Raw genomic sequence first — 66784 nt, forward strand, 5'->3', positions numbered from 1 at the left:
GGGGGGGGGGGTGGGGCGGGATGGGGAAGAAGGCCTATGTGTAATTATCATTACCAGTACTCACCAGTTGGAGAGTTATGCAGGTGCTCAGTGAATGCATTGTATTGAGAAAGCTTTAATCCTATTTAGGCGGGGCTTTTTTTGCTAATTATGCTAAAACCAGAGGGGGCAGATTTTGACCCACCCCCTTGAGATCTCAAACCATCAGTGGTGCGATCGCGACAAAATTTTGCATGCATGACACCCACATCATAATCTACAAGATTGTGTTATTTTTTGAAATATCATTTATAATTTTAATTGATTAATTATGCAAATAAAGCCAAAGATCATATTTTAGCATAATTAAAAGTATTGAGGGTCGACTTTTTGGTTTGTATCTGATTTAGCATCAACAATTGTACATCATAAAAACTTCCAAATGTCATTTGAATTCTTATGTATCTTATTGTTTTTGGAATTTCTTTGGTATTTGTTTTGCGACTTGTTTTTTTCTTTGATCTTTATTGGAAATTGTCACTGACCACTTTTCTACCATAATTAGCATAAAATTGATCAATCGATCAAGTGATTAATTGTAAAAATAATCATGTTTTCAGACTTTCATGACAGAGCACTTTTTTCCATAGGAAATGTACGCAAAATCACAAAATTGTGCCCTGTTTGGGTGACATGCTGTTACAAAAATGGCCGTGGCTTCAAAAAGTGTATGTTGACGTTGCAAATCTGGTCTCAAAAGTTGCATGAAACTTGAACAGAGAAAGTCAAGAAGCCTTACGACAAGGCCTTCTCGGTGTTACAGAATTATAGCGCAAAACGTCAAGGGTGGGGGGGGTGGGGAGCAGGATTCCCCTCCCCCCCCCCCCTGCCCTTTTAGGGTTAAGGGTGTTTAAAGTGCAGGTAGCCAATTGATGAGAAATATATGCAGTGTATAGCTTGTCATTGGACTGTTGTATCCTTGTTCAGGGAGCTTACATGTAATTCTATCAGGTCTTAGATTAGAGTGCCTTTGTCCTCCAATCAACCAGAAAGGAGGTACCGTATTCAGAGTTTACCTCTTTGGCAAGTATGGACTAGTGTTAAACCAGAATTACAGTGCATTCTGTAGAACTCTTTCTATCCAGAGCAGTCATGCACGGCTCTTGTATAACTCCAAGCTGCTTTCTCCCCATTAAGTGTTCCTGGTAGCATGTCTAGATTTGCATTTGTCATCAAATGTTGTCATTTTAAATAAACACCAGTTAGAATTTCACTTGAATATTTTCTGGTGTCTTTCTCTCTCTCGCTTTAATGTTACAGTGTAATTCAGCACCGTGTTTAACCCATCAAGTACTTTGGTAAATTTGTTGCAGAAATTGTCACCTTGATAATTATCTGTCCAAAGTAAATTGCCAACAATGAGCTTCAATACATTTTTAACCAGTTAAAGACTAAGTACTGTATAAAAAAAGTGTTGAAAAGGTTAAAAAAACCGTATCGGGCAATTACCCTGTGAGAGTAATTACCCCCCTGCGAAATACTGGCTAGTGATAAGGTTGGAGTAAAGATTAGGGTTAGGTTTAGGGTTAGAGTTTGGGTTTAGGGTTAGAGTTAGGTCCAAGATTTGTATGGGATTAGAGTTAGGGTCAGGGGAAGGGTCCGGGGGTAATTGTCCTATCCCCTCAGATCATTCACAGGTTCTTGAATTCGCTCTTCACAATTGTCAAGCCATTCAGGATATTCAGAGAAAGCTGTGGAGGTATTTTTCGCGGGTTTTAGTATTTATGCTAGCCGAAAGTACTGCGTATACTACAATGTATCTGCAAACATACTGCAAAAAAAATCCTTGTTTACAGTAGTCCCGAGCATACTTGGGCAGGTGTCTATTGGAAGTGCATGTTATAGGAAAGTCTGCTCATCCACAATGAGTTATGATACATCATGTATAAAAGGAGAAATGTTAGAATGAATGTTTTGAATTTATAAGATCTCCACAATGTTTCTAATGCAAAAATATGTGTGTTGTAGCAAAATCAGTCCGTCCTCAACAGGTTAATCTTTTGAAATATGTTGCCAATGTAGCTGAGGATTAGATTTTGTGCAATTTTGATGCTTTTGATACTTCTGAAACTGAAATAGACCATGGGATGTGACCAAAATGTGTCTCAGATATTGAAAGAGAGGTGTTTGCTGTACACTATGATATACTGGAAATGGATTTGAAAATGATAATCAAACGATTGATATTGCATCAAATCACAGAAAAGGGGTTTCTTGGACTTGGCATGTTGAAATGCCATTTAACTCAATGCGGTATTTGAATGTAATTCTTTGTTCAAGAGTTCTTTAATGTGTTTTGAAGCTCACAAATGATGTGTACTTGCAGTTATTTCATTTGTAATGTCAGCAGACAGGTGGTCAATAGCACAATCAGGGTATGCAATTGTGTAACAGGGCAAAAATGAAAAAACTTGGTGAAAATGCTTTTTTTGTTGTTTGTTGTAGCTGAGTGTTCAAATTTTCATTTCACGTAAAGAAAGAGTTAAAATTTTGCATTAAACTGCGCATGAATTAGCATTTAAATTAGGGGTGTCGAATTACATTGAAATGACTAATATATTGGAAAAATTCATTTAAAAAAAGGAGAATGTTTTTTTCATCTGATATTGCTGTTAGATATTCCTGATAAATATCCCTTTCATTCACCACCAGCACATAGCCGTGACATATCACAAAATATGAATGAATTTCATATTTTCACTTCTCGAAATGGATGATCAATTTTGTAGGCATTATTTTGAATTCAAATAAAACCACTTTTACATATTTTATCATATTTCACTTTTGCCAAAGAGTGAAGAGGCGAAACTTTCAGGAATAGGTAACAGACATATAGTGGCCATTATTACAAATTTTTATGAAATTAGGGCCGGTACTTTGGAAGATATTATATTTTTCATCAAAAAATTATCTGTACAGTTTGACCTTGAATGTGCGCACATTGTTTGGATCAATTCTCATATTTGTAAACACAGATAGAAGAATGAATGTGAGATTTATGATGACTTGAGTTGATATCCAAGCTGTGACACTCAAACAATGACATACATCAGTATTAAGCCAAAATACTATGTTTTTGCTTATGATATCCTTAAAAATTGAACAAGCATTGAAATATGAGCACTGAACACTTATCATATGACCTTCATGCAGTATAACATGGGCGTGTATCGCACTTTTTTATGCTCAGCAATTTGTAAAAATATAAAAAAATAAGTTCCTATTGCTCAAATTTGCTGAAATTTTCACACAATAGATTTCTGCATGTGTACAATTCATGGTTAAAAAAACAAGGATATTCAATTAGGGGAAAAGATTCTTTAAAGTAGTCAAATTAGGATATACCTCACTGAAAATACTGAAAAACAGCTGCCCTTATTTTACTCAGCATTTGAAAATGGCTCAAAACTCAAAACTGGCTGAACATTTATTGGCAAACAGCGCACCATATTGTATATGTGTCTTCAGTACTTTCAGGAAAAGCAGAAAAATAAGCTGTTTCTCCATGTATAGCTGTACAGCATGGGTTAAAAGGTCACAATGTCACAAAAATAAGCCAGCATTACACTCCTACCAGGATGGGACTTCAGACCTTATAACTTTCTCCAGCTGAAAGAACCACTGTTTTTTATTGCATGCAAGCAATGCCAGGAGAAAATCCATTAATTTGATACCAAATACATAGGGGTAGACTTAAAATATGGACCTCAAATCTTGATTTTACGTAAGTTGTAAAACGCTTTTTTTGATGCATTACGTGGGTTTTGAGGGACTTTTTGGTAATTAATCTTTAATAATTAACAGTAAATGAGAAGAAATTAGCTATTGTTTTACCACATGTGATTACTGATGTCTTAGCATGCTGCATGTGAATTTTTAAGTCAGTTGGTGCATTCTTTTAGAAGTTACAATTTTTTAAAGTGAGAAAGTCATGATTGCATACCCTGATTGTGCTTATCACCAGGTACATGTACATGTATTAAAGAGACGTTTAAACAGTGCTAACATTGTGCTCATGGTCTCAGTGTTGATGACAGTTTCCCATGATGCATTACAGAGATTAGGCCAAGTGCGAGTGGAAAAAAAATATGTAAGTGTTCCAAAGTGCCCTGCACCTGTAGGGGCATTTACATACTATTTGCAGTGCCCTGAGGAATTTTTTTTTTTAACCCTTAGATGTGTTTAACGCTCTTGTCTCCTGCAGTTCCGCTATGCAACGCCCTTTGATTTCTTCATCATGCTGGTCGGGGGTATAGCGGCTCTTGTGCACGGGGCTGGTTGGCCAGTGCTGAACCTTTTCTTTGGCGATCTCGTCGACGAATTCATTGAGGTCGGCTCAAACGAGACCGCTGCTGCCCCCGTCATCCCTGGCGAATATACGTTACCCCCAGATTTCACCTTTCCCCCGGACGTTAACCCCCTTAAAGAGTTTGACAATCAGATGAGGGAGTATGCACTCATTTTCACGTACGTCGGACTTGCTGTTGTGGCTGCATCTTACACACAGGTATGCACGCAGCAAACTCTGCAATTGAAAGAAATCTAATCATTTGTGTGGGATGACAATTTCAATAGTAAACATTTTCGTACTTTTGTGTGTGTGTGTGTGTGTGTGTGTGTGTGGTGTATTTTGTCAACCATACGTACAGTTGCAGTGAAAACATTATAAACTTAAAAAGGCCCTATTTACCTTTTGGGAGCAATGATTTCAGAAATGTGCAAGATATCACATTTGATGCATACATGTATGTGTAGGTCAGTTGGAGCACAAAACATCCTACCATAAAGAATTTTGCAATTATAGAACCTAACATTATTTAAGGAGTCTGTCTTGGAGATCATCACTAGTTAGTTTTCTCAGTAAACTGTTACTATAGACAGTTTAGTCTGGAAACATTTTAATTGTAACCATTGTTCAAATGTTGTATATTTAACAATACTTGACATTGATTACACTAATTCAAATTTTTACCATGCTTGTTTCTATCCCTAACTCACATTTTGGAACTATTTTGAAGCATTAATGCTGGGTTTTTGATCTGCAAACTTAATGGTAAATTATGCCTTTTAAGTCATTGTGGGCTAGTGAATTGCTCTGGGCATTTGTCTTCCCCTCATCCACGTACACACATTCACATTCACACTCCTGGTCAAGTTCATATTCACACTGCCATTCACACCCACATTACCTACATTCTAACTCATCTCATTCTCACTCACATTCTAACTCATCTCATTCTCACTCACATTCACACTCACACTCACACTCACATTCACATTCACATTCACATTCACATTCACATTCACATTCACATTCACATTCACATTCACATTCACATTCACATTCACACTCACACTCACACTCACACTCACACTCACACTCATATTCATATTCACACTCACACTCACATTCGCATTCACATTCACACCAACACCTGCACTCATAGGTTCATACATTCACATCATCCTTATCACCCACATTCTCAGTCTCATTGACATTCACATAATTATTTTCATTCAAATTCAAATTTACACTGCTACGGTTGTATCATAATCATTGTATTTGTGACGATGGTATGGTTTCTATTGACCAGGTGTCTTTGTGGAGTCTGTCCTGTGAGCGACAGACTCACAAGCTTCGGAAGGAGTTCTTTAACGCCATACTCCATCAGGAGATTGCGTGGTTTGATGAGCACCAGAGCGGGGAGCTCACCTCGCGTCTTGCAGAGTGAGTGCAGTATTAACCCTTTGCCTCCTGGAGTTTGTCTTTATTGCACAAAGTCTACGAAAACTGAAAACGCATGCAGGGAATGGATTTAATGAAACTGAACCCCAAAATGTACCCTGAGTGAAAGCAGCAATATTAGAAGGACACTTCGGCAAAGTTTGAAGAGAAAATAGGACAATCAATTAAAAAGTTTCAATTCTTCCTAAGTTTCAGTTCTGTCATTGCTGGATGAGAAGACTTCTAGTACAGTCATAAAGAAAATATAAACTAAGGAAATTCAACAAATTTTCACTTTTTTAGCATAATAATAAAGCACTCTTAAATGTAGGTACCTCTTTCAGAAAGCATGCAAGGGGAATGATATTGCCCCTAACATTTGTCAGTATGTCAATGGAATGTTTACTTTTCATGAGAAGTAATATTTCATGGAATTCTCCTAATAATTTCTTTATATTGTTGTTCATACATAGCATCATGAACTGTAGAATTCTTCTTATCATTCAGATATTTCATCTAGGAGCAATTCTTCTTCCAGTAGAAAAGTGCTGCCCTCAATTGTCGCAGGAGCAAATGTCATGGAACCCTACCTGTTCAGTAGTAGTCCCTGTGTAGATTCAGTACGTTGGCTGTTGAAAATTTTTGCCATAATGAGATCACTGGATCATCTATTGTGGGTTGGTTAAAGGACAAGTTCACCTTCATAAACATAAGGATTGAGAGAATGTAGCAATATTAGTAGAACACATCAGTGAAAGTTTGAGGAAAATCAGACAATCCGTTCAAAAGTTATGAATTTTTGAAATTTTTGTGCAGTACCCGCTGGATGAGAAGACTACTGCAGTGTATGAATAACTTGCGTACAACGATATAAGGAAAATATAAAGAGAATTTCACAAAATTCCATCTTTTGAAAAAAGTACACATTCCCCTGATTCGTTACCGACATATGTTATGGGTAATATTATTCCCCCTGCCTTTAGAAAAAGGCAAGTCAAGTGCTCTTTTATTATGCGAAAAAAGTGAAAATATGTTGAATTTTCTTTTACATTTTCTTTATACTGTTGTACGCATATGACTCACAAGCTGTAGTAGTCTCCTCATCCAGCGGTTCCAACACAAAAATTTAAAAAATTCATAACTTTTGCATCGATTGTCCAATTTTCCTCAAACTTTCACTGATGTGTTCTACTAATATTGTTGCATTTTCTTAATCCTTATGTTTATGAAGGTGAACTTGTCCTTTAATTCAAAGTTGATGGTTTGGGTCCACCAGTGAAATACTCATTTTGATATCCCATTGTTGCCTAACAAAAGTGTATTCAGGGTTACTGTATGGAGCAATTCCAGAGGAATTTGAGCATGACCCTTTGCTGAATATGTCTAGACATCACTGCCTGTATCTGTAAAAAATAAGTGGTAAATAGAGATGGTATATGGTCACCACTGAATGCCAGATGCATGATCATATTATGGACAGCTAGTCTACCATGAGAAGTTTTGGAAAAATGCCAAATTTTAGATTAAAAAAAAAAATTGATATTTAGTTTCTTCTGTGTTGACCTCAAAGGTACCTTATAGTACTTTCTGCTTAAGTGAATGGATTCGTTGAAAACAGACTTTGCTCAATGACTCAAAGTGTCTTTTTGAGCATTACACACTTCAGTTACAACTTTCACATTCAAAGGAGAGATTATCTACACGTATGATTCAAATCCTACACCAATAGACATGAGTAGCCCTAATAAATTGAATACCCCTGTATCAGGAACCCATGATACTGGAAACCACTGGTTTACTAGCTTTTTATAACCAGTTGAGGATGAGTTCCTAGTATACTCAGGCAAGTGTCTATGGGAAATGCGTGTTTTAGCATGATCAGTCTGTCCTCCATGGATTCAGGCAGTGAGTTGTTAGGCACACTATCCTACTTTAAAAATCAGTGGGGCAAGGGAGTGGAGAAGTTAAATCACCATTTACCAATTATGAGCTCCACGTAAGGCTGTCTGCAGTCTTTGGTCTGCTCTACAATGTATGTGATAAGAGTTCAATTTGACCCAATTACTGCATTTAGAGTCTGTAGTTTGACGTGTCAAGATCATAAAGCATGACAAAAGAACTTGACTTTGAACTCTGTTGCCTGGCCTGCACCTCTGAGATTTTCAAACTTGGGTTTAGGCAGCCTTGGATAAACAAAGGCTGTTCTTTGAACCGTGGTGATAACAAACTTCTTCCTAAATATGCCTGTGTATATTTCGATATTAATTAAAAGAGTAATACATAGAATTGGCGGATGCCTAGTATGTGCTGTGTTTCATTATGATGAGTGGTAACTGAGGATAAATTTAATGATTTGAACTTGAGCTCATGATTTTTCGATAAAATAATTTCTTTTCAGTGAAATTTGCCTTATTTCCTGGATGATTTAGCCTCTAAAGCACATGTCTTGAATGTGATACATGTATTTGTCATTTTGCCCCTCATTCCATTCACATTTTTCCTTCCAGCTTCCAAATTTTCATTGTATACCTTTCCTCATTCTCAGCATGTTTCTGGTGTCCTAAAAAAAAAAAAAAGACAAAAATCTAAACTTTTCCTCTTTTCTCTTTTACCCCATCTTTCTCACTTTTTCTTCTTTCCTGCAGCGATTTGGAGAGAGTTAGAGAGGGTCTAGGTGACAAAGTGGCTGTCTGTCTTCAGTTCCTTGCTCAGTTTCTGACGGGTATGTGGTTTACATGCTTGTGACTACCAAGCTCAAAACTCACAAAGAAGTAGGCCAAAATGAATTTCCACTTTCCTACATACAGTAGTTTAAAAGAGGAAGCTTGGAGTTTTAAGATGATGATATAACTTGAATAGCTGAATCTGACCATCCTATGAACTCATTGGACAACAACAACAACAACAAGAGTTGATTGAATACAACAGAGAGTTAGGGGCTGCAGTTTGTAGAAAAAATAGAAAAGAGGATTTAAAGATTGGGGTCACTCAGGCATGCAGTGCTTGAAAATCAATGAAAACATTTCCCAGTGCAAACAACACCTGTCCAAGAGGATATGGTCCAGAAAAAAAGAAGAAAAAGTTACATCTTGATTTTGGTTTGTTTTGAGCAGCCAAATTTAGACGGTGGGTTGAGAAAAGATTACTCTCCCTGGTATAAAGAGACAAACTTTAGAATTTGAGTAAGTCAATTAAAAATAACATATTTTGGTTCATTACTGAGAATCCAAATTTTGAGCTAGGCAGGAATTCTTTTTTTTTTCCAGTGGTAGCTGGTGAGTTGACCTAATTACTCCCCTCCAACTGCTTGACTTAAGAATGCATTGCAACAAACTGAATAATATGCCAAAAATTAAAGCAAACATCAAGTAAGGTAAAGTACACTCAGCAAAAAAAGAAAGTAAACACTTTTTCGAGGTCATATTTTTCATAGAAGATTTTTATGAAAATCAATGTATTATATACCATATTAAAGGTAATTTGATTGCCTATTAAGCTAATAGGTTAATTAGAATTAAAACTTTATGCATGAGTAAGCACATTCATTTTTGTCCTCCAAGGCACAAAATTGAAAATTGCAAAAATTGACACATTCTCTTTCATTTGCAAATGCCCTTCACGATAACATTGACAACAGAAGACCAGTTTAACACAATGAGAGACATGAGTGAAATAGGAAAAATAAGTTTTCGTTCTCTTTATCTCTTTATAATCTCTAAAAAAACAAATTGGGAAACGAAAAGGGAAAAACAAAAATTTTCTGTCAAGTCAAACTTCAAAAATGACATAGGGAATAATAAGCATAAAGATGGTTAAATGAGCAGAATTTCTTTGTTTATTTCTTTCAATCTAGTGATTTAAGAATCCATGTGACAATTTCAAAAACCAAACATTATTTACAATTTCCAAATTTGAAAAAAAGCTCAAATTTGTACAATTTTTGATAATTATTACTTGTTCTCATATTTCATTTGAATTTAGATGTGACATAATATGCTTTATTTCCCCCCTTTATTTTTAGTCTTCATTGATCTTTTGGTCTTTAAAGATATCATAGAGATCAAAGGTTTGTTTTTGCAACTTAACTCATGTTTCTTTTTGTGCGAAATTTGTTGTTGTTCTTATTTTTCTATGGAAGAGCACAAACGCATGAATGGCAAATTGTTCAGTTTTGCAATTGTTACTTTTGTGCCCTGGAAGAGAAAAACAATGGTGTTCACTCATGCTTAAAATTTCCCTTTTTGATGATCTACCAGGTTGATAGCCAATTACATTACCTTCAATATGGTATATAATACATTAGCTTTCAGCCAAATATTCTATGAGAAATCTAAACTTGAAAAAGCGTTTACTTTCTTTTTTTGCTGAGTGTATATTGAAACATTCAGACCAAACCTCAAGAAATTTATGTTGACAAATTACTTTCTTATTCATAAGCTGTCATTTGCATCCTACTGTGCCTGCAAATAGTGTCGTACATTGTAGATTGGTAACACACACACAAACACACACACACACACACACACACACACACATACATTGTATATATATAAATTATTAATGAATCTCTAACAATTATGAAAGTATGATAATGATAATGAGATGATAATGATAATGATAATACTAAAGATGATGATGGTGATGATGAAGTTGATAAAGATTACTATTACCACCACCATACTGTATACTCTTCAGGTTTGGAAAGCAATTTTTAAACAAGCATCCTCTAAACCATGATGAAGAGGGAACTATCAAAATTATGATGATGGTGATGATAGAGCTTTTGATGATTATCAATACCACCATAAATACTCTCTTGATTTGGAAAGCAATTTTTATGCAAGCATTCTGTAATCCTTGATGGGGCAACTATGGAAATATTAATATGGAATCAAATTATCAATAGAAATTATCAGACAAGGAAAGATGAGGTTACTATAAAGTGGTTATTATGGCGTGGGTAAGTTTTCGCACTCGGATGGGTGAGATGAATTTTGTGTGTTTTTAATTCTGCTGGTTTCGTGCAAAATGTGTGAAAATTTCCACACCACAAAAATTTCCACTTTTACAGTACTTGCTTAACTTTGTTCATTTGTTATGGCTCCCTCTAGGGTTCGGCATCGGGTTTTGGAAGAGCTGGGAGCTGACGCTGGTCATCATGTCACTCACACCACTCCTGGCCATTGCTGGAGGCTTCATGGCCTATGTGAGTACCAGCTTTATATCATGTGACCAGTTACATGGTGTGCATACATTTACTGTTTGTTTCTGCTCTTTATCCAGTGACAGTATCTGTACATTGCTTTAAATCACATGGGAAATGTGAAGCAGGGCCTTCACAAACAGCAGTGATGAACTTACTGATGGAGCCACCCTGTGGAAAAAAGGACAGTTGAATGAATTTTGCGCATGATTGCCGTATTATTGAAGACATCAGACAGTACTAAGGCTGTAGAGGAATGTTATTTCCTTTCTCTTACATAGCTGTATACAGGCATCACAAAAGCTAACACGTTTTTAAAGTATGCGTTAAAGTGCAATATTGTATCCTATTGGTGATTTTCATGCCAAATTTTTGTCCTTCTAGATAGCAGCGTTGATAAATGCAGTGGGTCTTCAAAGAAGAAATTCAATTTGACCAGTTACTGCATAAAATGTTGTATTGTTCATTGTATTCATAATCCGGCCTCATAACCCCACTAATTGCTTGCTAGAATCTGGCATGGTGTCTTGTGCAAAGCCTTTTGGGATTTCATCATCTCATACAGAAGAGGTTTGGTCTTCATGTGAATAAATCAGCAGATGAGCGAACAATGAGCAATTTTCCATGACAAAATGACAGGAGAGGACTATGGACTGTTTGTCATGAAAACGTAACAATTGCCAGCAGTCATCCGCTAAACATGTCATGTTGCACCGTTAGATCCTGGTCACGGGACCTTCCCATTGAATGAAGGTCATAAATTGCTTATAGTGTTGTTGTTTTTTTTTTGCAGTATACCAATCCTGAGAGTATTGCACCAATTTGTGACCTGTAATGATTTATGTGCCCCTCATGATACAACAGAGAGTAGCTGTTATCTTCGAGAAAAACAAACTTAAAGAGAAAGAATTTTAACAGTCTGAATAAGTTCACTTTTAGCCTGAAATGACAGTTGGCGTGGTAGGTATGAGATAATCACAAGTTCACCCTCGAGATTGAAGTGATTTCTATAGCAAAGACTGCATCATTGCAGAGTACTCTTGGAAAACTGTTTTACTCATTCATCAACAAATTTAGATCGGGGGGGGGGGGGGGATGGTTGGTAAGCACTATCATTACTTTTATGAGCTGTCAAAAATAAAATTACATTTAGAGTTCTAACTACTAAATCCACACCTACTATTATACATTTGTGTACCATTCGTGTTGCTTCAAACCCATGTCCACTTTGCCCTGTTTTTCCAAAAGTGTATCACTACGCATGTCTTGCATGAAAGGTAAAAATAGTGTTTCCCTACCAATCACAAAGAAAATGCGTGACACATGCCCTCTGAGTGCTGCAAAACTGTTTGCCATGTTGACATCTCTGCTGTGTGATGTAGAAAAGAAAGTCAAGTGTTTAAAGCATACTGCAATGAGGTAGTCTTTTGTTGTTGCTGGAAATTCAGTTCAATTCAGTTCAATTCAATTCAATTCAATTCAATTCAATTCAATTCAATTCAATTCAATTCAATTCAATTCAATTCAATTCAATTCAATTCAATTCAATTCAATTCAATTCAATTCATTTATTTCATTCTCATTTTTCTTCCAACATGAAATAAAATGAATTGTAGAATTACTGTTCTGGCCTTTAAAAAGAGGCATTCATTTTTGTCAAAGTTACTCATTGACAGATGAGGTCATAAATTGCCCACTCATAAAAACAAGGAGGCTCATCTTTAATCTGCAAAAGAAGCCAGAGTAAAGGTCATGCTGGCAGTAAAACTCTGTGTGTAAACAGAGTATTATTGCTGTGAGGATAATTGGTTTGTTCAATGTGTAATTTTGGTCTCAATGTCCCTCTGTTGTCCTTGTATAAACCAATTGTCTTTGTTTTTGTTTTTGTTTGTTTGTTTGTTGTTGTTGTTGTTGTTGTTTTTTTTTTTTTGGGGGGGGGGGGTGGTTTCTGTGCATTGAACAGTAAAACCTGTCTTCGTGGTCTCTTTTCTTGCACAATCACCTGCTTGTGTTATCTGCTTTTTAATAAAGTTATCATAGATGTGGTATTCCTTTGTGATAATTTGTTCAGACGCTAGTGGTCATCTGCTATAGGGTTCATCTGTTTGTGGACTTGGTCACCTGTCTTGGAAGTTAAGCCTTTTGACCTTTATGGGGATAAAAGACAGTGCAAATGGTTTAATATGAACATGGAATGGCCAGATATTTCATAAGTTTAATAAGCACTTGCTTTGTTCATTGTGACACCTAATTGTATCTTGAACTTTTGAATGTACTGTAATTCAGTCCCTGGTTTAAAAAAAAAAGAAGAATATATATATATATATATATATATATATATATATACACATATATATATATATATATATTTTATTATTATTTATTTTTTTACTTTGCAACTATATCATCTGCAATATCTTGGACATTAAAAAAAGTCCAACACTGACATTTGGTCAATCTGAAATTGCCTTTGTCATTTTGGTGCTTGAATTTTCTTCTCACTGTTTTTATAAAAAAAATTGTTATTATTAAAAGCCTTAGCATGGTGCATTAGCATGATGAGGACAAGCTGATATTTCTGTAACACGCATTTTCCATAGATACCTACCTACCTGAGTATAATCAGGTCTAGTCTTCAGTCTGTACAATCTTAATTTCCAAAAGAGAGGACAAACAGGTTTGTGCATGGACAAAGTAGTAGGTGCTATGTTAGCATGCAAATAATGAGTACTAAATAAACCGTAATGATAAATCACTTTGTACCAGGAAGTGGCACCAGAGATATTAACTCTTTATGTGCCATGGTGGAAACCCCCTGCGTGCCACGTTATTCTCAGACACGAAGGTACTCATGCTTTGAGAAAGGATTCTGTGTTTCCAATTCGTATTACTTCTTCAAATTTCTGTTAGGCTGTACATAATAATGAGCAAAGTGTTAGAGGAATGCCAAACTTTGCTTCGATATACATTGTATGATAAATCTATTTTCAATATTTCTTTTAAATGACCAGTTGCTACATTACTGTAAAGGCATGAATTTTGCACATAAAACCATGACAGAAACTTAGAATGTAAACGCAAATCTAGTTAGGAACACCGCTTGATAGTTAACCACCACATAGACTGCAAGCCGTAAGTGAGAGGAACAAAGGCGCGAGAAGCGCTTTCAGTGTACCGGGGGATTAGCGATTTATCGATCGGTTTCGGCGGCTTTGTTTGTTGAGCAGAATATGCGAAGTTGGCACGCCGTCGACTGAGTCGGACGTGTGAACGTGGCACATAAAGAGTTAACTGGGCCGTCACTTTTGAGAACGTGGCACCAGCTGTGCAAGTATCTTAAGTTCCCGATTGTGCGTCAGAATCTCCCCGATTCTTCTGTGGTAATCGTGGTAGCTGTAATAGTAAATAAACTGAAATTGAAATTGGCAAAAAAAAAAGAAGAAGTGATAGAATATTTTGTGTCCTTTCCATACGGGATTCTTGACCCGTTGAGGACGAGTCCCGAGTATACTAGGGCAGGTGTCTATGGGAAATGTGTGTTGTAGCAAAACCAAACCATCCTCAACGGGTTGAATTTCCACAGACTATACACTAGACTCACTAGGATCCAACACCCAACAGGAAGTTCAGTATGTTTGTTGAAGTCGTATGATTATCCCATTCATCTCATGTTACCCCATGTAGGACCAGATACAGGATATCCCATACTTGTAATTGGCACAAACCTTCGCAGTTATCTGGATATCCTGTTTATTAGTAGGCCTACATGTTGGAATGCTTTTATTGCTGAATGAATTAAATGCTAGTGATTGCTATGAATTCAATGTAGATAAAGTACAATTTTCTTCTCTTTAAAATGATACATACAATATTAACTTGCTCATGTTTTATATTTTGTGTGCTGATAAAGAGTACTTACTGTATATGCCATATATTTCGCGAGTCTAAATTTTCGCGAATCGGGACTTCCTGGCAATATGCATTTCCCATAGACACCTGCCCGAGTATACTCGAGACTTGTCCTCAACGGGTAAACCTTTCAGATGAATGACTTTGTTCTCTTCTTCTTATTTTTCCCCAAACATTTTTCTGTCCATCAATGCTAGCTCATCACATCCTTCTCCAAAGCGGAGCAAGAAGCGTACGCCAAAGCGGGCAGTGTTGCTGAGGAAGTGTTGTCATGCATTCGTACCGTCATTGCCTTCGGCGGAGAGCAGAAGGAAGTTCAAAGGTCAGGATATATACACAATATACCACTTTGTTTGCAATGAAATATACCAGGAAGAATGGGAGGGAACCGCACATGCATCATAGATTCCAATGTCCTGGTTTCCAAGAAATGTGTTTGATGCAATATCACTGTAATGTATTTTACATCTCTGGAAACAATGGCCTCACATCAAATTTAGAGCAGTGAAAAAAAAGAGAAAAAAACAAAACCACAATATTACCTGTTTGTTTGCTGTCTTCTAAAAGTGGTTATCATATCTGGCAGTCATAGTTCTGTACATCTATCAAAATAATGATGAAATGTGAAATGAAAAGATGCAATGTCAATCTTTCCTCTCATTGATTCACTCGGACTGAACTGGACTAATGATGCTGTTTCCATAGATACGAGAGGGAGCTGGATGGAGCGAAGCGCCTTGGTATCAAGAAGGGACTCATCACCGCCTTTGGTCTCGGCCTCACCTTCCTCATCATGTTCTCCGCCTATGCCCTGGCTTTCTGGTGAGTTGATCTCCACCCCTCTCCATTAAACCCTCAGGCTCTTTATGAATTTGAGGCACTTATGTTTGAGAGTGATATTAAAGAAATAATTGGTTTACTTCATTGCATATGTACAAAATCAGAAAAAAAAAAGTCAATTTTAGAGAGAGAGTGACTCTGAATGTTGGAAATGTGTTGTCAATTTGAAGAAATGACAAATTTAACCATTAAGAAGCTTGTGAAAGTTTAGCAACCAAAACAGAAAGAAAAATTATAATCATATTGGTATATTGCAACCCCCTCCCTCCCCCCCCAAAAAAAAAGAACAAAAAAGTCATAGTCATATTAATGGCAAAGGGCTCAAGTGAAAGAAAAGTTCCTATTTTACCCATGTATGAACTTATGACATGGATTGATTCCTTTTCATTTTTTGGACTTTCTTATGTCCTTCCTAGTGGCAATCAAATTTCCAGGTGTGTTGAGTCCTAGCTTGAGTCTAACTGGGCATTGTTGTGTGTTATCATGTCATATACTCTGATGAAAAGTGAAATACTAACATCCCTTGCATAAAGGGAGTAAAATGATGGTCGCATACACTTGTTTGTGAGAAGAGTACATTACAACTCAAACCACGTAAAACTATAGGTCAACTATTGCAGGTGCAATGCTGATCTGAATCACTTGGTCTCCCCCCCTCCCCCCCTCCCCCCCCCCCCCCCCCCACACACACACACATACATACATACACGCCAGAAGAAAAGAAGAGGAAGATCACTAAGAAACGAGTTTAATACCTTCCCAACTAAATCAATCGTGCGTATATACACCACAATCAGCAAAATCAATAGGCACAGACAATAGGCGAGTTGCTCATCAGTACACGGGTATGAGGCATTCCACTGGAGGGGGATATATATATGCATAATTCATCCTCTGAAAACTGCTGCCTCAAAGCACCATTGATGTATTCTGTGTGAAAGGGTTCCGTGACATGTACTCCTGCGACAATATTACTCCCATGAAATGTTTGCACGCTAAGCCAATCATAAATTCTACCCACAAATGTAACCCTAACCCTATTCCTAATCCTCATTTGAAACTAAACCTAAAATCCTATCACAATTCCTTAACCCTAGGTCCTTAATAGAGAAAATAAGACCGGAGCAATTGTCGCAGGAGCAAATGTCGCCATGTGAAAGTCTTTCATCTGGTTCTGATTGGCTTTAAATGTAATGCCGGAATGGGAAGGAGCATAAATTGTATGAATTCTGCATTGTTTCTCTTCAGGCAAACATTTGATTGAAGATGAAGAATCAAACATTATGGCCCGAATTCACGAAGTTGGTACAATCTTTGTCCATGGTTTAAACCATGGACAAAGACCGTAGTTTTGTATGGGGCGCCAAGTGTAGCATGGCCTATTTTGATACGAAATCAGTCATTTCCTCGATGAAATGACCATTTTGTTAATGAAATATTGTTCATTTCGTTAATGAAATGACTGATTTCATAACGAAATAGGCCATGCAACACTTGGTGCCCCATACAAAACTACGGTCTTTGTCCATGGTTTAAACCGTGGACAAAAATTGTACCACCTACGTGAATTTGGGCCCATGAGCACTGTGAATCAGGAAACACACCTAGTATTGCTTTTTTCCACCGTACTGTCATTTTGCTGTATTGATTTGCTGTATATGTCATATTTTGAGAAACAAACACAGAAAATGTGAATTTTAAACTCGTCACTGCCTGTTCTAATGAATCTTGTATGATCTTGCAGGTATGGGCCAAAGATGGTGAGTGAGGGACGTCTGACTGGGGGCGAGGTCATGACCGTCTTCTTCTGCATCATGATTGGCTCGTTCTCCATCGGCAACATGACCCCGTCGCTTAGCACCGTGGCGACGGCCAGGGGCGCAGCGGTCACTCTTTATGACATCATCGACAGGGTAGGTTGAATCCTCGGGGTTTACTCTTGATTCTCAGTCTCCTTTGTTATATGCTGTGATCCTGCCAGAACCACAAATGGGGGATTTCTTGTGTTTAACCACTAAATCTTGTTCCTACGTACATCAGTGTTCAAAATTAGTTTGTAAGCAGGTTCGAGGTTACATTCTGCTCATCAGCAGATAAAGATCACATGAGAAAAACAACATAATGATACAGTGATAGACCTGTAATGAGCAGTACAGTGGAGTGCACCTGAAGGGTTTCTTATGTCTTTATGTTTCTGTACATTTACTAGGGAGCTTGATTGTTGACATCAACATGTTGGATTGCATATTAAGTGGGTGATATCTAGACTTACAGCTGTTTTGTTTCGATGATTTAAAATTCTGGGTAATTTGAACTATAAGAGAGAATATCACTGTTTAACTTGTAACTGGTCTATTCTGATTGTCACACACCTCCAATGATTGCGGCAACCTCTGTACTGTTTATTCCAGGAACCAACCATTGACACACGCTCTTCCAAAGGACTCAAGCCAGCCACCATCGAGGGTAACATTGACTTCCAGAAGGTCCACTTCTCCTACCCGACCCGCCCGGACATACCGGTCCTGAGGGGCATCAGCCTGAGTGTGAAGCCGGGACAGACTGTCGCCCTCGTGGGTTCGAGTGGGTGCGGCAAGTCCACCACGGTCAACTTGCTTCTGAGGTTCTACGACACACTGGAGGGACAGGTAAAAAGGAGTTCAATCTGTAACCCTTTGGGTGCCATGAACTTTGAACAGTGTGTACAACATATTGGAGTTTCCTTTGCCAACTATTTGGCACTCTAAAAGCAGATACACTGTACACTGTAAAGGGTTAATTCTCCTTTATGCTCTGAACACTTACTAGCTGGGAGCTATAGCCGATGGCTGGTCCAAGGAGACATACGGTCATACAATCCAAACGATAGCCCTCTTTCAACTGCTGCCCCCCCCCCCCCCCCACCATCCCCACAAGTAAGTTTTATTAGTCAGATTCACACAGATGTACAAGCAATGTGACAATGCCATGCAATGCCATTGTATTGTGACTGTGAATGAGAAGGTAATGTGTCATACATGTATCTGCATGGTGTGTGTGTTGGGTTTTGCCACTACTTTTCTTGGACGAATCACTTAACATTCTGTAAATACATGAGAGTGGATTTGTTTTGTTTAGTTTTGTAAATTCATATCTTTGAATTGACTTGCATCCTACGTACATTAGATCTTTGTTGATGGGAATGAGATCCGCGACCTTAACCTCCACTGGCTGCGAAACCGCATCGGTGTGGTCAGCCAGGAGCCTGTCCTCTTCAACTGCTCCATCGTCCAGAATATTGCAGATGGGCGTGACGGTGCCACCATGGATGAAATCACAAATGCGGCGAAGATGGCCAATGCCCACGACTTCATCATGCAGTTGCCAAAGGTTAGGTGACAATTAGACACAACATATTCATCCCCTGCACCCATGGTCTCATTTTCTTTTCTCAGCTTATCATTGAATTGTTTGTCTTGATTGTGGCAACAGTATAGTCAGTTTTGCTGTGCTAGTGTATTCAGACAGATTCGTCTCAGAGACGAAGCAATTTGGTGTAATATGAACAATGCATTGCTCTGTTGCACATTATGGAGTAGTTATCTTCCAACTTCTACAAAATATTTTGTCCCGAATTCGGTTTCCTTCCCAGGGCTATGACACACTGGTTGGAGAACGCGGGGCACAGCTGTCTGGCGGACAGAAGCAGCGAGTCGCCATCGCCAGGGCACTAGTCAGCAATCCTCGCATTCTGCTCCTGGACGAGGCCACGTCTGCCCTGGACAGTGAGAGCGAGAAGGTCGTACAGCAGGCTCTAGACAGGGTGAGCTCTCTCAAGGTTCTCCTGACCTTTTGCTTGCAAACACAAACAGTCTCTGTGTGCCTGCTTAACATAGATTTCTAGCTTAAACATTATACTATACTGTTTTGTAGTATTTCTGTGAAGAATTGACAGAACTTCTCTCAAATAAGCTAGTGAAAAAAAATAACAAAGACCCTCCCACTCTCTCTCTCTCTCAAAAAAAGATGCATGTGATGAGCTATAGTCTTTTCCTCTTTAAGATATGACTGCAGCTTCAGAGTTTCCACAGAAGTTTTTTTTTTTTTTTTCAGGTGACAGTACGTTTGTCATTGAATATGGTGTGCTTGTGATATACCTCAAAATTGCTTCTTTCTCATGCCTAATGCTGAGCTGACATACACGTAGCATCATATTGGGAAACAAATTGTATATGGATGACAGGATTCCATCATGAGAATTGTAAAGGAATTATACCACATCATCAGTTATATTGTCAGGATTACACTTCCATTTGTCCACCATCTCATTTTTCATGGTCTAAATGTCACACAGCAGTTGCATCTCACTTGATTGGTTTCATGCAGGCGTCGGAGGGACGCACCACGATCGTGATTGCCCACCGTCTCTCGACGATCCAGAACGCCGACATGATCTTCGCCTTCAGTGATGGCCAGATCGCGGAGTTTGGCACCCACGAGGAGCTGATGAAAGAGAACGGGGTCTACAAGCAGCTGGTGACGCTCCAAATGATCGGCAAAGGGGAAGGAGAGAAAGGTATGGTGGCATCTCTTTTGTCAGGATAAGAATTAGGCCAACAAGTAAAACATACTTTGCATATGTCTGCAGAAACTATTGCTCTAAAATGGACACACATGCATAAATCATGTGTGAAACAATGCTGCGATAACAAAATAATTATTGTTTAGGAAACAATGAAAATGCAAAATATCAGCTAAAAAGATATGTCGACAGTGTTGCAGCCTTAGAAGATATCCAATTGTGATTGTTATGTGATGTTTTGTAATCGATTACGAATATTATCCTTTCATCTTCTGAGCGAGAGTGAATCGCATGCAGCATGTTGGGAAATTTGACTGCTAGGGTATGATCAATCATTTACCTACCCACTACTGAACGGGGAGGGCACTTCAGTAAAAAAAGTTGCATACTATTATCAATTGTAAAATTATTTTACATGTGCAATCTGAAAATACTTTAATGACAACATTTATAATTGTTCTTGGAACATGAACTTGTGTCTCTATTGGCCACGATGAAAACGCTCTTTTGAGTCGGACTGATGTTTCCTTGATGCTCTTAAAGGTCCAGTTTATCTTTGGGAGTAGTGATATGAGAAATGTTCATGATATCACATTTCATGCATATGTGTATGTCTGTTGTATCACAAAACATCTACCATATAAAATGTTTGCAGTAAAGTCTAAGATATAAGGAGATATCAGTATTTTTCTAATTAAACCGTATCTGTAGACGGTTTAGTCTGGAAACATTTCTATCATAACTGTTGTTTACATTTTGTGTATTTAACAATACTTAACATTGATTATACAAATTCGAATTTTTACAGTGGTAGTTTCTTTACCCAACTCACATTTTAGAGCTATTTGAAAGCACTAATGCAGGGTTTTTGTTTCTTCTGCAAATGACAAATTATGCCTTTGATATCTTCACAGATGAGGGAGAGGAGGATTCAACAAAGAAGAGGGCAGGGAGCTACAGCAAGCTAGCCCGGCAGCTGTCCAGGAAGAAGTCGCGCCACATGTCAGGCGGAAGCGACTCAGACAAGAAGGATGAGGATAAAGAAGAAGTAATTCACTGTTTGTCAGCTTGAACCACTGATCTCTGTAGAAATTAAATGGATATCTCATTGGCCCATTCACAAACAAGTGAAGCCACTGTGCTGCCATAGAAATAGCAGGCACCCTGTATGGTAATTTGCATGCATTTTCCAACAGAGACTTTCACCAAGCATGTGATGTTGTGAGCTCTGTATACACATATGGGTAATGTGCATGATAAGATGGTGTCACTGTAGCTTCAAAGCAATTGGCCTATGAGATATCCAGATATTCCCTGTTCAGATCAGTGATTTGAACTCAGTGTGAGGACCGTAACCCTCTTACTGTCATAAGATAAATTGGTCGCTTGCAATTGAGCAGGTGAGTTCAGAGAAGTGTTCCTTATTTTCTTTCTTCATTTTCCTATCATCTTCCTCAACTTATTCTATATTCATTCTTTCTTTCCTCTTCTGTTTCCTCTTCCCTGCTTTTTGTTTTGTGAATCTTTGTTTCTTCTTTACTTCATTTTCTTCTTTGCTGGTGTTGATGTCATTTCTCTGGATCCATGGAGATGCTGTTTGCACATATCTTGACAAAATCATAAATTAGTGTTTTTCAGCAAAAATTGCTTCAGGTGTTGCCCCTTTTCCCTGTTGATTTTTTCATTTTCTCCCTATCTTGCTTCAATTAAAAGTGTCAGCAGCTATTGTAAATGATAATTTCCTTGGGTTTTTATTCTGCTCTTCCTCTGCTGGTGAAGACCAAAAAACAAAAACAAAAACAGGCTGGTGAAGAAGAGAAGAAGAAGAAAAAAAAAGGTGTGTGTGTGTGTGTGTGTGTGTGTGGGGGGGGGGGGGGGGGGGGGGGTCAGCAAAGAGGTTCCAGGGACTCTTCCCAAGCATTCCCAGCTCACTGTCCCATCTGAAAGTGAAACATTGTACATCACATGCCAGCAACCCCCCCCCCCATATCTTCTCCGCAGAGAACTAGAATTCCCCATTCCCTCCTCCACCAATCACACAGTTTTGTAGATGTAAAATAAAAGTCCATTGTACCTGCCAACTACTCTCATTAGTAGGTACATTCCTTTATACTTTAAGAGGAAAGAAAAAAAAGTTTCATTCAATGTTTTGTTACCAATTATGTTAACACCTGCTAATGTTGTCTTCTGGGAGAAAAGAGAAAATTCCAAGTTATTCCTAAGTATGAAATTTTAGGGTTGCTCTATTAGGTATGAAAGCAAGAATTCTCCACACTACATCAGTGTTGAAATGTCATTGACTTCATTCTCTTTGCAGGAGGAGGAAGAAGTTCCATCTGTCAGTTACTGGGAGGTCCTCAAGTTGAACGCCCCTGAGTGGCATTTCATCCTCGTCGGTACCTTTTTCTCGGGGGTTCTCGGTGTCACTATGCCCATCTTTGCTCTGCTCTTCAGTGAAATTATCGAGGTATACACAGAACTTTCTACTCTGTATACTTTGTAAGCTTTACTTTATAATTGTTGTCACTTTCAACATTTTTTTTTTTTTTTTTTGAAAATGGTACAAGATTTTGATTGTCAGTTTCGGATTGTTAAAATGTGCAATGAGCAGGCGTGTGTGTTTAGTCTCTTCTGATTTCCACTGAAGATGTGAAATTAGGTTCCATTTGAGTCATCTTCGAAATATATGAAAGGATTTCTCTCCAAAGAGACATAATATGCAAGAGTAACTGCATTATCTCAATTTATGATTATATCTTTCGTAGTGGAAATAAGACTTAAAGTTCAAAGATCAGTTAAAGTTCAAATATGTCAGTAGATTAAAACCAATTATTAAACTGTGCACTACCTAGGGTAAGCAATTACTTTACTGTGGGAGAGATGATATGTTTGTTCAAATTATCAACATCATGCTCCCAGACCATTTAGTGCTGCATTGGAATCATTGGAAGCGAAATGCCACTCTAGATTCAATTTGACTTTAACAAATAAGAGCAGAATCAAAAGAGCAAAATCAAGGGGGTTTCATCAACTTGGACAGACAATAATGTAAGATAAGAAAACATCAGGTGTCACATGGTTGAAATTGTAGGCTGTGATATCATGGCCCTGTCTGCTTTGATCCTGATACATAATTTTGGTGCAGCTAATATCTCTGGGTTTTTTTTCTTCATTTATTTATATAGAAAAATGTAATATCAAAATATTTGATAACTTTCTGGATATCACATGTAATTTTGACAGAGCATCTGTCAGTTTGATCGTGTAATTTCTCTCTATTCACCTACTGCTGTAACCACCACTGAAATGCTATATAAGATTAGAGAGTAATGATAGAAAGAGTACTAATAAAAGGTCTAATGCTTATATCAGTTAATATTATTGTTATTGCTATATTATATTACTTTCACTATAATTACTAAATCGTCAGTTGAGAATGATAGGGGCATTAAGTTGCCACTGCAGCCATATGTGACCTTGCACCACCAAAACAACAAAAAGTCGCTGGACATGGATTTTAGTTAGGGCAGATTCTGAAAGAGCAGACTCTAACCTTTAAAATGATGTATAACTCAATTCAAGTGGATTCTCCTAACCTACATAAATATTGGAAAGAAAGCAAACACTCTGGAAAAGTTTGAACTGAAAAAAAAAGAGGCTCTGAAGTACAGGGTCTGTTCAGGTGCTTAATCTTTACTAAGCCATGCTTCCCGTGCCACGAATGGGACAAAAAAACATGATGTAAACCACTGTAGCAACAGCAATGAAGGGATTATTAGATTAAGCTGAAATTGAGCATGCTCTATTAACACATTCTGTTCGCGATAAATGTTAACTTTCAAAGCAGTAGCATCATCCTTTCAAAATTTATAAGAGTTGAAAGTAAAGAGTGTGCAAAGGATTTTCAAGAAATGAAAAGGGGCTTTTAAGAAAAACCTGATCAATTTATGATCCCAGACTCGAGAATAGCATAGTAGAGGAATAGCTTATTCAGAAAATATGGAAAACTGAAAATGGACTCGGTTGACCCATTTCACATTTCTTGAGTTCTCACATAAAATCAAGGGGTGCGATTTTTTCTTTGTTTTTGTGATGCACGGTGTCACATATAGTGTTTGAGGCACCTTTCACGCCCTTATCATTCTCACCCAACAAAATTTTCCCAGGTTTTCAGCTTGCCGGCAGATGAGATTGAGGAGGCAGCAGTGTTCTGGTCCCTCATGTTCCTTGCCCTGGGTGGGGTCATGTTTGTGGGTTACTCCATCAGCATCAGCTGCCTGGCCGTCTCTGGGGAGGAACTTACCCTCCGCCTCCGTCGTAAGGCTTTCTGGACCATCCTCAGACAGGTAAGAGTCACTGTAGGGAAAAGTAGAAGATTTGCTTTCTCTGTGGGCATAATGCTGTATATGCTGAACATTTCGCGAGGTTTTTATTTCCGCAAACTTCGGATCGTGAGTCGGGTGCTATTCACGTATTTAAAGACACACAAAAATATTAACCCTCATCCCGACATGAATGTGATGTGCATGTACGTTTCTCCACTCAGTACTGTACTCCACAATCGCGAAATTGTCCAAGAAGTTCCAATTCACAAAAAATTGGACTTGCTAAATATATGGTGCATACATTCAGTGCAGTTTCAATGTTGTTTCATTGTTGTGTAAGCCCTTTATACATCAGTCACATACAATTGTATGCATTCATTCATTAATTCATTAATTCATTCATTCGTCAATCAATCCATCCATCCATCCATCCATCCCTTTATCCATCCAAATATTCATTCATTCAATTATTTGTTTATTCATGAATTAAGTCATTTATTCATCCATCCATTCATTCATTCATCCACCCATCCATTTATTCATTCATTCATTCATTCATTCATTCATTCATTCATTCATTCATTCATTCATTCATTCATTCATACATACATTCATTCATTCATTCATTCATTCATTCATTCATTCATTCATTCATTCATACATACATTCATTCATTCATTCATTCATTCATTCATTCATTCATTCATTCATTCATTCATTCATTCATTCATTCATTCATTCATTCATTCATCACCCATCCATCCATTCATTCATTTATTTATTCATTCACTCATCCAACATTCAAACATTCATTGATTTTATTTATTAATTCATTTATTGCTTTTTCTATTTTACTTTTCATCATTAACCCTAACTAGGCTGGGCTATTTAGGTAGATGATAGAGCCGGGGGGCTCCCAGGCCCCCCCCTCCAGATCTCGGCCGTCAACCGCGCGATTGTGATGAAATTTGGCACACACATTGCCTATGATGTAATCTAAAGTACCATGAAGTTACTTTTTTTGGAAATTATCATTTTTGCTAAATTATGCTAACTTATGCATAATGATATGCATAATGATGCATGAAATCAGACAATTTGGTATAAATCACTAAATAAAGCTCAAACCAGGCACATTTTTAGCTCACCTGAGCCTTAAGTGAGCTATTGCGATCACCCTTCGTCCGGCGTCCGGCGTCCGGCGTCCGGCGTGCGTCGTCCGGCGTGCGTCGTCCGTCGTGCATCGTGCATAAACTTTTTACATTTTCGTCTTCTTCTTGAGAACCCCTCGACCGATTTTCACCAAACTTGGCAGGTAGCATCCCTAGGGGGATAGGATTTCAATTTGCTCAAGTGGGCACCATATCCCACCATACCCCACCAAATCTTATCCCCATGGGAATGCTACTTGCCAAGTTTGGTGAAAATCCATTATGTTGTTTTAGGCCCGCATGTGGACCCCCCCCCCCCCCCATCCCTCAAGCTGCCTTAGGTCCCACGGGGATGGAGGGGGAGGGGGAGGGGGGGGGGGTAGGGCACCCCTGATTTTCCCATGAACAAACTTGAAACAACAGTCATCAATATACTGACTCATTGTATCAACTTAGCTCAATCACTTCTGGTTCTAGAGAAAATCTGTAAAAATTCCTTACAGGAGGGGGGGGGGGGGGGAGAGATGGGACACCTGGGACCCCTGGGTCCACAGAGGGGCCCCAAACCCCCAAAATTAAGGAATCTTATAAAATCTTCTTCGCTAGAACCAGAAGTGATAGAGCTAAATTAATGCTATGAATTAGTACATTGATGACTATAGTTTCAAGTTTGTTCATGGGGGAATCAGGGATGCCCCCCATGGGACCCAGGGGAGGGGTGGGGAAAGGGTCCTAATGGGGCCCAAATTGTACATTTTCATCTTTTTCTTGAAAATGCCATTATGAATTTTCACCAAAGTTGGCAGGTAGCATCCCTAGGGGGAAAGAATCTCATTCCCATCAAATGGGCACCATGCCCCACCTGGGGGCCCCAGGGGGCCTAAATGTGGACCGAAATTGTAAATTTTCATCTTTGTCTTGAAAACCCTATCACAAGTTTTCACCAAACTTGGCAGGTAGCATCCCTAGGGGGATAGGATCTCAATTACATCAAATGGGCACCATGCTCCACCTGGGGCCCCCAGGGGGCCTAAATTTGGACCGAAATTCTAAATTTTCATCTTGTTCTTTAAACCCCATCACAAATTTTCACCAAACTTGGAAGGTAGCATCCCTAGGGGAATAGAATCTCAATTCCATCAAATGGGCACCATGCCCACCTGGGGACCCCAGGGGTCCCATCTCCCCCCCCCCCCCCCCCCCCTCCTGTAAGGAATATTTACAGATTTTCTCTAGAACCAGAAGTGATTGAGCTAAGTTGATACAATTAGTCAGTATATTGATGACTGTTGTTTCAAGTTTGTTCATGGGAAAATCAGGGGTGCCCCACCCCCCCTCCCCCTCCCCCTCCATCCCCGTGGGACCTAAGGCAGCTTGATGGGATGGGGGGGGGGGGGGTCCAAATGCGGGCCTGAAACAACATAATGGATTTTCACCAAACTTGGCAAGTACACTGTAGCATTCCCATGGGGATAAGATTTCTAAGTGTTTGAATGGGCACCATGCTTTCCCTGGGGCCCCAGGGGATCCAAACCTCCTAAATTAATGAATATTTAATAATAATTTTCTCTAGTTCTGATCTAAAGTGATAGGGCTTTAAGTCTTCTTTTTTTCCCCCAAGTTGCATAAACCAACATTCTATAAAGTACAGTGTACTTGGTAGGTATTTTTTGCCAGTGTGATGGAATATGTAAATGGACACAATGCCCCCATTCTCAAAGCTACCTCCACCAAAAGTTTCCAATGTTCTCAGGTAAAAGTCTGCAAGAATACATGGAAGGTGAACTTGCGATACTCAGGTGAGCGCGTGACCCCCGGGTCTCTTGTTTGTGTAAATATTCTTTTTAGTGTCCTTAGCAAATGTAAGAGAAAAAATTGCGCAGTCAGAAAAGATTTCTTAAGTATTGTATTGTTTTTTGAATTTCTTATGTATTTCTCTGTTTTTTGACTTTATATTTTTCATTGTTTTTTCGATGAAATTTGTTCGCGACATTGTTCCGAACAAGATGTTATGAATTGATTTTGATAAATAAAACCCCAAAATAATCACGCTTTTATGAAATTTGCCTGTAAACACAGTTTGCATTGAAATTGTACACGAATTCACGTTTTTGAGCAATTTTTGGTCTGACATGCACGTACATATTTATGCGCAACTTCGGAACCGTGCGCCCGGGCATCGCAAATTTGGTGTCAAAAGATGCGGAAGACTCAAAAGAAAAAAGTCATGAATCGTCGCGGCGATAGCTTTTCGCAATAGCGATACATCGTGCGAAACGTCGAGGGGGGGGCCTCGGAGGCACCCCCCGGCCTAGTTAGGGTTAAACAAACCACAAAATGATTGCGCTATTTCTTTCATTCACATAACAAACCACTTAGATATGACTCTTTGAAGCATTGCTATTTACCCACAGTCTGTATATGTGTGATTTTTGTTGCATTAATTCACCTTTGTATTTCAAATCTTTCGATGACCATAATATCATGCCCTCAAGTCTACCACCCAGTTTGTGAAGGGATATTCTCTTCTTTTGCATCATGTTTGTGGAACTCTCTACCAATGCCACTTTGGAATTGTAAACAACCTCGATACCTTCAAATCTGAACTGATAACCTATCCTTTCCAGCAACATTGTGAATGATATGGGATACATTGCGAAGCCAGGCACCTTTGATTGTTTCTGCAGATAAATGTCACTATACAGTATAAATGCTGGTTCATCATCATCATCATCATCATCATCATCATATTTACTATCATACAGGCAAGACGTCTGTAAACTGATACATCTTGTAATAATGATAATGATGAATGGCATGTTATATGGTTGTTGACCCAGGATATCAGATATGATGTTTGTATCATCTCTCATACCAATTGTTTTCCAGGATGTGACATACTTCGACCAGCCAAATCATAGCACCGGGGCCCTTGCCACAAGACTATCAGCAGACGCCTCCAACGTTAAAGGGGTGAGTCTGGACTCATAACTCCATTAAAATTCACCCCAGCTACTTCTGTCACCTGTAAATAAATCAGTGCAGTTACGTATGTTGGTGCATTGTACCTGGAACAAAGGTACTTTGACTATTTCACTCATGTTGTGGGAAATGAAAAACACTACCAACTCTATTCAATCCAGGAGTATAGACCGATTCGGGTTCGTTGAGGGCAGCAGACAATTTGTGGCACTGGGCGCAGCCATGAGCTCATTTTGCGGTGTCTTAGCCGACCCCCCCCTCCTCTCCCCCACCCCCGGGCAACATGTTTATCGCGCACTTGTAACAAAGGTTCGCGCACTAAGCAAGCGTTCGTGCACTCAGTACGAGACGCCTATTGGCTAAAACAACCATGCATCAGTTTTTCATTCCGTGCGCGGAAGGGGGTGGGGGAGAGGGGAGGGGGGGGGGGGGGGGAGGTCGGCTAAGACACCGCGTAATGGCGCTGCCCATGCCAAAAATACACATAGCACGTCACTGAATCGATCTGTACAGTTATACAACTGTAGACTGATTTTCAAGGCATTATTGATATCATTGTGGCCCTGCCTTTTAGTAGGGATCTCAACTCGATGCTATGACCTGAAGAGCTTGCTCCAGGGGTCATAATGGGAGTTGAGATCCCAAGGGGCAATGATATCAACAATGGCCCAAACAAGAGCAGTCTGTATTTGTTTTATAATAACAAATATAATTAAGCCAGATGTTTATAGTATAGGGCCTATGTTCACATACCAGCATACCTACAAAAAAAAGAAAAAAAAAATGGGCTGTTCGTGCTCTGAGGCAGATTTGGACTATGGGGTAATTTGGGTACTATAAGACTGTAGGCCATTGTTGACTTTATGCCCCCAATTTTAACCAATCAGAGTTGACGATTCATTAAATGAGGTGTATGATAATGAATGGAGAAAGACATCACCAAAGCTTCTAAAATTATGTCCAAAAGAAGAGAACTGTGACAAAAAAAAACAAACGACCAAAGGAAAGAACAAACAAGGAATATAATATGTTAACCCGTTGAGCACAGACTGATTTTACTATGACATGCATTTCCCATAGACACCTGCCCTAATATACTCAAGTCTAGTCTTCAGCGGGCTAAGGGATGCTTGCCAACATTGCATCGTGGCAAGTGTACCCCGTGGCAAGTGTACCCCGAGTATTAATAGTCATTCTCTTTTGTTTATCCTTACTTTTGGTCTTTAATTGTACCCGTGCTCCTCATCCTGTTCCCCACGCTAGGCTTTTGTTGGGACCTACACTCAACAAGCTTTGCTTTTTAGTAGGTTCCATCGTATTTCTCTTTGCATCCTTTACTTTGATTGAAAATGACACATCGACCGCTATGTATTATGTTTGTATTCCTATTTCTTATATATCCAAGCTGGACATTCTGTATTATTATATTTTGTCATTTATCATGTATTTTCCACCGAGAAATATGAAAATAAAATTGAAATTGAAAAATTGAAATTGAAGGAAGAATCAAGTGGGCATCACTGAAATAACGACATGGGATAGCTACGCATATTAGCACATACAGGGTTATGGTGCTACCTTGCGACAGCCAACTAGGGAGTTCTGTCTCTGCACCCCATTCCCAGGTTCTCCACCCCCTACTTACCCCCTCCATGCCCTGCTTAACCCCTCAACCTCTATTAATAGGCGACAGGTGTGCGCATCAGCTCTCTCCTCCAGTCCTGTGTTACTCTGGCAGCAGCCCTGGTCATTGGCTTTGTCTTCGGCTGGAAGCTTGCTCTAGTGGTCCTGGCCTGCGTTCCACTCCTGATTGCCGCCGGCGCCATCCAGTTCAAACTGATGCAGGGGAGTCAGAAGCGGGACTCGGAGCTCCTGGAGGAAGCAGGGAAGGTGAGAAAAAGATTATGATGATGATGATAATGGCGATGATGGAGATGATGATTATGGTGGTGATGGCGATGAAAGTGATAATGATGATGATGGTGGCGATGGTGAAGACAGTGGTGATCGATGATGATGATGATGATGACAATGATGGTGATGATGGTGATGATGACGATGATGATGGTGATAGTGACGATAGTCAACGTGACAATGATGATGGTGATGATGATGACGACAGTGGCGATGATGATGGTGGCGATGGTGAAGACATTGGTGATGATGATGATGGTGATGATGATGATTATCATCATCATCATCATCACCATCATTATCATCAATTACAGCATTTATATAGTGCCATTTGTCTGTAAAGAAGATTCCCACAATGTGTCACACATTATTCCAAAAAAAAAGTTGCAGGAAAAGATAGTTGTCTCTATTTCAGATTTGAAGGTATCAAGGTAATTGTTACAGTTCTGAAGTTTGATTGGTAGAGAATTCCACAGATGTGGAGAACTGAAGAGATGGCTCTATTCCTGCATGTTTTTAGGCGAGTACTGAACACTTGAAGAGTTAGTCCTGCACAGCGTAGTTCTGAATTCACAATGGATCTTCCAGAGTCTTCTTTTGCCAAACAGCAGCCCTTTAAAGGACTACACACACACATGGCTTTACTGCAAAGCTATATTCCTTCATTTACATCGCCTTTCATGTACCGAGGAATTGCACATTAAAAGGTATTGAATGTAAATTGGGACTTTTTATTTTTGTCGACTTGAGCCATTAATATGACATATATGCACCGTCAACTTACACAGAGTTGACTGTAATCACAATACAATGTATAGGTAGATCAATAAACACTCGTCAGTCAGTGAATTCCTGTGCAGCGTTCCTTGATTTGATTTGACCATCTTGTCTCTCCTTTCGCAGGATAAGATAGGTCTCTATTTCAGATTTGAAGGTATCAAGGGTATTCAATTCGCGTTTATTTCATTCAAACAGATAAAAAACATTCAGACAAGGTATATAAATAAATTCAAATTGACAATACAAATGTAAACAGAATGTGTCTTATAAGCTGCAGCTGTCACCATAACAAAAGCATTTATAATAAAAGTCATATTAAGTTGAACAAATAAATGTGCGTAGATATTAAAAATCAAAGTAATTGAAAATACATGTTTTACAACAGACACACAAAGAGACAAAAAACAAACAAACAACAAACAAACACAGTGTAATACCCGAATGCATAGATTACTTTTCTTTTTCCAATAAGAATAATTTAAATCTTCGTTCGAAAACATTTAAAGATGGACTCATTTTAATTGGCTGTGGCAAGTTATTCCAAATTAAAGGTCCTCTATACAAAACAGAATATAAACCAACATTTGTTTTATTAAGAGGTAAATGGTAATTCAGAGGATTTCTCAAACAATACGAGTGAATAACACTATTTATCTGAAACAAGGAAGAAAGACTTGGGGGAATGCAATTTTTAAAACATGAATACATAAATACACCAATATTATAATTGTTCAATTCAAAAATATCTAAAACATTACATTTCATAAAAAGAGGTTTAGTGGAGGCAAGGTAATTGGCGTGACATATAATTCTTACTGCTTTCTTCTGCAGACGGAAAAGTCTGACCATAGAATAATTAATGATGTATTTGCCCAAGCAATGTTACCATAATAAAGTTGACTTAATATAATAGCATTATAAATCATGCATAAAATATTGTATTGTTACAGTTCTGACACTTTATATGCACCATCAACTTACACAGAGTTGACTGTAATCACTATACAAGGTACACATTTGTAGGTAGATCAATAAACACTTGCCAGTCAGTGAATTCCTGCACAACATGCCTTGATTTGATCTGACCATCTTGTCTCCTTTCACACAGATTGCCGCTGAAGCCATCGAGAACGTGAGGACTGTTGCCTCGCTGACTCTCGAAGACAAGATGTACAAGAGCTATGCAGACATGCTCCAAGTTCCATTTGTGTAAGGCTCAGCTGTTCCCAAATTTGCCAGGTCGAACCACTCGACCTTCCCTGCTTGTACTTTCTACCCTGATTGGCCCAAATGTCTGGATATTGTGCGATGAATAGAGATTACCTTCTCCGAGTATTATTACTGAATGAGCTGAAATTTCTGCAGTGGTTTTTATTTCCTCGAATTTCACAAATAGCCTTTGAATCATGAAAATGACAATACAGTGTATGCATATATGAAAACATGCCAAAGTATCATTTCACAAAAATTAAAAAAAAAACCTTCAACGAGAATCAATCTTGTTAAAGGGATGGTGCGGTATTGGTGGAGATGAGAATTGGGCTTTTAACTTTTTGTGAGATACCAAGAAAACACTTATGATATATTACATAGCACACCATTTAAAGAGGAATTCTAAGTTTATTTGATGAAAATCGGTTTGGAATGACTGAAACATCCAAAAACAAAGTAAAACAAAGCGATCGTAATAAAGTGTGGGACCCACACTCTATTAGAATCACTCTTTTTTGGATATCTCAGCCATTTCAAAACCAATTTTCATCAAATAAACGTTGAATTCCTCATAGAATTACATGCTCTTTCATATTTCATATTGAAGAGGTTTCTCAGTATCTCACCAAAAAATGTTAGAAATCTGAAATTAGGTCTCAACCAAAACTATACGATCCCTTTAACTTTACAACTAGGTCAATTTTGGATGGATTACTGAATATTGATGGCAAAGTTTGGCGAGGTAAACAAAATGCATAGGCACGTAAATAGTTGAAGATTGGGGGAGGGTTAGAGAAAAGATTTGTGAAACACTTGTTGAAAGATTGAAACAAATCCATTCAGTATTTTAAAAAATTACGAAGTTCTGAGTTCTGTTAAATTCTGTTTGCCACCATGTTGTTGTGTAACACATAGTAAAACGATGTAAAGAAGAATCATCTTGAAATTATCATTTCAAGACAATTTCTCAAATTTTCGTACAAATAGAAAAGCTTGCTTTTGTATTTATAGCTTGCTAGCTATTTCATGTTGTTTCTGCACAAGGACTCAGGGATGCAGTAAATGTTAGTTGCATAAAATATCCATGTGAACAAAAAAGCCTGCTTGCTATGAAAGTTACATTGTATAAAGATGTTTGCAATTGTAATCTGGGATAATTTTGACTTCAATGCTGAATGCTGTTGGTTGCTTCCTTGATGCTGCCATGGTGAGGCAAAATGATTTTTCGACATACAGCAGTAGCAATTATTGTAAGGCACTTCACCAATTCAGGTGTTTTTTATATGTAATGCAATAGCACCATCTAAAGCAACATTAAAAACACTAAAAGCATTGTAACTGTGACTTGTACTACTAATGGGCTGTGACTAATGGCTACATGTATGACTGAGTTTCTAAGTAATCACAAATCAACCTCCAATTGTTCCTTAACCTGTTGAGGACAAATCCCGAGTATACTTGGGCAAGCGTCCATGGGAAATGCGTGTTGTAGCAAAATCAACCCATCCTCAATGGGTCTATAATAATATGGCTCTATGAAATGGGTAGTATGGGATCAAGCTCCAACTCTAACCCTTTTGTGTCCAACAGACAGAGTCAGGTGAACACCCAGTACTACGGCGTGGCCTTTGCCATCACTCAGGGAATGGTCTTCTTCCTTTACGCCGGGGCCTTCCGTTTTGGAGGCTGGCTGGTATACCAGGGAGAGATGCTCCCCGATGAGGTCTTCAAGTACGTACCTTTCTCTTTTTCCCATTTCATCATAATAAATGAATATCATAAGCAGCAGGTGCTGTTGAGAAATTTATGTAGGATCCTGATCAAGCATTTAACCATGAGTACTGAAATTTTGTAATGTATTGAAAAAGTATTATATAAAGCAAACAAACAAGCAAACAGACAAAAACAAAACATACACACAAAGCAGTACCTTTTTATGCCTCCGCAACGAAGTGGCCGGAGGCATTATGTTTTCGGGTCGTCCGTCCGTCCGTCCGTCCGTACGTCCGTACGTCCGTCCGTCCCCTTTTGTTTTTGTCGATATCTCAAGAACCGTGTGGTGGTTTTACATCAAACTTGGTATGAGGGTATATCCTTGGGGGATAATACTTTGTGTGGATTTTAGGGTCACAGGGTCAAAGGTCAAAGGTCACAGGTTATTTTGTGAAAAAAAAATTGAAATTTCATGTTTTTCTCCATATCTCGCAAATGGTTCAAGGTATCTTCATGGAACTTAGTATATATGCTTGTACCGATGGGCAGTGATTATCTAGGGAAGTCGGTGGTCATGGGTCAAAGGTCAGGGGGGTCAAAGGTCAAGGTCAACTCCTCAAATTATCACTACTTTCCTTAAAATGCAATATGGCTGAAGGTTTTTTTTTTTTTTTAACTTGATGTATGGCATGTATTTACCCAATATGTGACCCGCTACAACAAAATGATCCTAAAGTCGGGAGAGGTAGATTATTTGAAAATTGCATGATATAGTCCCCTAATCTTTCTGCTTTAAATTGATATATAACACATTTTATAAAAATAATTGGCTGCGGAGATATCGATGTTTAAAAGAGAGCATGTCGAGACGTCTGGAAAATTACTGTTTCGAGAAAAGCGCCCTAAAAATCTTCCTTGCGCCGCAATCGCGATCACGTAACACGCAAGTCATTTTTCACCTCTGGACAATAGAAGGTGAGCCCTAGCAACCCCCGAAGAGTTCATTCAAGCACATCAGCGTCGGCGGTCTCCTCACCAACCAATCAGTGACCAGGATGTGAGAAGCGGTTGAGCATAGCGCACCCCGCCCGCACGCACCAGTCGACTGGGCAGTGTGCGAGCTTCACGCTTCGGTTAGCAGCAAGCAGCAAACTGACCAATGAGATCACTATGGTCGTTGTTAGGGGCGGAGCCTATCTGAGGCGCTCATTCCAAATTTTCGAACCAGTTTCTGCTTCGTTGAAACGCCAAAAAACATGGCTCAGAAAAACGCCATTTTTTATCTTTCCTTTGATCATTTTGCTTCAAAATTTCGACAGATGATAGAAGACATGTTAGACTCCAATAATATATCAAAATCAGAAAATCGTAAGTTTTGACCAATTTTAATGCTCTGACTGCAAACTCGATTTTCACGGCTTCGACCGTGCGCGACTTTAGGACCTTTTTGTTGTAGCGGGTCACATATATATTTTTGGGGAAGTTTCTTGCCAAAAGGTCACAGGTCAAAAGGTAAAAGGTCAAGTGAAAGTGCTAAATTGCACTTTTTCCTCCATATCTCGAAAGTAACTCAAGATGTCATCATGAAACTTACATATTTATGCATGTTCAACCTAACAGTGATTCTCTTTGGAACTGTGAGGTCAAAGGTCAAAGGCCAGGTTTAGATAATGCTATTTTCCCATTTGATACTGAAATTATACTTTTTCTCAATACCTTGAAAATTACTCAATGCATAAACGTATAAAAGGGTCAAAAGTCAAGTAAAAATCATCAGTTCCCCAAATACCTGCACTCTGACATTTTAATCATTCATCCAATTGAGCCTAGTTCTAGGAAAGTGAACATTCAGCACATTTGTGTCAAACCTGTCATTTTAATATTTTGCCAATTGTGTGAAACTGTCATCACACATTGTCAAGACATTGTACTATAGACCTATTAGGAGAACCATGCATTATGGCGGAGGCATATCAGTAGCCGTAGCGATATATCTAGTTTGTTATGCCTCCGCCATGAAGTGGTGCCGGAGGCATTATGTTTTCGGGTTGTCCGCCCGTCCTTCCGTCCGTAATGAATTTTGTGGACAGTGTAACTAAAAAACCTTTTGAGGTATCCTAATGAAACTTGGCATGTACATGTATATGTATTAGGGGGCGAAGTTGTGCCTATCAACTTTTGGGTGCACATGCTCAAGGTCAAAGGTCAAAGGGTCAAGGTCAAATATGTAAAATTTCACTATTTCCACCATATCTATGCAATGCCTGGAGATTTTTTCTTAAAACTTAGTGTATACATGTATTACCCAATTAAAATTCTCTGGTGAAAGTTTGGGGTCATGAGGTCAAAGGTCAAAAGGTCAAGTAACAATATCAAAACTTCACTTTTTCTCCGTAACTTGGAAATTGTTCAAGGTATCTTCATGGCATAGTACATGTATATATACATGTACTGACTGGCAGTGATTATCTAGAGAATTTAGGGTTCATGGGGTCAAATGTCAGGGGTCAAAGGTCAAGGGCAACACTTCAACATTTTACTATTTCCCTCATATTTATGCAATGCCAGCAGGATTATTATTTATTTTTTTTGTATGCATATATAACCTAATAGAGATTCTCTGGCAACTTTTTTTTTCTTTCTTTTTTTTTTGCCTCAAAGGTTAAAAGGTCAAAGATCAAGGGAAAGTGCTGAACTGACTTTTTCCTCCATATCTCAGAAGTGGCTCCAGTTATCTGGAAGCTTTCTACATATTTATGCATGTTTTGCCTGACAGTGATTATCCTATGAATCGTAGGGTCAAAGGCCAGATGAAAATGGTAACCATCTACTTTTCAATACAGAAATTGCACTTTTTCTCCATACCTTGAAAATTACTCAATGCATAAAATTATGAATGGGCAAAGTCAAGTTAAAGTTCTTAAATCCCCAAATACATGCTCTCCTAGCAATTCATCCAATTAAACCTAGGTCAAGGAAGGTGAACATTCAACACATTTGTGACAAACTTGTCATTTTAATATTGTGCCGATTTTGTGAAAATGTAATCACACATTGTCCACATGTACTATAGACCTATTAGGAGAATCATGCATTATGGCGGAGGCATACCAGTCGCCTTAGCGACATTTCTAGTTGTTGATGATCTTACATGAAAATCAGCAAAATAGTGTCAGATGAGAATGACACGATGTTCAAAAATATGCATTGTTATTACAATGTGTTTCGGAAATGTAAACAGGCCTTGAAATCAATTTTTGTTACAAATTGTGTACAATTTTAGCATGTGTGACTCCCCACAGGGTGGTGTTTGGCATTGCATTTGCTGGCATCTCTCTTGGGCAATCCTCAGCCTTCCTCCCTGACTATGCCAAGGCCAGACACTCCGCAAACCTCATCATGAACCTCTTTGCCACCCAGCCCCTCATCGATAACTACTCCAAGGAGGGTCTAAAGCCAGTAAGTGCTCGCCCTCTCTCTCTTGTATGTTTCATAGCATCACCGAAATGACAGATTGCCTCTTTCTGTCCATTGAGTGCTGATTAATTGACAGAGAAAGTTTCATAGTGTTCATACACACTGTCCCAAGTCTTTGACACAGTAAGAGTTAGAAGTAGAACATCTTGTCAAGAGAATCAGTGTAAATAAGCATTTGAAATCTCCACTGTTCTCTTTCTTTGATATTAACAGAGATGTTTGCAAGATGTCAATATGTGAGGCTTACCTGATATGCAGAAGAAAAAAAAATGGTGCAGGGTATGACAATCAAAATATTTCTGACATCAGTATTTCCATTCCTCTACAGAGCGCGAGAATCACATCAGTGTGCTGAAAGCGTAAGACGGCACCAAATGTAATAACTTGTCTTATCCACTGAGTGGGTCATCATTTCAAAATGCAGACAATCTTTCTTCTCTTTTCCGTTATGAAGTTAGGAAGGATGAAGAAGTCAGCCCATTTGTGTATGTGTGATATAGTTTTCCTGTGAGTGACTTTGAGCCGTGCTCACACCCAAAAGTACATCCAGAGGATGAATTGACTGCACTGGACATAGTCTTTGAAAAAAAGCCCTTCAATTCAGCTTTGTAAATTTTAGAAGCTGAGTGTAAAATGCTAGAGTGGTATTAAGAGGGGCCTCCGTTTTGTGTATTTCATCTTTTGTGAGAGCCATTAGAGTATATGATGTCACATATGAGAATGATCTTCGTAATTTAGGATGTTGTCAAAGTCATGTTGGATGTGTTCTTACTTTGGTGAATGAATGACATTATACGTTCCACCAGGGAGCCATCCCCCATGTGAGTGTAGGGCTCAGGTTCAGCTAGTTCTCTAGCACACTTACATAGATAACAACACAAGGCAGCACACATGCAATTACTCTGCTTCTAATTTGATTATGATTACCTCCGCCAAGGGGGGAGGTTATGCTTTCGTTACCGTTGGTTTGTATGTTAGTTAGTTAGTTCGTTTGTTTGTCCGTGTGCAAAATAACTCAAAAAGTAGTGAACGGATTGAGATGAAACTTGCAGGAAAGGTCTGGAATGACACAAGTAACAAACGATTAACTTTTGGTAGTGATCCGAGAATTTTTGGGAAATTTATGAAGGATTTTTGATATTTTGGCAGGTATGGTCAATGAACTTGGGAGTTCAGGCTGCGCGTATTTGAGGTTTGCATGCACGCAATAAAGTGCGTGCTCTAGTTTCTGCTAGGGCGAGACGCGCGGTGCAGCTGAGGGTTTATGACGTAACAAAGGCTTCTACAATGTATATTGGGAAATAGGGCGGCATTCAGCACACAATGCAGTACGTATGGGTGGAAATCACTGATCTCTGTGGAAGAACAAGATCAGTGCGGGTGGAAATGGGCTGCATGCTTGGCGGAGGTCTGCGCTCTCAGAGTGCTTCTCTAGTTTGATTTGATTTGATTTGATTTGATTTCAGCAAAGACTGGAAGGTGAGATCAAGTACAGCAACCTAAAGTTTGCCTACCCCACCCGGCCGGACGTCACAGTCATGAAGGGGCTGAACTTGTCGATCAAGCCGGGACAGACGGTGGCGCTGGTCGGGGAGAGCGGGTGCGGGAAGAGCACACTCGTATCCCTCCTAGAGAGATTCTATGACCCAGAAGAAGGCACAGTGGTGGGTGTTTGGATACTTTGTCTCAGGACAGTGTGGTCACTCCTGTCCACTAAAAAAAAGCGTTACTGAGTTCAAGGAATAACCAGTCATAATTAAATGCTCATCGATAAATGTTTTATAAACACAAATCAACGTTCAGCAACATACCTGATTACAGTAAGGAGGACTGCCAAACCCACAGTGGAGGACTTTTGATGCTGCATCTAAACTATGGCTGTGTTTAATAGGCAAGAATGCATGAATAATAAGGGGTGTATGACCTGCATGCGCTAATAACATATTTGACAACTCCAAAGTGGACAAAAGCTAAAGGAGAGTGCCTGGTCTGTATTAAGAGACAAACAAACAACAAACAAACAAACAAATAAACAAAATCAAATCAAAAACACAAAACAAAAGAATGAAAAAAATACAATGCATAGCTGATGGCAGTTTCTAGGTTCCAGAATGCCAGACTTACTTATGCACCTAGCTTGCCTGTTATGAGTATATGGGGTCACTGTAATACCCAAGTTGACATTTGGACAAGTGGGGGAAATGTTTTCTGTGGTATGTTTGGTGGTATAAAGTTGGTGACCAATAGCTATGCAAGTTCTTGGGACCAGCAGATTTCTTCCCTTATATCAAAATTTTGTTATAGCTGAACAGTAGGCCTAAAGTAGACTTATTATAAAAATGTGTATAGATGATTTGGGGACCTGCATTCTACTTCGATCTATCAAGAATTTCATTATAACTGTGCTTGCTATTATGGGAGTGCACCGTATATTACATATCCTTTTGTTTTTTACAGTCTGTGGATGGTAAGTCCATCAAAGACCTCAATGTCCAGTGGTTGAGGGCCAACATGGCCATCGTGAGCCAAGAACCGATACTCTTTGCGCGCTCCGTCAAGGAGAACATCGAGTACAGCGTTGACGGTGAGCTGGATGAAGACAGCATCGAGAAGGTTGCCAAGATGGCCAACATCCACGACTTCATCTCCTCTCTCCCCACGGTGCGTATCATGATGGGGTTAAACTGAGCTAGTCTGTGGCAGGACGCAATCTGAAGAGAAGTGCTGTAACTATGAAAATTCTATCCTAGAGACATAAAACACATATTGTCATTATTATTAGTATCATTTATAGTATTGATAGTGTTAGCCCGTTGAGGATGAGTCCCGAGTATACTCGGGCAAGCGTTATGGGAAATGTGTTTTGTAGCAAATTCAAACCATCCTCAATGGGTTAATCAGTATGCAAATTCGCCTTAATTGTTGTATTAAAGAGTATTAAAAGGTTGCTCGATCTGTATTGATGTACAAATGTAGTGATAGATGCTCAGAAACATGATTACCTCTGAAACATACGGAACGGATCATCTCATAGCTGTCTTAACTGTTATATAGCAGGGCTCAACACTAATTTTCTTTTCTCTGGTGGCTTGTCGTGATATCTTAAAATTTCAAGTTTTAATGGCCTGGAAAAAAAAAAGAAAACAAGCAAAAACAATTAGCTTAAAAAAAAAGGGAAATGTATCAATCCAATCTGAATCTTGCTTGTACAATCAAACCACCTACAGATACCAAACCTTTTTCGAAAATGGTATGGCTCAACATCAATTTTTTTGTGACTGCAGGCCACCACTACTGTCAATGGTTGGGATTATGAAATGTTTACTACATTCTCTCTCCTTCAGGGATACGACACTCTGGTGGGTGAGAAAGGAACCCAGCTGTCCGGGGGTCAGAAGCAGCGAGTGGCCATTGCCAGAGCTCTGGCCAGGAACCCCCGCATCCTCCTCCTTGACGAGGCTACGTCGGCTCTCGACACGGAGAGTGAAAAGGTGAAAGAAGAGTAGCACATAAAATTGCAAGTCTTGTTTCAATTTTAACAATCCTCAGGAGTTCGCAAGAATTTGATTGTAGTAATAAGATGATAATGTTGATTTTATGTTATTCCCTGCACTTTTGGAAAAAGTTCAATTTGCTATTGCTGTCTTTAAAGTTCATGTGCCCAGTCATGCATGACATTTGTCGACATAATTAGGTATCAATAGAAAGAGGAAGAGTTCCCCTTTCCTTGCAACCAACATTGAGCTCTCCATAGCTGACAATTGGGCAATTCCGCGGTAACGGAATTACAAATCAGAGAATTTTGGCTCATATTCTTTCACCCTGTATACTGGATTGGTTACTTTGCCTTCTCTTGATACATTTAAAAGATGCAGAGGTACTCAAACTGTCACCCCAAATACAAATTTGTTAAATGTTCTCACTTGGTTGGTTACAAAGGAGGTCTATGTCCGATGGTAACGGAATTACCAGAGAATTGAGTCACAACTTCAACTCTGACTTTGGGAGTTGTTTCTCTGAAATCTATAACACATACACTATAGGTTGTTGTTTGATGTCATCTTTGATTGTGTCAACTTCAATTTAGTTGTATTGTTTTTTAAATATTTCATCACATTTTCACAGCAGCAGGCTTTTTCCCTGGAAAGTCAGTGGTAACGGAATTACACAAATGGTAACGGAATTACGCCTTCTGAAATACATTGGAAAAAATACACATTCTTGGTACTCATGTATTCTGAAATGTCTTGATAAAGATTGTTTATGCCTTTAGCTATAATATAACCACTAAATAAGTACTCTCTAGCCTTTGACCTTGAACTGCTACAAGTGCATAGGTGACAAATTAGTTTTTATTGTCAAAAAATATAAAATTTTCATGCTAACAACTGTGATTTGAAGTTGTAACTATGTCAATCAAGATCTCGTAACTTGTAAGGACCACATCCATCAAAATTTGTCTACTTTCAAGTTAAGAATTTCACACTCTGCAGGTAAATGACATCTATGACACATGGTAACGGAATTACGCTAGAATAGCCCTACACAAGTACAATTCTATAAATCCAGTCAACAATACTCAAATTTTCTTGTATTTCTTTTGTTGATATCATGCAAGACAGATTTCTCTGTTTTCTTCTTCCTATGTATGCCAATAATTGATAATATGTGTTAATTTCATACAAGTATTGACACAAACATTATGTGCACACGCACAAGAAAATAATGAAAAACTGTCCGAATTGACACTGAATTTAAATCTAAATCATAAAGTGCCAATTTACAGTGCAAGATCACAGTGTGCATACCCATCATTGAACACAATGTTTGATACAAAGGATGCTTGAAACTTTTAATTTGCTAAGTGAAAAGATGCAATTATGGTTCAATGACAAATATAACAAATTACAATTCAATCATAAATTGAAAAGAAAATTTTCTTATATTATTATGGTACTGCACCAGTGCTCAATCATTATTATTTATATGTTGTGGCTTATATTAATCACTAAAAACTTGTGACATTTTACTAATAGCTGAAGTTGCCCCCTGGTATATAATGTAGTGCATAATTTGATAATTCTTTTACAGTGTAAGTCCTACTTAAAATGAACTAAACTAAAATGAAATAGAATACAGCAAAATAACTTTGACAAACTACAACTTTTTGAACCATTATAGTGAGTCCACCAAATTCTGTTAATTCATAGAAAGGTAAGAGGGCCTCTTTTATCCATCTGCAAACTCACTGAGTTAGAGTCAGATTAATCAACCTGTGAATAATGTTAGTATTTACTTCTGACCACACAAAATTTCCAAATGATGTCTTCAGAAACACCACAGTGATTTGATCATCGACTGTAATCATGACTTGGCCTATGAATTTCCTACAAGTTTCCTGTCTCTGTCTTTCTTCTTTGACTTTGTCTATTTTCTCATCCTGAGTGTTGCCATTTAATCACAAGAAGTGTGCATCTTCTCTTTTGCAGTAAGTTGTATTTTGACTGCCTGACAGCAAATGATAAAATACACTGTAATGGCACTTGTATGAAAGGAAACTGGATTGTACAGCAAATGGTAACATGAAGAGTAAAGGTAGAAGCAGAAGCCCATTGACTTTAATATTTAAAATCTTCTTAGGATGGGAAAGTATAGGCCTAAATGTTTTATTTTAGAGCTGTATCACAATTACTGACTGGGGAAATGTTCATCATAAATGGTGTTTTTTTCTTTATTCCTTTTAAAAAGAAAGGATTAAATTAAAGAACAAATTTCAAAGGGTAGCAGATGCTCTGTATCAAATGGGCATGAAAATAAAAATACATAGTCTCTGTGGAGGAAAGATCTAAGAAACAGATGAAAGAAGGTCATAGTCATACACTTACCATTAAAGATAAAGGACTTGAGGATGAAAACAGGACATGTTCAATAAAAGGTCAGACTATCGACTTGGTGATGATAAAGCCTTTAGCATACAAAAAGATCAAAGGTGTCACATTCAGTGGGCATCCCATGTCAAATAATGACTTCTAATTGGTTCTATCACAATGTGTATGATCCTTCTCTTAAATTCTTGATCTTTCCTCACAAAATTATCCTGTTCATTTCTCCCTGTCAGTAGCACTAGCAGTGCTCTCTTTTCATTTTAAAGAAATTTTATGTCCTTCCTCTTCTTTCTAACCTTTGTTCAATTTATGCTGCATCACACCCATTCAATAGTCCCTCGTCACTATACTTAGATTTTGTATGAAACCATGAGACTTTTTAGCAAGACAATACATTGATATCTCAGAATTCAGTATGATTTTTAATATTTGAGAATGGGTATCTGTAGCAAACCTTATAAAGTTATCAGTTAGCACAGTCTCCATGTAGTTCTTGTGCATGAGAAAAGGTGAAAGAAGGGAGGAGACTTTCAGCACAAGAAGTCTTGTCAAGCGTGTACCCTGATGTTAGGACTCACTGTCAGAGGCATCCAGCTATGCCGAGTCATGTCAGTGTACCATACCATACATATATTTCAACTTTCACTCCTTTACTGCCAATCACTAACACTGTTAAGCTCAATGATAATGCCCTGAAGCTATTTCATGAACAGTTCACGTGCATATTGGCACAAAAGTAGGTTATGTCATTCTCTTCCATATTAGATGTGCGTGTAATTCCGTTACCATGTAATTCCGTTACCACAATTACAGAAGAACTGAAGGAGATATTTCACAAAATGTTTTGTGAGTTTTCAGGGAGTCACATGTAGAGAAAAAATTTACAAGGGGAGAAAAAATCAGTGATTAGTTTGTTCAGGAGAAAACTTTTTTCATTTTTATGGTAACGGAATTACATTAATTTGTCAGTAGATTTTGAAAGTTTCTCAAAAAAATATCATAATGAGAGCGACTGAATGCTTCATTGAATGTGATTGTTGAAGCATAGGAAGAAAGATGTGGAAGTATGGTTAAAGCAGAGAGATATTTAAGTTGTTTCATTTTGAATTTTCATTTAATATCGCAAAATTTTAGATGAATACAATAAATAGTCTCCCAACTTTAAAAGTGTGTACAACAAAAACGAGGAAAGTTATTGGAAAAGGGTTTTTTGTTTCCGTAAATACAACAATCCGTCTGTACGGGAAACTTAAATTTCTAAGCATTTACTTAACTTTGAATTTTGCTGTTTTTGCCCTTCCCATACGGAATTGCCCAATTATAATATGTGACCCGCTACAGCAAAAGGATCCAAAAGTCGGGGGAGGACAATTTTCTGAAAATGGCATGACATTCGGTTGTGGAAATAGCAATGATTTTATTAGGGCATGTCAAGTGGTTGACGAAATTAGAATTTCGAGAAACACGCCTTCAAAGTTTTCCTTCCGATGATATCATGATCAAGGGGAGGCGAGACAGTTTCCACTGCTTGACAATAGGCATGCCCCTAGCGACCTCCACGATGTTCATTCAAGCTTAGCCACCAGAGGGCTACGCATGACCAATCAGTAACCAGGATGCCACGCACTGACTAATAAGATCACTCCCTCGTTGCTAGGGGCGGAGTCTAGCTGCAGGGCTAAATCCAAATCTTCGGACATGTTTCTGTTACGTTGAAAGTCTGAAAATCGTGGCCCAGAAAAACACTGATTTCTTGTCTTTCCTTTCATCATTTAGCTTCGAAATTTCGGCAGATGATAGACAAAACATTAGACCACAAAATAATGCCAAAAACAGAAATCCGATTGTTTTGACCAATTTTGATGATATGACTTCAAACTCGATTTTCTCGGCTCAGCCGTCAGCGACTTTAGGATCCTTTAGTTGTAGCAGGTCACATATAGTAACCCTCCAAAGTTGGATTACCTTATTTTTTATACGCACTGTACATCTATCTGAGTCCATCTCACACTCAATGTTTATTTTGTGTGGAGTTTCACATTGTCTACACTATTTCCCAGGACAATCACTGATTGATGCCCAGACAAATTTTTCCACAAGGGCATATATCTCTGAATCATGATTAATGTCAGTGCAGTGTTGTGCTGCTATTTTCCTTTCAAATATCAGAGGCCAAATGCCCTCCAGGATAATTGCTCAAGGAGACTTTTCCCTTTGAGTTTAATACACGGTAAACATTTTGGTTGTTGTACCATTGTTTTTTATGCTAGGTCGTGCAAGAGGCTTTAGATAATGCTATGGAGGGGCGCACATCGATCATCATCGCCCACCGCCTCTCCACTGTCCAGAACGCCGACATCATCGCTGTCGTCAGGGAAGGGGTGGTCGTCGAGAGCGGCAGCCACCAGGAGTTACTAAACCTGCGCGGTCACTATTACACGCTGACGGGAGGTCAAAGGTCGTAGCATGGATCTACAGTAATTCTCTCCATGGAGATCATCTTAATGCCATTCCAATGACCCTCGATATCATGTCTAATAAGAGAAAGAGACTTCCTGGTCTATTGAAAAGTTTAAACGTTTGACCTCTTTGGGATGATTTTGTAATGCAGCAAGGGTGCATGGCTGTTCTAATAAAGTGTCCATTGAGAATCCCCTTTTGCCAGATTTTATACAGTCGAACCTTGTTTTAAGAAGCTTGAGTGCAGCAAGATACCTGATGTGATGAGGTTATTTTGCAGGTCTCATTCCTTTTATATTCTTCTGTGTTTTAATCCCTGATTTAACGATTTACCCAAAATAACAAGGATATTTTGATTGTTGGTTAAAAGAACCAGGGTCCCCCATACACTAAAGTCCAGGTTGGAAATAAAGCTTTTGCATTCAGGACCCTCTCGATTCCTGTTTAAAGTCAATATGAATTTTAAAGATTCATTGCGAATGGGTTAAGGGTGTGTGTATAATATGTCCTTTTAGACAATGTTCCCACACTGTAGGGCGCAGTGTGTTAATCCATTCCTGACAGGAACGTGGTATAACCCGTTCCCGGGGGAGCAATTGATATACGGGAACCTGGTATACCGGATTCTCAAGATGAAGATACAAGTGCCTACTTTCGTGGCCTAAATTCATGTTTCTTTGTGTTGTAATGCCCAGAAAAATGGGTTTGATAAAAAGATAAAAGTTCATTCTATCACCATAATTTCTCTTTCTTTTGGAAAAATGTGTATATCGCAGCATTATTACCTTTTTTCTGATTTAGTTTGCGCCTGCTTTGCTCTGAAACTCGTATGAACATGTACGTAGCGATCGAAGCTGAGCTCGAGTAGATTTCTGTGTTCGCTGACCCCAGTCATCCCATTCAGGTGCCTGGTTTTGTGTGGAACAAAAGAGTCTGTGAGCCCATCAGTGCATGCTCTATACTCATACATCGCACCCGATCGATATTTCTTTTGTTCAAGGGCACATGTAGTTGACCGTGGAAAGGGGATACATGCACCACTTGACTGCTTTCGCTTGGGTGGATTACAACCTGTCTGTTCTCTGTCAACGGGCAAAAAGAATCTTGTTTGGGGGCATTTAAGACACTCAAAGAATTGCGGAAGGAACGGTTAATACCCTGCAGAGCTTTCCTCGCTGTGACGATAATCATCCAATTATTCTTGATGGTTTGCGACCTCTGTATTTATTTTTATAATCTTTGCAATAACTGAAATGTAATTAATCAAAATGGGACAGATTTTATGAGAGATTTATGCTGTAATTCAAATTCTTTGTCTATTTTAGTACTTGCTTGTTGTAAGAGCTCTATACATGTATAAGTTCCTCTAATATTATTGTATTGTATTGTATTGTATTGTATTGTATTGTACTTACATGCTGATCATATGATAATGTAAACAAATGTGTGCCTTTTATGAGACTCCATACTTATGTAGATGCTAAAACATATCTTTTCCTTGTGCTCTATCTCATGTTATCACAGTGCTTATGGAATGTAACTGTCTTTTGAACAACAACAGGTACACATACAACATTTTGTACCCCGTATATTTACCTCCATGCATTCATTGATTTTTCCCATTCTTGAAATTTGTCAAGTGCCATGATGAATAATTGGATGCATATTGTATGCATCTTTTTAAGGTCATATCATGGGAATTTTTGATGTTGATGCTTATGTTTTACTAACATGTCAAGAGTGTACGTGGTAGAAGAATGGAGATGTGCTTAAAAGTGTGTGGTCTACTTTCTTATCTATGCTACATGTAATTAGTAAATAGTCAAAAGTATCTAGTACATGTAAAGAACACTTGTTCCAAGTTAAATTCAACCAATTTGGGCATCTCTGTGCAATCATCACTTTATCTATGGTGGTGTAGCAAAAATGATAATCATGTAACGTGCATTGTACTTGCCGTGCCAAATATGCCTGTAGTTACTGCTCAATTTACCTCAGCCTCAGCTTTGTTTGTAATCATGATGCACTTGTTTCTGTCCTTTTGCAAGAGGATTATTTCAAGAAGTGATGTACTATTTTTGATATGAATGAATGATGTAGGCCTACTGTTTTTTATATGAATGAATGGTGTGACGAAAATACATATATACTCTCACCTCACATTTGGTCACAGTCTGCGCAAGGTTTACCAAAATCTTGACACTTTTTGAACATCTGAATTAACAAGTCATCTTAGCTATAAGTGTATGCTAATCAATGAAGCAATAAAACTGAAGCAAATAAAACCTTGAATGTCTCATATAAAAACTTTTAAAATGTATGATGATGAACATGAATGTGTCACTTTGAATGTCTGTGAATCAGTTGGTTTTTGTTTTTCAACTATGTATCATCTGCTCAAGCTAGTATACATTAATTATTAAATGCTACATGATGTAGAGATTTAGCTTTACAAGAGGCAGTGACTGTATCAAGCATTTTATTTTGTATTTATCAATGCCTATTAACCATTTAGGCAGCATTAGTTTTGTTTCACTTTTTATAATCTGAAATTATGTGTTATGATTGCTGGAGTATATTTGATCAAGTCTTACGTGATACTAAATGAAAGGAAAAAGGAAAGAGAAAGGATAAATAAAGTCCTTAGAAACATTAAGGTACTGCCTGGATGCTTAATTTATGAGGTTTGACTTTTTGTGTGCATCTGTCAGTTAAATATATATATTATATATGCATACTTATATATATATATATATATATATATATATATATATATATATATATATATATATATATATATATATATGTTGATAAGGTAGTCCACGTGTTGGCAAGATAAAAAGATAAGTAACAAAGCTGCAACAAAGTTCATGCTGTATTCACCAACGGTTTATTTCTTAATATATATATATATATATATATATATATATATATATATATATATATATATATATATATATATATATATATATTACATAATACAGAGTATACTTTTGTCAACTCATTTTGTTGAGCAATTTCTCTTTGGTTTTGCCACTTCTTTGGAACTCTCTACCAATCCTGATCTGAACTGAAGATCTATTTTTTCCATCAACTCTGTGAATGATGTATGACACATTTAGGAGCTGGGCACCTTTGAATGTTTCTACAGATAAATGGCGCTACATAAATGCTGTTTCATCATCATCATCGTCATCAATTAGAAAAAAAAAGGAGAAGGCTTACAAGTCATGAAATAATAATAAAGTACAAAACATATGTGCACATAATTATATAACATTGAAACAACTCACACTGTGCAATTAGTAACCAAGAATAAATAAAGGTCATAATTCAAGTATCTCAAAAGGTTTGGTGCTATCGTAGTATGATCCTGGGACTATGAAGAACTATAACACATTAACAGAAAAACTTGGGTGCATAAAACAACTTTTCCACAACCTCAAAATCTTTATAGTATTATGCGTGCATGTATGTGTATGACTGAGAGTGTGTATGTGTGTGTGTATGTGTATGCCTGTTTGTGTGTCTGTGTGCGTTTGAACGAGTTTTGCTGGCATTCAACAAATCCCATAATTATTTCTCTGGTGTCAAAGGAATTGTTCAAAATGATAATATGCGTGCTTTGTTAAAGAGTATTGGCTGATGGTGATCTCAGGATTCAGCATTTAACTTTTTGCAAGATATTTAGAAACCATATTAACCCTATTCTAACTGGGGGGGGGGGGGGGGGTCAATTTGACCCCCCCCCGACATTTCGCGCCGCGATTCCGCAACGCGCAGAGACTTTGCCCCGTCGTTTCATGACTTTTTTCTTTGAAGTCTCCCGCATATTTTGAGACCAAATTTGCGATGTCCGGGTACACCGTTCTGAAGTTATGTAATGTGTTTCGTATGCATGTCAACCCGAAAACAGCTCAAATTCATGATATCGCGTGCAAATCCAATGCATAATATTGTGTTTACCATTTGGTTAAATTGATATAAATTAGACTATTTCAACTTATAACCATTAAAATTGATCAATTTTAATGTAGATAAGCTTGAAAAAGTGCCTGCAACAAATTTTGGCCAAAAAAACCCAATAGAAAACAAAAGGTAAAAAAACAATAAAATACATAAGAAATTAACAAAACAATAAAAAACAAAAGAAACTGACATGGATTATGCTATTTTTTTTACAAGAAAATTGTTCAATGTGTCTTGAGGAACTCTTACACAAAAATTTAGCAATCATTCAGTCTTTTTAATGGAGTTATAGGTAAAAATATGATTTCATGCATAAATTTGCATAATTGATTTACCAAAAATAGCAAATCAAAATTTTTCTTTTGTGTGACCATGAAATCTTTTAGTTGACATCCGGCTCTATGTTCAGGCAATATTTTGCGGAGATCGCTTGATCGGCGGCCGAGATCTAAAGGAGCGGGGGGGGGGGGGGGGGGGGGGGGGGGGTGGGGGGGGTGGGGGGTTCAAATTGACCCCCCCCCCATTAAAAAAAAAAAAAGCCCAGATAAAATAGGGTTAATGAAAATGCTTAGAAGTCTACAATTCTATGAGGAATTCAAAGTTAATTTGGTGAAAATCGGTTTGGAAATGACAGAGATATCCAACAACAGTGTAAAACAAAATAATCGTATAGATAAAAGATGGGTCCCACCTTTTATTAGGATTGCTTTGTCTTGGCTATCTTAGCCATTTCAAAACCAATTTTCATCAAATAAGCTGTGAATTTCTCTTTGAATTCTATGCTCTTTCATATTTTGGAAGAGATTTCTCATTATCTCCAAATATCACCATCAAAAAATGTTGGAAACCTGAAACCCCTTGTAAACCAAAACTATATAACAATGTACCTTCCTTCACACTGCTCAATATTGTACCCCTCTCCATTTCTACATTTTTCAACAAGTTTAGTGTTCGCAATAAGCAGTAAAAATGTGAAGAGGCTTCATGTGATTTTTTTTTTCACATTATTATTGAGGCCTACATGTAGGCCTATTATATTTTGGATAAAAGGTCAGTTCTCTAGTGATTGCTTGAAAGAGCTTCACGTGAGCAAGTGAAAATATCATCATTTATAATGGTGACGTTGTTTCCAAATAGTACCGGTATGCAATGGAGTGTCAAACAGTGTCAAAAATATTAGAGCAGCCTACACATCAGCAAATTGTCATAAATGATATTCTATTTTAACAAAAAAAAATAAAAATAAAAAAAAATCTTTAAAAAACTTCAATCTGTGCGTTTCTAGGCCTATAGGGCCTATTAAATCTAACGTTAGTTGGATTGTCTAATTTACACTCAAAGTAGAAACACAGAACACAGTTGTAGTAACGGATGCCATGAAATTGATAGATTTTTTTCCCCACAAAATAGAAAGCAAAATAAAATATTTCTTTCATACCATAGTGCCTAAAAAAAGGGCAAAATAGCTGCGTTGGCCGGGAATCGAACCCGGGTCAATTGCTTGGAAGGCAACTATGCTAACCACTATACCACCAACGCTGGCTCACAGTTGAAAGGGTGAAGATGCAGTATTATTTGTTGTACTTTACCGAGGACAGGAGGGATTAAAGAGTAGACGGTTTCAATTTTGTGTAATTAGTTTTTCATCCATCAAATGAATAAAAAATAAATTACCACGCTACATACATCTTACTCACCTAAAAATAGTAAGCTTTTGCAACGTCGTTGCTACTGTGCAAAGTCGCGAAGTCGCGTACCGTAACCATATCCCCACATGTTACAATTTGTGTTGGGTTTGTCGTCCATCGTACTCGCACCAAACCGAAAGGCGGCTTGTTGTGCGTTCTTCATGCATGTGGATTCTGATGGTGTTCTATTAGCCCGGGGGCGCCCGGGGGCGCCCGGGGGCGCCAGGGGCCGGCCGGCGCAGCGAGCGACAGCTACAGGGCCAGCTGCTGTATGGCTATCAACCATTTAATGTTCTATAATTATGTGTAGCTTATATGAAACGTTAGATATGAATGATGCTGTCCAGTTAAAATTTCATTGGAAGCCCAATCTCCACACGTGATCTCCAATGCTAGTGTTTGCAAGTGGAAAATACATGTAGGTCTAGAGCTAGAGAGGTGTTTATATAGCAGAATAAACCTGTTGAAAGTTGCACTAAACAAGCTAGTTTATTGAAAATCCCCGGGCAAAAAGTCTGAAGATTAACATTAGTACGGGTAGTCGACTTATTGAAAGTATGGTATACACCATGATTTAACAAATGTAGTTTACCTCTTCTCTTTTTTCTTTCTTTCCTTCTTTTTTTCTTGCTTCTTGCTTGCTTGCTTTCTTTTCTTTCTATTATATACTCGGCTCCACGGGAATACGGACGAGTCTATCTGCTACGTTCTAAAATAGTCTCGGTCTATTTGAATGTCTACAGCTAGCTTCTACATGTAGGCCTACATGCTGCAAACATCGTAAAAAAGAATTAGACAACTTTAGCTAGCTGTTATATGTTACCATAATTTATTAAGACTATAGAGACCTAAAAACGGATGAACAGTATTAACACCCATATAGATTTTGACCTGTTCAGAACTATGCAAGCTTTTTGCCAAGACATGTGAACTATATAGCTAGGGTATTAAAGCTGTCTGCAGATATCACAAAATGGAGAATTTCTCCATGCCATGAAAAGCACATACCCGTTACATGTATTAGGTAAATTCTTTGTGATGTCTGATGCATTCTAGCTAGCCCTTTATAATTTAACGGTAAATTAATGATTCCATATGTGACATGGTTTTGCATGATGGGGCTATCTTTTCATCCAATATTGAGAGTGGATTTCATGACTCATGTCTATATCACCATGCAAAACACTGACATATATTGGTAGATCGACAGTGTTTCCACTACTGGTAATTCTTCATTATCGCACTGGTGTGTGTAATGAGAAGAACTCGTGTTACAACTTCATATTCATATAGTTTGTGTGAAGTGTATGGTGTATGATGTGCAAAATACCTGAAGCGTGTCAGTTCTATCAACTTTAGAGTAGGTACCTACCTATTGGTACCGGTACAGCAGCTGTGAGCCTGCCCCCCCGAGTTTGATACGTATGAGAAATGACCGTTTTCATCTGCATTCACATGGAGATATGTTTCTTTCACAAATGATATATGATCAAAGGTAGCACAACAGCTTATACCGGTACCATGATACCGGTACCCATCTCATAAATCTTTTAAGTACCAGGTACCACTGGTAAGGAACTGGTACCGACAATATAAAAATATTTTCCAGTTCTAACTTTGTCCTTCTGTGTGAAAAATGTTCCTGCTAAATGAAGAATTTGTTGTTTGATTTTACGTAATGCACACTCTGTAAACCAAACAAGGACCCTACAAACATCAACCTTTACATCACACTTCCATATCTAAACAAACACACATGCATACACTGCCCAAATTTATCATGACAAGTGTACAATATACTGTATATCACAGAATTGAGCACACACTCATTTGACTTTATTGGCTTATAAATCGGCAATAAAAACAAAGTGCTGAACATTAGCATATGCAAATGAGACAGGTCAATCCACTTTAGAAGATGGATAACATAAAATACCGTACTGGTAATGATTCCTTGTTGAGAGCAATAGCAAAGTATTCTTTGTTTATAAAAGTTTGAAGCAAAAAAAATAAATAAAAGATTAAAAAACCATAAAAAATAAATAGATAAATACCCCAGTAAATAAAAAGGCTGTCTTACCGTTTCCATTAAGAGGTATTGAAAGAGAAGATGCAGATACAGTGGAAACTCGGCATAACAAAATCCTTGGGACCAATACAATTTGTTCTTGTTATATCAGAAGTCAATAAACAACACATAACAACTTAAATAAATTAATCAGGACTAGAAAAATTAGCTTGTTATACCAAGTTTCCTCCATATAATTGTGTCTAAAAGAACATGTTGTCTTGAACAAAAGCTGTACCTGGTACCGGTAAGAGGAAATCAAAGTTTTTCTGCACCGGGGACTTAGACAGGGGGTAAAATGCTACAGGGATTTCTGTGCCAATCCGCACCCAAAGCACATAAAACTAACAATTTTGACTGTCCAATACTCTAAATTAGTATATTGCAAGTACACCAATTACAGACCCACATGTAAAATTGACAATTCATAAAAAACACACTGGCTTCCTTGACACAAAATGGGTTGTAAATTGTCTCAAAGGTTGTTAGTTGTTATAAACTCTTTTCTTTCAAAATGGGATGATAAGTCTTCTACATAAACAGGTGTATATTGTGTATATTATACAGATGTAGTATCTCAATCTCCTCACATTACATTCTACAAAGGTTGCATGGAAAAATAACAATATTTTCTTTATGTCCTGTAATGCCCATTGTCTAGAAATCTAGTACATGTTTTATTCTACAACACTTCACTGCTGGTACATTTTTTTTTTTTTTTTTTTAAATGAACATTTTCATGACAGGAAATATTTCCACTGTTTAGAGTAAACTGTAAGGTCTTTGATCTCACAGCGCTGACCAGAGTGAAATCATGACTTGGTACATTGGAAACGCAGCAAACACTGCACTAACTACACTGAGGTTTGGTGTACCAGCGAAGACACAGTTGCATGAAAGGATGGCGATTTTGGAAAGCTCATCTCATGGAATGCATTGCAAGATGACTGAAATGATTGAATTTTTTCTCTCTCTCTTTTGAATTTTTCCATCAAATTTATCATGCTCAAAAGTACCAAATACACTGTATCTATGCTGTGTATATCTCATAACTATTTCCACCAATCATGTCACATAAAAATATCTTCTAGGAGTGACTTCTCCAATGTTGCAAGTTCTTTTTCAATTGGTTTGCTCTTTTTTGCTTTAACTCAGTATACTCATTGCTACTTAAAAGAGTAACATGAAGTTTTATATTGCGTCAAAATTGACAAAAGTTCTCATCATCATAGTATAGAACCACTAAGTTCTTTCCTAAACTTCATGCAATCTACAAAGTGTATCAAACGAAATGGTACCAATGTGATATCAAGTACATGTATGTGATATAACATTGTCGCATAACATATGACCTACATTAAATAGGGATCCATGCATTTTAGTAGTGTTTTAAAGCTCTTTGGTAATGTACAATTTACTGTAACAGTAACATACCTGTTCATCAGCTGTGCTTTGGCATTGCTTCTACGCTGCATCCAGAAACCACTACAGCTTGCTTCACCATTGTGCATTATTATGGTCATTTCATTTCACTAGAAATACACACATATCACCAACATCCAAAGACAACTGACCACATTGTTTCCTATACTTGTCTTTTATGTCCTTACAATTGTAAATCAGCAGATCATGGGACACCACAACATTCTTTTATTTCATGTTTGCATCTTCAACACAAATATGATGTCTAATACGCAGAAGCACCAGACACTCACAAAATTCGTGTGACTGGTCTTGTGAACAGTTTTTACGATTTACCAACAGAATTGCTTGATCTCAATGAAAAATACATAGGAATACAAGTAGTGCAGTCAATATTCACACATGAAAATTAGGTAGGCTCCCAAGTGCAATTGAGGAGATACTTGTATTTTACATACATTGCAATAGACAAAAGTAATCCCCCAATCCAGGACAGCTCTTACTTACTCCTATCCAGTCCAGATTCTGGACTCTTATTTTTTTTAATTGATATCTTTATTCAAGATGCTATTAGTGCTAAACCTATACGCATCAATTTAGAATATGATGGCATCATCCCACGAACTTGAGGAATAAAACAAGTCCAGACCAACTGCTCTAAGCCAAGGATTTTCCCTCAGAAGTTTGAGAGAGCGTATGCATGAATTACAAATGTGAGAACTTTTGACCTCTAGCTGTCATTTATTGAGAGAATCTGTCTGGACTCTTTTTTTTTCTTCTTCTTCTTCTTCACCGGGTCTCGTGTCATCACTCCATTTGACACATACAGGTTTTTCAGCAGTTTGAATAAAGACATCATAAAAAGAGCCCAGAACTAGACTAACTTTACCCGGGACAGGAAGAGTTTTAGAACATTACAGGAAGTCTCCTGCGGAATTGGGGCAGTTTGACTGCTCTGCAAGAGTCTGAGAAACAAGACATTTAAAATGTTGAAATAAAAAAATGAAACACAAGAAGCTACATGTTTATGAAACAAAAAGACACAGCCAAATGCATGTATATTAAGAATATTGCAATTCAGCAAACAAGGGTAAAAAATTTTTCACATTTCAGATACTCATATTAGCAATGATAACATCTCGCTCAACAATTGCCGTTGTCCAACATAAAAATATGACCTGCAATACTCTTTTACAAGGAGCTCTTCAGTGCCCCTTCTGTGCCATATTTGATTTGAATGAAATTCCTCTCACTTTAGAAACTCTGGTCCTCTGGTCCCCAACGCTGTGTGACCTCCGCATTTAAATGACTCAAAATCCACTCAGTTTATGTTTGGAAGGCTCCACAACATATGTATATACAGGAATGCCAACCTCATAAACAGCACTGCCTTTTCTGAGGGCTGAAAAGTGGTATTTTGGGTGAAAACACAAGTGTTTTTACCTGATCTGCAATAGACATTTGCAGTACCAGGGGTTATAGAGTTTGGGAGAAACAGTATTTTCCATGAAATCTGCAGAATATTTGGCAAAGTACAGAACAAAATGTTGCCCCCAAAAAAAGGTACCTGGTGGCATCTCTGTATAAACAATAACTATGATATGTGACCGTGCACCTCAAAACGAACATAAAGTCGCACACACTGATTTTGCGCGAGGACTGAAAATAAGTGAAATGGGTCAACCTAGCCGAACTTGACTTTTTCATACTTTCTGAAAGAGTGGGTCTTCTTTTACATTATGCTAAAATTTGGTATCATAAAACGGGCAGGAAAGTGTGTTTTTTTAGCAGTTTATCTGGAACATTTTTGGTAGAATAGTGTGATTAGGTGTGTCTTTAGCATCCCTTTTTCATTTCTGAAAAACCTTGTCCACACTCTTCACTTTCAACTCTAATAACTTTTGAAAAGATAGTGCTACTGCTTTGAAAGTTGGCATTAATTATGGACTGAATGTGTTAATGAGGCATGCTTAATTTCAGTTTAATCTGATAATCCCTTCATTGTTGTTACTCTGGTGGTTTACTTCCTGTTTTTTGTCCCATTCATCGCGCAGCCAGCACGGTTTGGTAAAGATTAAGCGCTTGAATAGACACTGTACTTTAGAGCCTCTTTTCTCAGTTCACACTTTCCTGAGCTTGTGCTTTCTTTCCAATATTTAGATAGGTTAGGAGAGTCCATCTGATTTGAGTTATACATCATTTTAAAGCTTAAAGTCTGCTCTTTCATAATATGGTCTTAACTAAAAATTCATGTCTGGCGACTTTTTGTTTGTTTTGAGGTGCACAGTCACATATATTATTGTGTTTTTTCACAAGTTTTGGCAGTACCATGGATTTTTTTTTTAGGGACATACATGTATAGTATAAACAAACAATTGTGACCCGCTACAACAAAATGATCCTAAAGTCGGGCGAGGTCGATTATTTGAAAATTGCATTATATAATCACCTAATCTTTCTGCTTTAAATTGATATATAACACACGTTATGAAAATAATCGGCTGCGGAGATATCGATGTTTAAAAGAGAGCATGTCGAGACGTCTGGAAAATCACTGTTTCGAGAAAAGCGCCCTAAAAGTCTTCCTTTTGACGCAATCGCGATCAAGGGACAGGCAAGTCTGTTTTCACCTCTGGACAATAGAAGGTAAGCCCTAGCAACCCCCGAAGAGTTCATTCAAGCACATCAGCATCGACGGTCTCCTCACCAACCAATCAGTGACCAGGATGTGAGAAGCGGCTGAGCATAGCGCACCCCGCCCGCACGCACCAGTCGACTGGGCAGTGTGCGAGCTTCACGCTTCGGTTAGCAGCAAGCAGCAAACTGACCAATGAGATCACTCTGGTCGTTGTTAGGGGCGGAACCTATCTGCGGCGCTCAATCCAAATTTTCGAACCAGTTTCTGCTTCGTTGAAACGCCAAAAAACATGGCTCAGAAAAACGCTATTTTTTTGTCTTTCCTTTGATCATTTTGCTTCAAAATTTCGACAGATGATAGAAGACATGTTAGACTCCAATAATATATCAAAATCAGAAAATCATAAGTTTTGACCAATTTTAATGCTCTGACTTCAAACTCGATTTTCACGGCTTCGACCGTGCGCGACTTTAGGACCTTTTTGTTGTAGCGGGTCACAATTTACAAGAAAATATATCACTCTGACCCTAGACATCACCCCCCCCCCCCCCCCCCCAATAAAGAAAACATTGTCAATGAAAGTAATGCAATCATAAATGATATGTTGTCATATATTATGTATTGGCTCGATCATCAACATGAATGAGCTGATAATCATTTCATATCTCCCGACCCTCTTATAAATATAAACCAGCTAGTAGTCAATCATACTTTCCAACCCTCCTCACCATGTAGGCCTCTGGTTACATACCATACCATCAGCATATACAGAATATGAAGGTAAGCATTCCTAAATAAAATTTGCCAAAATATGCAATTTATTTCCAAGATTATTTTTAGATGGTGTCATCATAAGCACTTTCTTTTTGTCCTCGATGCGAGTTACAAGCTACACCATTATTTCTTGGCAGTATTTTGTGCCCTAATGTATAAATATCTACATGAGATACACTAGCAGAAGCCTCCCTGCTGTGAATGGGTAACCACAGTGATGATGGCAAGGAATGCTGCAAATATTTCAGCACCTTTTTATTTGTTCTATTCGGCTTCATTTGCCACATAAAGTGAAGAATAGATACAAAATGAAACTCACTACATTTCATAAAACAAGGCTGCTGCACAGAATTAAAACTCTTGCCAATCTGGAGTCTGCATGAATCATGGCATAAGCAATGATAATCAGATACCAAAAATTTGCAATAAGAATGCAAATTCCATTTCAATTCTCTGTGGATTAGAGAAATCAAGAGAATGATTTTTAACTTTCGCACCAGCCACACAATGACCACTTGATGCAAATGTCCAATACAAATGACCAAATCAAGGCTGCTGACTGGCAACATGACGTACGCATACCAAAAATGAGCTGCGTGCATTTCCACAGGATGGGTTACAAACACGTTGCTTTCCATCCGGCGAGTCCAGTCCATCCAAGCCTACGAAAACCTTGTCACTCTACGTTCTCTCTTTCTCTCTAATGCCTCTGATGACAGAGTTTGCGTGGGTTTCAAGATTTGGCTGAACGTGAGTTCATATTTCAGTGATTCCTTCTGTTCTTCCTCTCTCCACACACTGGGCATGGACTCGGAATCCAGGGAGACTTCAGTCTTGCATACCTTCTGTGGTTTCTCCATCCGACACCTTGTGAAATAACCATCAGAAATGTTGATCTGGCGAAAACATAGTTTCCATATGTCTGCAGAACTGTAAATTTTTGCTCAAGAATGTAAACATATATGCATAAGAGATGTGGGAAATTATGGCATCCTTACGCAATTTGAATTGGGTAACGACAAAAATGCGAAATATTAACCAAAAATTGATGTCGATTACCATTCATCCATTTGAAGTCTAACTTCAGCCAAACCTTTTTGGTTAATCCCAAAATTATTATAAATCACAAAACTGGAAAGGGACCTCCCCTTGTGTGAATACCAATTTTTTACATATTGATTCCGCAGAGCTGAAAAAAAAAATACTGCAACTCATCTTTATACCCTGCAGAGAGCAAAATTTACTCACATGTAAATTTCCTCTTTTACAGTATAGTGATTGACAACTGAATAAAGACTGTTAGCCCTTCCAGCAAATTGAAAAGAAAAATAGTTAAAGGGATGGTACAGTTTTGGTTTAGATGGGGCGTGACATTTCCGTTTATTCTTTTTTTGAATAATTAAATAGGAAAAAAAACATATTATTCTAAGAGAAATTAAAAGTTCACTTGATGAAAATCCGTTTTGAACCAGCTGAGATATCCATAACAAAGAGATCCTGCATTAGATTGTTTTGTCTTACTCTGTTTTATGATATCTCAGCCATTTCAAAACCGATTATCATCAAATGAACTTTAATAGAGTTCCTCTTATAATTGTATGCTTTTTAACATTTCATACAGTGGTTTCAAAAGTATCTCGCAAAAATTAAAAACCTGAATTCTCACCTCAACCAATACTACACCCTTTAATTATGGGGTGTTGTAAGAATGTTTACCTTCATTTTCTTCGTTGCCGAGCAACCATCTTCGATGTCTTCCTCCAGCGCGCATTCATCCGAGGACGTCTTCTGTCTGGACAGCATGCGCTCCAGGATCTCGAAGAGGATGTTGCCCTTCACGTAGTCATTGTCGACGAGGTTGACCAGGTAGTAAGTGTCGTGGATGAACTGGATGACGTGCCGTGACGTAGAGTTCTCCTCATACAGATTTCCCCATGACTCGAGCCAGAGGCCAAAGGCTTCATCCTATCAAATGACATTGGCAAAGGACTGGAATAAATCCCCATTAGCATAAAGCACTCTGACGGCTAGCAATCTAGACTAGAAATGTCCGTTGTCTTGCAATGGAAACAGCATAGGCCTATCCCCCGGGTTGTTGAGAAATCTCTGTCACCAAGCCAAAATCCTCCTAGTTTCTTGTTCCCAGTACAGTATATATCCAACAGAGGGGAAAATAGCTTTTGGAAGGCTTGGCTATAGTGGCCCACTATAAACTACATGTATGCTGCATATTTTTACCTCCATCAAGGGAGGAGGTTATGTTTTCGTGACCATTGGTTTGTATGTGTGCAAAATAACTCAAAAAGTTGTGAACGGATTTGGATGAAACTTGCAAGAAAGGTTGAGAATGAAACAAGGAACAGATGATCAAATTTTAGTCGTGAGCCGGGGAACTTTTATGAAGGATTTTCAATATTTTGGCAGGTAGGGTCAATGAACTTGGGATTTCAAGCTGCGTATTTTGTAGGTTTGAGTTGGAGTTCTTGCTCTAGTTTCTGGTCAAGGGCGGTCACACTGCACAGCTGTTATTGATGACGTAACAAAAGATTTCTATAATTGGGAAATCGGGCAATTTTCAGGATGCATACATATGGGTGGAAATCACTGATCTCTATCAAAGAACAAGATCAGTGGTGAAAATAAGCTATTTGGCGGAGGTCTGCGCTCTCAGAGTGCTTCTCTAGTTGTTAGTTAGTTAGTTTGTTTGTTTGTTTGTTTGACAAGTTTGTTTGTTTGTTTGTTTGAAAAGTTGTAGAAGGTATTGTGGCAGCTTCTAGTAACTCACCTTCCATGACATGAAGCTGACAGGGTCAACGACCGTCGGCTGTTTGACCTCAGCACAGGGGAACACTCCCCATGTCACAGCATTTGGTCTCAGACGGTCAGCGTTGGTGATAACGTCGGTGCCCTGCATGGAATGGAAAGTATTAAAAAAGCTGTGGTCACACAACTGGTTGTGATGTCACTTTTTCCCACTTTCTCTCAAGAAACATCTCCTCTGTCATTGTTGGTGCAGGTTTTGAGCTGGGCAGTCACCTATGACCTTACATGTACAATGTATACTGGAGGCTTAATTGATAAAGGTAACTTGAAAGGCAACTGACCTTATGGTTGACCACGTGGTAGTTGACCAGTGGGTAGTCCTGGAGAATGTGGAGCAAGGCAGCCACGTTCTCTCTGGAGCAGAAGAACTCGAGGTATGCCTGCATTTGAGAGATGACACCATAAACAGAAAACGGGGACAAAAGCGACAAAAGGCAACAAGGTGAGACATGGACCTCCTCGTTCACAGTCATTAGTGTAAAAAAAAGAAAACAGAAACCCAGGGCCATGTTGTATAAAACAAAAATAATATATATATAAGAATTATTTCACCCAACAGTCCCAAAGAACAATTTCTATGGTTTGGTGCTGCTCTGCCTTTTTATTACAACCTTTACTATTCCTTCTTTGTATTACATGAAGTAGGGCAAAAGTCTCTCTTTCATATGAGGTCTTCATTGGCAATACTGTTATCAACAATGATATAATTTTCTTGATAATATAATTACTATAGTTATAAAAGCCTCAAAATTCCAGAATTCATATCTATAATTAAGACTACACTGACTGTGAAAGCAACATGAACTTTAATAGGGGTTTCAAAGTGTCTAAGTAGGGGGATGTCTAAGAAGTTTTTGTCTTTAAAAAGTGTACTGATATATCAAATTATTAATGTCTTTATTGCAACAGGATCCTTGTCCGAGTATCTATTTTGCTGTCTTGGTCTCAAAGCTCATCTTTGTTTCTATCTTTCTTGCAACTACACTGTATAAAGGTGACATCACACACAAAAGAAACAAAAAACAAAAAACAAAAAACGAAATCTAGCTGTTGGTATCTACTTCATGATACTCTTCATGAAAAAACAAACAAACAAGATTTTCGCAATCTTTGAATACACACAGATATTTCACATTCAAAAATGAGAAAAGTGGAAATGAAACCTCAAGAAACTGACATTTTAGGTGGGGTTGACCCCTCCCTAATTATACATGTGCTAAGGACTTGATACATTTATCAACATTCAATCACTCCATGTGTCATATGCATGTTATTCACTGACACTGAATGGAAAGGTGTGGCACCTTTAAAAACAAACAAATAAATAAACAAACAATCACAATAAATATGAATTGGTTTTCAACTTTCTTTGCAACATTAAAGTTGTACTACATTAAATTTTGCATCAATTTGTTAAAATAACTATTCTATTGAATGGATGGTTATCAAAGTGAATCATGCTAATTTAAAAGGAGGTGACATTAAACATCTATGACGTCTGACAGTGCATTCTTTCCCACAAATAAGTTGATTCAAAGTTTTTCAGTGGCCCTTATTGGCTTTCTCTGGTTGTTTCAAGGTCAGTGCCTGAATACAATTGCAGCAGCAAGTGCACTCTTTCAAACACATTGTATGTGACCCGATACAACAAAAGGATCCCAAAGTCGGGGGAGGTCGATTTTCTGAAAACAGTATGACATTATTTCCTTACTCTTCCGCTTTACTGTCATGTTTAACACGACTCATAAAAGTACTCAGTTGCAGAGATACTGTATTGATGATTTTATGAGAGCATGTTGAGTGGTCCAGGAAATCAACGTTATGAGAAAACCCCCTTAAAAGTTTTCCTTCTGACACGATTGTGATCAAGGGGAAGTAAAAGACAGTTTACTCCGCTGGGCAATAGAAGGTTTGCCCCTAGCAACCTCGGCGATGTTCATTCAAGCTTAGCGCCAGCGGTCTACGCACAACCAATCAGCAACCAGGATGTCACACACTGACCAATAAGATCACTCCCTCGTTGCTAGGGGTGTAGTCTATCTGCGGCGCTAAATCCAAATCCTCAGACACTTTTCCATTCCACTGAAAATCGGAAAATCATGGCCCAGAAAAAATGATTTTCCTTTGATCATTTAGCTCCAAAAGTTCAGTAGATGATGGATGAAACAATGGACTAGAAAATGATGCCAAAAACAGAAATTTGATTGTTTTGACATATTTTGATGATCTGACTACAAACTTGATTTTCTCAGCACAGCCGTTGGCGACTTTCGGATCCTTTTGTAGTGGCAGGTCACATATCATCTTAATATTTTTCTCATCTTTTCTCTGTTTCGTATGTGTGGCTCTTTTACAACACATGAAGACATATCAGTGGACCAAAAGGCACAACAAACTTTTGATGTCATTTGTTGTATTACTTAAAGTATCAGACTGTACAGCGAAGTGTCCATAGTTACTCGACTGCCAGAAAAATGAAATGCCTACCATAAAGATTTCTACAAACCAGTGGCTTGGGGACTAATGCCAATTTGATTCTTGCATTGCAAATTTCTTCTATTGTTTTATTTTGTTTTGATGTTCCTGACAAAGAAAAACTGTAGCACCCTACTTCCATACATTGCATGCACAAAGAAATGCAAATAGAGGAAACTGCTACCAGTACAATTCATGCATGTATGCATCACAGCAAAACATGGCTGATCTTGCATGAATGTCTGTTTCAGCACTTTACTTCGATCATATACAAATTGTAGAGCAAATTTTTAATCAGTGAGTCAGCCTTTTTTCATCAACTGATGATATGGTTTTAGAAGTGCAGTACATTCTGAAATTATGGCAGATCAGAACAAAGATCTTGCCGGTTGCATACATGTATGATGAGTTATGTGGCCATTAGAAACACAGAGTTAGGAAGATTTCAACAAGAGGATAAAGAGAAAGATGAAGGAAACTCTTTATTCAGATCAGAGTCCAAGGGTCAGAAAAACTTGTGGTTAGATATGTGGCTAATATCAATCATGGCATGCAAAGGGAGTTGTAAATGATGGCCACCGTACAGAGCCAGGTTGCATCAGGAAAAAGCCAAAGTGGCTTTGATGCTGAGGAAGAAAGAGACAGGGACAGCTTTACCACCACGTCGGCCACGCGAGTACCTTACGTTATCGGTCAACAGGCTTATGTTACCTTTTGGTAAACATAACCGTTAGCTGCCCCCCAGCCCACGACCGGGTCAGAGGACAGCGCACCGTTTACGTTTGGCTGCGAGTTGATGGTCAGCACGCCGCGCTTGTTGACCGACACCAGCTCTTCCTTCAAGCGGATCGTCTCCGGGGAAACCTCGTCGTCATTCCACGGCATCCTGGTGACCTGGGTCAGACAGATGAAAAGAATACCACTGCAATGATAACATTTATAACACCACAACCAGCAGAATTTGAATGTTCCTCATTTAAGTCAAAATAGATGATGGAAAAAAAAATGCCACAATGCTACTCTTAAGGTCAGGAGCTTTGAAGTTAAAGGGGAAATCCAGTCCAAATCTAAAATAGTCTGATAAGAAAGAGTAAAATATTACGAGTTCAACTGTACAATTTGGATCGAAATTGGATGAAAAATAAGGAAGTTATGAGATTTTGAAGTTTCGCTATTTTGGGGGGGAAACAGTTCTTGAACAGTCAATATGAGTATGGAAATGGCAAAGTGAGCGTGTCATCCCCTCACAACTTACCGTATAGTCCGTATAACATTTTGAAATTTCCATTTTTTCATTCAAAGGCAATTATGCCCGAGGCTCAAATCCTTGTTCAACTGATCACTATTCTGAAGTTATTTAACCAGGAAAAATATCATGTTTCAAGAAACATTGAATTTTCATCATTTTTTTAAACTTTTTTTTTGCACACGATCAATTGTGAGGGGCATCACATGGTTAACTCACTCATTTGCATATTCATATCCACTGTACAGAAACTGTTTTACAGAAATTAGCAAAACTTCAAATGTCATAACTTCCTTATTTCTTATCCGATTTCAGTCAAGTTTTTATCATTGAGCTTGCAAGATTTTACTCTTTTTTACCAGAGTAACTTATATTTGGACAGGATTTCCCCTTTAAGGATCTATTCAAGCCCACAGTGCCATCCTCTATTGATGAGGTACAATAGATGATTCCAATGGATGACAGAAAAAGGATATCCCTGCAAGAAACAACACCAAAACCGCCATATCAACCACGCTGACCTAAAAAATAAGTTTCACTTCATATGCCTGTTGAAAATTCATCAAATAAAGTGACTTTCTTTTTATGGGTTTTGATGGAGGGTCCACATAGTAGTGGCTCCCTTCTTGTTTTCTTTTGTTTTGTTTTGTTTTGTTTCCCCCCCCCCCCCCCCCCCCCCCACGATGCTCACCTTCTTGCCGTATCTGTTGGGGGTGCCAGTCAGGTAGCATGTGAAGATCTCGTGTACGTCCTCCACACACGTGATCTGCTCGCCCCACATGGACTGCAGCTCCTTGGGCGCTGACTTGCTGGTCAGGTAGAAGAGATGGTAGTCGCGCAGCTCGCCAAAGGCGGGCGAGGAGGAGTCCCCCCACCTCCCGTTGGGGAACTCGTCCCAGTCTTGGGTCCTGTGTCGAATGGACAGGACATGAAATGTTTGTAAAGTTTGGGTGGAGTAGTGACTGATTTGCATCTTGGATGCCATAGTTATTTCATTTGTTATTGATGATTTTACTCTTACCACATTTATACAAAATAAAAAAAGTCATATACACACACACATGTATATATATGTATATTTCTGTTTTTATTTATTTTTTTTTTTGTATGTACAGGCCGCTCCGGTTGGAATAAAGTCCTTAGGACTAGCAAATTTCTTTTGTTATATTTAAAAGTTGTTTTAGCCAAATGAATAAAGTGTACATGGATGGTTATAAATCATAAGTTTGGGACCTGAATTTTACATACACTGTAGTTGTATCCAAAATTTTGTTAAAGCTGTCTTCGGTATAATGAGAGTGCACTGTACTTGAAACCAATTTATACTGTATCTCTACAACTATATCTCTTCACATTGTTGCTATTGGCAACCATATACAGAGAGAAGATACTACCGTGCACATGGCTACAATGCATATGCTCATGTCATTTCATGAATACTTTGTGCACTGCTGAATGACTATGAACATAAAATATCACAATACAACATAACATAATACAATACA

At 38.2% G+C, this 66784-nt stretch overlaps 2 protein-coding genes and 1 non-coding gene across 3 annotated transcripts; 1 reads left to right on the forward strand and 2 right to left on the reverse strand.

Annotated features, from left to right (window-relative positions):
• The first annotated feature begins 4267 nt into the window (after positions 1 to 4267).
• Positions 4268 to 46509, forward strand: LOC139711140 (ATP-dependent translocase ABCB1-like). Its single transcript, XM_071623059.1, has 23 exons — positions 4268 to 4546; positions 5634 to 5767; positions 8410 to 8486; positions 10876 to 10970; positions 15074 to 15198; positions 15582 to 15698; positions 17461 to 17629; positions 18128 to 18364; positions 18882 to 19085; positions 19348 to 19518; positions 20082 to 20271; positions 21192 to 21325; positions 22595 to 22744; positions 24444 to 24623; positions 28643 to 28726; positions 30422 to 30625; positions 32538 to 32638; positions 34232 to 34372; positions 37657 to 37813; positions 39298 to 39495; positions 40289 to 40492; positions 41176 to 41322; positions 45987 to 46509. The coding sequence occupies exons 1-23, from the start codon at positions 4277 to 4279 to the stop codon at positions 46179 to 46181; spliced, it is 3684 nt and encodes a 1227-aa protein (XP_071479160.1). The 5' UTR covers positions 4268 to 4276; the 3' UTR covers positions 46182 to 46509.
• A 5103-nt stretch (positions 46510 to 51612) lies between these two features.
• On the reverse strand, positions 51613 to 51684 carry Trnag-ucc (transfer RNA glycine (anticodon UCC)). The gene has a single exon. It is a non-coding gene; the product is annotated as a tRNA-Gly (tRNA).
• Positions 51685 to 58635: 6951 nt separating this feature from the next.
• On the reverse strand, positions 58636 to 66187 carry LOC139711146 (methylenetetrahydrofolate reductase (NADPH)-like; the record flags this gene model as incomplete). The annotated part of the gene is made up of 6 exons (XM_071623064.1): positions 58636 to 59602; positions 60452 to 60700; positions 61521 to 61643; positions 61840 to 61938; positions 64745 to 64927; positions 65971 to 66187. Coding segments are annotated over 6 exons (910 nt in total), but the record flags the coding sequence as incomplete, so codon positions are not given.
• Positions 66188 to 66784: the final 597 nt, after the last annotated feature.

Source organism: Diadema antillarum, unplaced genomic scaffold (assembly GCF_040938485.1).
Source record: "Diadema antillarum isolate AM-2024a unplaced genomic scaffold, OU_Dant_1.0 seq00001617_RagTag, whole genome shotgun sequence".
Classification (NCBI taxonomy): domain Eukaryota; kingdom Metazoa; phylum Echinodermata; class Echinoidea; order Diadematoida; family Diadematidae; genus Diadema; species Diadema antillarum.

Coding starts and splice junctions, on each gene's coding strand:
- LOC139711140 (XM_071623059.1), top strand. CDS start 4,277: ATGCTGGTCGGGGGTATAGCGGCTCTTGTGCACGGGGCTGGTTGGCCA. Junction 8,487..10,875: donor CCTTGCTCAGTTTCTGACGG/GTATGTGGTTTA, acceptor GGCTCCCTCTAG/GGTTCGGCATCGGGTTTTGG. Junction 17,630..18,127: donor TTTATGACATCATCGACAGG/GTAGGTTGAATC, acceptor TGTTTATTCCAG/GAACCAACCATTGACACACG.